Source organism: Zingiber officinale, chromosome 3A (genome assembly GCF_018446385.1).
Source record: "Zingiber officinale cultivar Zhangliang chromosome 3A, Zo_v1.1, whole genome shotgun sequence".
NCBI classification, from domain to species: Eukaryota; Viridiplantae; Streptophyta; class Magnoliopsida; order Zingiberales; family Zingiberaceae; genus Zingiber; species Zingiber officinale.
This window is the reverse complement of record NC_055990.1, coordinates 123,177,403-123,249,491: the sequence shown is the minus strand read 5'-3', so window position 1 is coordinate 123,249,491 and position 72,089 is coordinate 123,177,403.

Below are 72,089 nucleotides of genomic sequence, written 5' to 3'. Positions count from 1 at the left end.
AGGGACGAGAAGCTGGAGCGGAAGCCTACTCGAGAAGGTCGAAATTGGGTTCGGGTGAGCCTTATTTCGGTTGGCTGAAATCACCCAAGCGAGCCGGAGCGGAAGATCTGGACCAAGGCGAACAGAACTGGAGCAGAGGGCCCGGACCAGAAAAAGTCAACTCTATTGACTTTCCTGGTCCGGGGCACCCGGACTTGGAGTTTATCAAGATCGTGGTCAAATGCGATCTATGCGAGAAGGGATAAAGTTTTATCCCCTCCAAGGCGTCTGGAACCCTTCCAGGCGCCCCGACCAAGGCTATAAATATAGCCTTGGTCCAAGAAGCTCCATCAACTCAAGCAATTAGCATTTCTAAAACTTGTACACTTTCTTTAGAGTTTAGCTTCTATTTTTCTGTGCGCCATTACTGTAAGAGGCTTCTCCGCTTGAAGGAGATACTAGTGCGACACATTCCTTGGATTAATAACCTCCCCGGTTGTAACCAAGTCAAATCCGGTGCCTCTTCTTTTTGTTATCTTCTATTTATTTATTTTATGCAAGTGTTATTCTGAGAGTTCGAGAAGGGTAGTTTTATTTTATTTTTGCAGGGCTATTCAACCTCCCTTCTAGCCGGACAAAGCGATCCAACAAGTGGTATCAGAGCCAGGACGCTTCAGGAGGACTAATCGCTGAATGAAGCACTGAATCAATGGTCGGACCAAGCATCTACCCGCCGAAATTCGAAGGGCAATTCACTAGCTAGAAAAAGCGAACGTAGATATTTTTTATGACAGACTTTGATTTACTTTTAATTATGGAATTCGATTTTGTAGCACCGGAGGACAAAGAAAAATACCAGTGGACGAAAAAGGAGCAGGTCGACTACGTGGCAAACGACAAGACAGAATTCCATCTGCTGAGCGTTCTTCTGCCACAAGAAGTCAACTGGATCGACAACTATGACTCAGTAAAGGAACTGCGGGAAAAGTTCCTTGAGCTACACAAAGGAATGTCCGAAGCCAAGCTCGCAAGACGGGATTTAAACAATTCATCTAATTTAATTGTCGAGAGATCCTTGGATACCTTGTAAGCATCTACCATTGATGCCACAATGGATTCCTCAGAAAAGTGTTTAGTGCATAATTTATGACGTCACGGTTCTCCACCTTTTGACTGATTGAGTGGAAGCCGTTGAGAAGACCTTGGATGCGTTCATGTAGTTGACTCGCGGATTTGCCATCATGCATTTTATGTTATACAATTTATTTAAAATTAAATCTCTTTTACTTATCTTAGTATCGGAGGTCCCTTCGTGCAGCTCGATTAGTTTTTCCCATAACTTCTTTATACTGTTGAAGGGACCAACTTGGTTCAGTTCTTCTTTGGTTAGGCCACATTAGAGAGTGCATGTCGCTTTGACATTAACCTCGATCTTCTTCATCAAGGTTGTGTCCTAGTTCTGGCATGACACTGGCTTTCCAACACCATCGAGTTGGAGTTCGAGGTCAATTTGGATGATTATTCACATCTCGACTTACGTCTTAAGGTGGTACTCCATTCGGCCCTTCCAGTAGCCAAAATTCTCGTCGGAGAAAAGAGACAGGAGGGCTATGCTATAGCCTTCTTGGTGGGCCATTAAGAAAGAAGCTCACACAAAAAAATAATAACAGATATTTCAAGACTGGTCTTGGATTAGTAGTGTGGGAGAAAAATAAAAATAATGATTCACTAATTTTGAGAAAAAAATAATAACATATTAATAAAAATTAATAAAAAACTATTATTATAGATTTTGGTAACTTCGATATTTTGCTAATATTAACTAATGGTGAGAAGATGAGAATGACTTTTCCAAAATAATTTTGGAGGGAAAAAAATGAAAGGCGTAGGAATTTTTTTTAAAGCAAAAATGGTATATAATTTTATTTTTCAAAAGGAGCCCCTTTTGCTCGATTGGTCGTTTCACCAATTCAGAGCGGCCTAGCTGTGATACTAATTGTATAATCATAGACGTGCTAGAGGGGGATGAATAGTACTCGTGGCTAATTCGTTCGTTTTGCAAAACACATAGAATACGCAACGGAATAAAGAATGAAAAGACAAGTAACGCTAACAAGCTTTCTTTTATTTGGTTCGGAGCCTGTGGTGACTCCCACTCTAAGGCCCGCACATGAGAGTGCTTTCGATGGCTAATCACTATAAGCTCGAGAAATCTTTACAAGATTAATTACAATTGCAATATTAAAACTAAGTTACCGACAACACAAAGATGTTGGAAAGGAACATCAATTGTCAACGTAACAGTTGAGCGTTGTTGAAGCGTTTTGTTACAGCACACATGAGCGCAAGTAGTTTGATTTTCAGTTGCTCTAAAGTGCTGGTCGAGGCTCCTTTTTATAGTTGAGCTTAACTTGATCCAGATCCCCTGATCTTGGGATCAGGTTTGACCCGTTGTCGATCGGTCGACGGATCCCCAAGTTCGATTGACTGATCCTGCCTGAATCGGTTCGCCTCCCGGTTCTACTGCTCGGATATACTTTCTTCGTTCGATCGACCGATCAAGCCGTTCGGTCGATCGATCCCGCTATTCGATCGACCGATCCCCAGCTCATCTGGTTCGATCAACTCGGCTCGACCACGTCACCGCTTATCCTCCGTTTGGTCGACCAATCCTGAGGTTCAGTCGATCGATCCTGAGGTCGAACCCGGTCCACTCGTTGGAGCTCTGATCTTACTGCTTGGAGGTTCAGTGGACCGATCCCGGTCGAATCTAACCCTACAACAAAGTATTAGTCTCATGCAAAATAGAGTTAGACAAATAACAATTAATTAAGTAAGACAACTTTTGATAGCCTTCGGACTGTCCAGTTCTAACTTTAGATTTCTTCCGAAATCCCTAAGTCGAACCGACGCCTATTGTTCCCTCACAGGGGAACGCGTCCTCACCTACTCTTTTCATGAGAAGTTACCTGTTGCTAAATCGATTCTCTAGACCGACTGGACTTTTGCTCAGCGCCCGAAACTTCCAGTCTTCATGCTGGACGTCGGCTCCACGACCCGCCCAGACTTCCGTCGGGTTCGCGACCACCAGGATTTCAACCTAGAGTTCCGACTCTAGGATTTTGCCCGAAGTGCTCGACCCGCCAAGACTTTCCACCTAGGGCTACCATCCCCTAGGACCTAGGGTTACCACCCCCTAGAGGTTTCCACCTGCCTAACTGCAGCTAGAACTTTTCATCACCTAGAGTTACCACCCCCTAGGACCTAGGGTTACCACCCCTTAGGATCTAGGGTTATCACCCCCTAGGGTTTTCCACCTGCCTATAATTCACTAAGATTTTTACCTAAGATAACTTAAGACTTTCCTGCAAGATCAATCAACTTTATTAGATAATAAGACATCTTAACTTTTGAATCATTTGTCATTATTAAAATATAGATTTGATCATCTTGTACTTTCTGTAACAATAATGATGACAAAAAGATGAGTATTTTTAAATATTGACATGAGCTTGACTTATTATTACTATGAAAAATAAATCATAATAAAAGATGACTAGAAGTCAAACAAAACAAAAAAAAGCTAAAGTTTGTGGGGGTAGAAAAGAATTCTAATGTTGATGTTTTATTGCTACTAATTTTATAAGAATGGAAAATGGATGGTGGCAAATGACGATCATACTCTTACAATCGAACAGGTGGTCGAGTTTTATAGGTTACTCGAGGTGCTCAAGTTGTAATAAAAAAACAAAAATTCTAGGAGTTCGTATGTATTGCATGGATCCCATAGTTACAAGCAAAGTCTCTTCGATGATGAAAACATTAAGAAGTTGGAACCTTATGAATATTATGTTTTTCAAATGCAAAATAGGACTAATTTCATCTCTAACATATGGGGGGACTGCTAACCTTGTCTAATGGTAAAACAGTAGGAAAGATATTAGTAGATATGCTACTCTTTTAGAATTGGTTGCCTATTAATGCTTTAATCACCACTATGGATGGTATTTCAAGTGACATCGATCGAAAATAATGATAAATATTAATTGATAACTATTAGAACAAAGTTGAAGCATTCTTTGAACTTGATGGGAGTAGTCACAATTCGAATAGTCAAAGATGGAAACTGATTGAGCTGTATCTTTAATGTCAAAACCAATGTTTGTCTAGACCTGCTGCAATCCATTTGAGTTTATTGTTTTATCCTACAAAGTAGATACCCATGCTGGAGTTTCATTTCCTCCTTACCATTTCATTTCGTGTGATCACGTGGACCACATAAATTTTTTGTGTCTATCCAAAATGATGACTATGAATCATAGCGACTGAATAGACGAGGAAGAAAAAAACCATGAATGACTTGCAGATATGGACATCATGGTGGTCTCTCCATATATGCCGGTTACTTGTTGCACACGCACATAGAGAGAATTACTCATTGTGATCTCATTATGATGACATTTTCATGCTTGCGCATCTAGTGACATTGTCATGCTTACATTGTCAAATTGTGCTTCTGTAACGATACTAAATGCTTTCGGAAGAATGCCAAGAGGAATATACAATACGCGTTTAACAACTAGTTACACTTTGTCCACATATAGAATAGCAAAAAAAAAAGAAGTCATTTTACATGGTATCAAATCCAAAGAAATCATAGAAAAACAAAAGGACAACCTTTTTCTCATGGATCGTCATTGTTTGGAAATTACATCGCTCTTTGTGGGGGTGTTTCTTACATTTTTAATTTCATTGCAAATTTTATGTCACCGCTAACAAGCAGGTTGCATGGTTCCACCTGTGTCTCTGTTGAGACCTTTGATCGAGCCACTGAGACACTATGGCCAATGTGATCACTCTCTTCCACTATCAGTCACTTCACTACAACACAACCAACAGTAGCATCACGCTGGTTATTGGGGAAGGGGCATCACGTTTACTATTACTTTACATTTTGATTCTTTGTTAGTTGTTTCCTCCTTGGATTATAATCAGTTTCTCAAATCAAATTGGTTTATTATCATTATAGATGATTGTACTTAGATGACTTGGTTGTATCTGATGAAATCTAAATCAGAAGTTACGTTGTTATTTTATAAGTTCTAGAACACCATTCATATACAATAGAATGTACAAATACAAGTGTTACAAAGTGCTAATGTCAGGAATAGTATAATTCTAAACCAATTTTTTACTCATAGCTCAATTTATCAAATTAGTTGTCGGATATGTCTCAACAAAATGGTGTAGCTAAATGCAAGGATGTACACTCATTGGGGATTGTTCATGCTTCCCTAATTGAAGCTCACATGCTCTTATGCTAATAGGGCAAAACTCTTCTCTATATCGTACATCTCTTTAATCGTGTTCCAACTTATTTTATTAACTTCCAACCACTATTTCAAACAGTTTCAGAAGTTGTTGTTACTCTAACAGTCCCAAACCTACCTACCTCCCTATGTATTCGGGTGTGTTGCATATGTTCATTTTCACAGATACTAACACTATAATTATTTGACTCAAGCCTTGAATTGTGTCTTTGTTGGATATGTTATTCATCAAAAAGATTGTAGATGTTATCATTCCCTACTAAACACATATTTATTAGTATGGATGTTGTCTTTCAGGAAGATATATACTATATAATTTTCTAATTAAGTCTAACTTTCAAGAAAGTATTTTAAGGAAATTTAGACTCTTGTATACAACTTTAAGAAAAATGTGGTTGTATACAACTTTGGGGAAAATATGGATGGATGAGTTGAAACCTAGAAGTTAAAACATGGATCTAAGTGGGAATGAGCATAAAAAAAAACTAAGAAAACGAGAGCCACTCACTTGATATACTAAACAAGGATATTCTTTATACAATACTTGAGTCATCTAGGAGATAGTTACTACATTGCCTCACTATATATCTAATGGCAGATAGAATAATGATTATTATGAAGATATAAGTTTAATTTAGAGAGGAATTGTAGAGAAGACAAGAAACAAGAAATTGACAAATGAAGAGAAGCCGCCATCTCTAAGTATAACTGAATAAAGTTTGATGCAAAATAAAAAAATAATGCCCTAATATCAACTAAATAATTATTTAAATAGACCCAAAAATCTTAAAATATAAAAAGTTGAAAATAACCCTAAATTAGTAACAAAAATTATTCGAAACCTCCTGCATTAGCTATCTCAGATTAGAAAGAACTCATCCTTAAGTTTATAGTAATTCCATCATAATCAACAAAATAAAGACTTAAGTGCTTCACATTAAAGATATCATATGTCTTCAAGTGATTAAGAAGGTACAACCTATAAGAATTATCATTGATCTTCTGTAATATTCCACAAGATCCAATCTTTCGATCTTTAAGCTCGTTATACTCCCTAAAAGGAAAACGATGACCTTCCTCCCTTTCTCTTTGAGCTTCCTCATCCTCTTTTGCTTTCCTTATTTTTTCTACTTCCTCAAAGGACTCCTTTTTAGTCTCTCTATGCTTAAGAACAATCTCGTCTACAACCTCTTTTGCATAATCAAGAACGTCGCAAATTAGGATGTTGTCAAAGACTGAACCTACCTTTACTTGTCAAACTTCAATGCCAATATACATTAAAGGCTTCAGCATATATAGATTTGGGTCATCCTCAAGCTTAAGATTATCAATCCAACTATCAACACGTATAACTATCACCAAAAGTGACATTGGACAAAATAGTGATTATTCTGGAGGTAGAATATCAAAGAGAAAATTTAGAGAGGACAAGTGAAATCACAAAACATAGAGAAACCATCTATAGGTTTAGCCAAAAAATATTGATTCAAAATAATAGATAATCCATAACATCAACTAAATAATTGTTTAAATAGACTCAAAATCCTAAGATGTTAAAAAAAAAGAAAAAAAAACTTAACAGAAAGGGGAAAAAATCTTTAGAGCATTCGAAAATGCCTTCAATAGTATTTTTTGGGCTTGAGACTAGGCTGGTATAGGATCCGCCTAATAAACAATCGTAGATCTTTGAACAAGCTTTAATTTAAGTAGTTGAAACTTCTGTAGTTCATCCAGAGTCAAAAGTTATGGTTTGTTGAATTTAGATCCTTTTACAACAGTTTCCACGGGTTGGAAAAATCTCATCTTTGAGTTTAGAATAGTATCATCAGCATCCACAGAAAAATGACTCAAGTGTTTCACATTAAAGACATTAGAAGTCTTTAAGTGACAAGGAACGCACAATCTGTAAGCATTATCATTGATCTTCTATAGTATCTTACATGGTTTAATCTTCCGATCTTTAAACTTATTATACTCGTCAAGGGGGAAATGATCACGGGTCAAAACATCCCAAATAAAATCACCAACATGAAAAAGTACTTGACGATGATGACAGTCAACCCGAGTCTTGTACTTGGTGTTATTCTTGTGAATAGCTTGCTTCACTTGCTCATGAATACCTAGAACATGCTTTGTCATCTCACCTACTTTAGGACTGAATCGTTTGATACATGGGATAGGGGTTAAGTCTAGTACCTCAGATGGGTTCCACCTATAGATAATCTCAAAAGGTCTTAAACTTGTGGTTCTATTTTTGGATTTGTTATAGGTAAATTTTGCTTTAGGTAATATCAAATTCCACTCTTTCAACTTAGTTCTTGTCAGCCACCTCAAAAGATTATTCAAATTTTGATTCACTACCTCGGTCTGATCATCTATTTGGGGATGCTAGGTGTTAGTCCCGATGCGACTGATAAAAGGGGGGGTAAATTGTCTGAAATGAAAAACATACCCTTCTCAGAACTTTTGACTTTTAAATTATAAAAACACTTTGAATAAAGAAAAAGAATACTTAAAACAAAGTATGAGACTACCAGGGTTATTTGGTTTGCAACCGGGGAGGTTGCTAATCCAAAATGAAGCTCTATATGTTGACTTCTTCTTCGACACAAGTTGGAGGCGGAGAAGCCTCGTATAAGGCGTTGACAACTTAGATAAATAAAGAAGAGAATGGAAACTCGATTACAGTAAGTGTTGTGTTCAAATGAAGAAGATCAGGGTTATATTTATAGTCCACTGATCAAAAATAGCTATTTGTTGACGTGGCAACTTCGGGCGCTTGAACCCACTCCTAGCTCTTCCTGCTGCATGCCTTATCTTCTCGCAACTGCTACATAATGTTGTGAAGATAAAATTTTATCACTGTCCGAGCGCGTGGACCTAATCTGAGCACTTAGAGTGCTACTGACGTAGACCAAAAGTTGATCCGCAGCAAAGGGTGCCTGATCAACAACCTAGTAGTCCGAGCGCCCAGACCAGCTCTGGGTGCTCGAACTTCGAGCCAGATAGAGGTCAACTCAGAGTTGACTTTTGTCCGATCTTTTGCTCCGATCGCTTGGGTGATTTTCCGATCATCTAGAGTTGAGCTCACTCAAACCCAACTTCGGCCTTCTCCTTGAGCAGTCTTCCGCTCTGGCTTCTCGTCCCTTGGAAATGTCGTGTGCCTCCTTCTCGTATGCTAGCATACTCTTTCATAGCACCTCATCCCTCAGACACACTGATCTCATCAACTCCCTTCCCCGTGCCATCCTTCTAGTTAGTTGCGTCTTCCCCTTGACTTCTTGTGTTCCTAAGCTCCTACACACTTAGACACAAGGATTAAACACAACAGAACCTGACTTAACCTGGTTGACCGCATCAAAACTAACCCAGGGTATTTACAATCTCTCCCTTTTTGATGTGCATTAACCCAACTTAATTTAGGGTAAAACTAAAATAGTAAAGTAATAATATGTAAATTAAATCATTTAATATGCAAGTTGAAACAGTTAAAAATTGTACCTCCCTTTAGAATTAATCGAATTAATCTTTTCTATCTCCCTTTGATCACATTAAAAATAGGGGTGAATATAAAAAAAATTCTAAGGGTTATCTAAATAGTGACTAAGACTTAAAAAAAATATGGAAATTATTTTTTGAAAATCTAAATTTTTACGATTTAAAAACCTATTTTTAGAAAATTAATTTTAAAAATGTGTTTAATTTTTTAAAAATTTTGAAAAGTTTTGTCACTACTAAACACATTAATCTAGAATTGTGATAAAATTTTCACAAATAAAAAAATAATAAAAGTAGTAATTAATTATTTTATACAGAGAAATATAATTTCTTTTAAAAAATAATTAATAACAGATTTTGAGCTCTAGAAATTTTTCAAGATTTCATGAGTATGTAAAATAGAAAGTATATATGTAGAAAAATTTAAAATAAATTTTTGAAAATTGAATTTTTGAGAATTTTTAATGTTAAAAATTAATATTTTGGTAAAAAGATCATAGAAAATTTATTAACAGTGAAACAATTTCAAAATTTTACTACTGATAAATAATAAAATTTCTTTTCACAGAAAAATTAAGATTTAATTAATTTCAAACAGAAAGGATACGAAATAATTTATTTAAAAAAGTTAGACAATTTTATGCATGCAACGAAAATATTAAAGCAAATTTAAATTAAAACATGCATAAAGATTTAACGTAAGCATGAGTTTGCAATCCGATATAGGTTCCTACCTACTTGATTAATTAAAAATTTTCTTAGAATGTACATTCTTATCATTTTTCTAATTTGACCCTTATGAAATCTATAATACCAATTTAGTCCCTGAAAAATTCTAAGTTTGTGTGAACCTACATTATCCTTTTTCCAATTATTCTAATTTTTATTTTAACTTAACATTTCAATTTGTTAAAAATCCTCTAATAGAAATGATTTTGTTAAGATTATTTTTATTTCTAAATTTTTTACTTTTTTTTTTATTTTAAATTTACACATTGACTTAGACATGGACTTTATTCTAAAATATAATTGATTAAGATATAAGAGACATACCTCACTTACCATGTCGGATCTAAAATTTGATTCTCCCCTTGCATCGCTAGATTCATCTAATGTGACTCCCTCTTTATCGATGCTAGCTTTTGAGTTGCTTGGTTTTTCATGACTAGCCATCAGTGCTAGTCCAACATAGACTTCTATCTCGAATTTGGATGAAGAATTTTCATCCCAAGTGACCTTGACATTCTTGTGCTTCGTTCGCCTTGGCCTTTGTCTTTCTCCTTCTTGAACTCTAGGCAGTCATCCTTTATGTACATTTCTTTCTGACAATTATAACATCGAACCTTTATTTTACTCCTTGGATTTTTCCTAGTCTACATTTCTTTAAACTTATTGGATTTATTTTTTTAAAATTTCATTACCATATACGTTTCTTGGTCTGCATCAAGATCTGAGTTCGACTTCGACTCGTTCTTCTCATTGACTCTTAGTGTTAGGTTTTGACTTAACTCTTTTCTTATACTTGCACATCTAGATTTATGTAATTCTAAAGTCGAAAAAAGTTTGATTCCTTAGATATATAATAGACATCTATTATTGAGGTCAACTTTGGAGTTCTGGGAAAGACGATGAGTGCGTAACGAACTAAGTCCTAGTTGGTTACTGTTTCATCGAAATTGATCAGTCTGGTGACCAGCTCCTTGATCTTGGCATGCAGTTGAGCCACCGTCTCACCTTTTTCTAAGCAGAGGTTTGTTAGGTTACTCCGAAAAATATCCTATCATGCAAGCTTTGCTTTAGGTGTGCCTTCATGGAACTCCAGAAATTGCTCCTAGAGTTCTTTGGCCAAGGTGTAGCTACCGATGCAGTTGACTTCTTGAGACAGTAATACACTTAGCAAGTGCTATTTCGCTCTGTTGTTGGCTACGAAGTAACTTTGTTCCCTCTTTGTCCAAAGGCTTTCTCTTTTTCTTATTGATCATTGGGAACTATAAAACCGTACTTTATTATAAAAAGAATTTCGAAGTATGTTCTTAGAAATACCTCTATTCGATGTTTCCAGTGTGTGAACTCCCTCTCGAACTTTGGCGGGTTGAGGCTTGGTCCGACCATTGATTTCTTTGGTTCGGTCGATGGTTAGTCCTTCTGAAGCATTCTTGTTCTGATTCCACTTGTTAATCTCAATGCGGCCGACAAAAGGGGTGAATTGCCTGAAATGAAAAATGTACCCTTCTCAAAGCTTTCGACTTTTAAATTAGATAAACACTTTGAATAAAGAAAAAGAGTATTTAAAATAAAATATGAGACTACCAGGGTTATTTGGTTTGCAACCGGAGAGGTTGCTAATCCAAGGCAAATGAAGCTCTATTTGTCGACTCCTTCTTCGACACAAGTCGGAGGCGGAGAAGCCTCGTACAAGACGTTGATAGCTTAGATAAATAAAGAACAAAATGGAAACTCGATTATAGTAAGTGTTGTATTCAAATAAAGAAGACCAAGACTCTATTTATAGCTCACTGATCGAAAGTAGCCATTTGCTGACGTGATAACTCTGGGCACCCCCAGCTGTGTGCCTTATATACTAGCAACAACTACATAATGGTGCGAAGATAAAATTTTATCACGGTCCGAACACTTGGAGTGCTGTTGATGTGGACTAAAAGTTGATCCGCAACAAAGGACGCCTAATTGACAACCTAGTGGTCTAGGCGCCTGGACAGAAGGCAACTCAGAGTTGACTTTTGTTTGATCTTCCGCTCCAGTCGTTTGGGTGATTTTTCGGTCATCCAGAGTTGAATTCACCCGAACCCAACTCCCGGCTTCTCCTCGAGCAATCTTCCGCTCCAGCTTCTCGTCCCTCGAAAACGCCGCGCTCTTCCTTCTCATCTGCCAGCGTACTCTTCCGCAGCACCTCGTCCCTTAGACGCACCGAGCTTGTCGACTCCCTTCCCGTGCCATCCTTCTCACTAGCCGTGTCTTCCGCTCAACTTCTTGTGTTCCTAAGCTCTTGCACACTTAGACATAAGGATGAAGGATTAAACACAACATGACCTAACTTAATCTGGTTGACTATATCAAAACTAACCCGGGGTACTTACAGTAAGTGCTACTAAAGTTTAACTGTATTCCTATTTTACCCCATAAACTCTTCTAGAAATGACTGATGAACTTGGTATTATGATTTGAAGTCATGGATCGAGGAATGCTATGTAAACACATGATCTCCTTGAAGCAAAGATAAACAATCCATATAGCATCTATATAGTCTTCTTGCAAGCTACAAAATGGGTCATCTTAAAAAACCTATCAATCATAACTAGAATATAATCTGAGGTTCGTTGAGTGCGGGATAAGCCCAATACAAAATCTATGTTGATATTGACCCAAGAGCTTCAAGAACAGGTAAGAGAGTGTAGAAGCTTGTATTGGTAAGGATTCCCTTAGACCGCTGTCAACTTAGACTAATAAAATTCAATAGAGATAAGGGTCTATGTCTTGTAACACCCAAAGTGTCTCTCATTATAAAACTCACTTACAATCTGTTGCCTCAATGAACAATTTAGAATGTACAACTATAATCAATGAAATAGATATCCTTTATGCAAAATAAAATCATAGAGATGACCATCATGTACATCCTAGAATATCTTTCCAAATGAAGGATCGGTTGCATACATATTTACGAAAATCTTAAAGCCTGCAACTTTAGTACTCATGATGGTAAGTAATGAAGTACGATAACTCAAAATATCTACGACATGGTTCTAACTCTCTACTTGGTGACTCGGCGTAAATTTGAATTCCTACAAATAAGCCACCCATTTGGCAAGCCACCTACTTAGTTTGTGTTGATCATTGATGTACTTCAAGATCTCGTGATTAGTAAATAGAATGAACTTCTTCTGTCCTAGATACACTACAAAAAATATTTGATTTTGCGACGAATTTTAGTGATGAAAACATTTGAATAAAATTAGTGATAAAAAAGAAAATCATCACTCATCAACAATGCAATTAACAATAAAAATATTTTCATCATAAATTAGTAATAAAAAAAATTATCACAAAATTCATTTTAAATTAGGATGAATTTAAAAATTCATCGCTAAATTTATAATAAATTCTAAATTTATCATAAAATTTACAACGAAACTAAAATTTATCACAAAATTCATTATAAATTTTATGATAAATTTTAGAATCATTGTAAATTTTATAAGGAATTTAGAATTCTCGTAAACCTTTTGAATTTACTTAAATATCCGATTCGTAAATTTATCGACAAATTTCAAAATCATCGCTAAATCAACTACAAAATTCAAATTCATCGGTTTCATCGTTGAATCAGCGATGAATAAAGGATTCGTCACTGAATTTGCTGCTTCTTAAAGAAGACAACCAATCATTGCGAAGCCCACGGATTGCCATCCTCTAATCCTAACCGCTCAAGGAGATCTAATCTGATGAACGATATCAACCTGTTTCTTTTTCTCTCTATTTAAAATCCCCTTCGCTGCGCCATCCCCACTTTCAATTTCTCTGCTACCTCTTGCTCGCAAGTGCATCAGCGGCAAGGCACCGATGAAGTAGCTAGCCACCCGAAAGTAGACGCCATTGACCGACGACGTGAAGAAGCCTCACCAATTCCGCCCCGGGACTATGGCTCTAAGGAGATCCGCAAGTACCTTCACAATTATGTTGTGCTTCCCATCATTCATCGCGACATCAAACCTTCCAATGCATTGCTCGATGCAAATTGGCTGGCTCAGGTTTCTGACTTTGGCATATGGCTGTTGGGACCAGAGTCTGGTGATGGTCATTTCTTGATGAAGGCCGCCAGGACGGTGGGCTATATGGACCCTGAGTACTGCGGAATGCACCTTTTAATTGTCAAGACCGATGTCTACGGTCTAGGAGTGGTAATGCTTGACGTGCTCACCGGAAAAAGAGTAATCTTTAAGGATCAGGAGTGCCATCCATTGTGGCAGGAGAGATCAACAAGGTACTCGATCTAAGAGTTGGGCAACTTGGACCGAATGAGGTTGAGGCTAGTATTGTAAGTGAATCGAGCTGAATTTTGAATGTTTTAATTTGGGAGTTTTATTTAAACAAAATATCTGAATAATATCTTATTTAAACATTTAAGTTTCTGAATAATTTATGATAAAAATATCTTATTAGTAAAAGGCATATCTTCAATCTCCTAAATGTTAATCAACTATGAGATTTATGATATAGAGTTGAGTTTAACTCATTTTAATGTCTAATCAAATATAGTGAGTTAAACACTATCATCCTCGTAGCTATAGAAAAAAAAATATTTATCAAGTTGGATTATTTGATGTTATTAATGCATTTGTTAAATGCTTTATGTAAAGAAGAAAAGACTTGACTTTGATATCGGAAACTTTCTCATACCAATAGAATAAATATCAAAAGATTATCAAAGAAAAAATTGATTCAAAGATTACCAAAGTTGAAGTTCTAAAAGGACAAATTGTTTGATGCATGTCAAATGGGTAAAAAAAATCAAAACTATCCATAAAGATAAAACTATTTTGAGTACATCTATCATATTAGAACTACTACACATAGATTTATGTAATAGTAGTAAGCATGTTTCCTTAAACGGTAGTAGATATTATTTAGTTGTGATAGATGATTTTACTAAATACACTTGGGTGTTTTCCTTGAAATATAAGGATCATATCTTAAAATCATTGATTACTTTTTTTGGTAGAAGAGTAGAAAATAAGAAAAATTTGAAAATAAATCAATTAAGGAATAATCATGGAGATGAATTTAAAAATGATAATTTTGCTCATTTTTTCTCACAAAATGGATATAAATATGAATTTTCTACCCCTCGGACATCTCGACAAAATGGAGTTATTGAGAGAAAGAATATAGTTTTACAAGAGGTCTCAGAGCATATTAAATGAATATTCACTTTATAGCTATCTATGGGTCGAATTAATAAATACAGTATGTTATGTGCAAAATCGAACTCTAATACTTAAGTTTTTGGATAAAACACTACATGATTTGTTGTTTGGAGAACCACCTATAATTAAATACCTTAGAGTGTTTAGATATAAGGTATATATCATAAACACCAAAAATCACTTAGGAAAATTATCCACTAAGATGGATGAAGGTATTCTTATAGATACCCCAATAATAGCAAAACTTATAGAATTTATAATAAGAGATCTAAAATAGTTGAAGAATCCCTAAATATTATTTTTGAAGAAAATCCATTTACAATTTGATTTAGAGAAATTAACATTAAATGAGGGAAACTATCAAGTGGAAAAAAACCAAGAAAGTAAGAGTGGAAGAGTAGAAGAGTCACCACTTGAGTATGTGATCATCACAACTCAAGAACCAAGATCTACTAGAACAAATGCTAATCATCCCTTAGATCTAGTAGTGACAAATATTACATAAGAGGTGAGAACTCTATTATATTTTTGAAATGAAGGAAGTCAAATAGCATTAATTTGCCAAATTGAACAAAAAACTATTCATGATGCCTTCTTTGATCTGGATTTGATTTTAACAATGCAAGATGAATTGTATCTCAATTTTAGAGAAGTCAAGTTTACGATTTAGTTCTTAGATTAGAAGAAAAATTAATTATTGGCACAAAGTGAATTTTTTAGAATAAACTTGATGATAAGGGAGTGGTTGTGAGAAATAAATCTAGATTGATTGCTAGAGGCTTTAATCAAGTAGAAGGGTTAGCTTATGATGAAATATATACACCCATAGCTCGATTGAAGTTCATTAGAATGATGTTAGCATTCGTTGCTCACAAAGAATTTAAATTATATCAAATGGATGTGAAATCAATGTTTTTAAATGATTTTATTAAGGAAGAAGTTTATGTTCAGTAACCACCGGGGTTTGAAAATTTAGATTTTCCAAACCACATGTATAAGCTTAAAAAAAACCTTATATGAGCTAAAACAAACATCTCATGCTTGATATGAACGGTTGTCAGTATCCTAGAGTCTAAAGGTCTTCATAGAGGACAAATTGATCTTATATTATTTCTGAAAAATAGTGGAGATGATATTTTTGTGGCTCAAGTATATGTAGATGATATTATTTGTGGTTCTACAAACAAAGACTATATAAATGAATTCATAAATCACATGGAAAGTGAGTTTGGAATGAGTTTAATTAGTTGGTGAATTGTCATTTTTCCTAGATCTACAAATAAAATAGACAAAAGAAGGAATATACATTCATCAATCTAAATATGATAAACAAATTTTCAAGAAATTTGGAATAGAAAACGCTAAAGAAATATCTACTCCCATTGGCACTAACAGAAAGTTAGATATTTAAAGACAAAGAAATTGATTCAAAATTGTATTGTAGTGCTATAGGTAGTCTACTTTATCTCACGGCTAGTAGACCCGATATTTTATTTACCGTGGGTATATATGCAAGATATCAATCTTGTGCCAAGGAGTCATATTTTGATTTTGATTATGTCGGGAGCAAATTGGATCAAAATAGCACTAGTGGTGAATATCAATTTCTAGGGTCTTTTTTAGTTAGTTAGTCAAGTCGAAAACAACATTGTGTGATACTTTCCAAACTAAAGTTGTATATATCGCTATGGAAGAGTGTGTATCATAATTATTATGGATGATTCACACTTTAGATAACTATAAACTCATTTATAAAAATGTACAAGTCCCTTGTGATGATGTGAGTACTATAAATTTGACCAAAAATTCAGTTCTTCATTCAAGAATAAAGCACATTGAGGTAAAACATCATTTTATTCGAGATGATGTGGCTAGACATAATATTATCCTAAGTTATGTTGAGTCCAAGTGAGATGCTAAGAACAAGCTTCTTATTCATAATGCTTGTTATGATGCATTACTTTGAGTAAGAAGGTTGACATATTTTATGAATCATTGACTTGACCAATCATAAGTAAAACCAATACATAATTAATATGTTTTTGGTCCAAAGATTAACATTTCGATGAAAGAAAACATAACAAACCATTCCAATGACTTCACATATCCATATATGATAGCTACACTTCATAAACAAATTTAAAGTTGTTACTCTTGAAAATTGGAATGAAATAGGATAAAATTGCGGTTTATCAGACTTTGTTAGTTATACCGGTTGATGACAGTTATCAATCAATTGGTGATTCTGTAGTTTACCATAGAAAGGATCCTAATCGATTGGATCAATTGATTAATGGTTTTATGGTTTACCATAGAATGATTCCTAATCGATTGAGTCAATCCATTGTGAGTAAATTTCTTGAGTACAGAACCTCATTGAATCGATTATTATGATAGATTCAGCTAGATCAATTAATTAGTCTAATCGATTGATGGTGAATTTTTCACAAGCTTAGAACATATCAATCGATTGGTGATGACTTTCTCATAGCATAGAACCATTTTGAATTGATTATGCTGATCAATTACATCCTCACCAATCAATTGGTTGGCATGATTTTATAACTCATGCCCTAACTAATCAATTCATTCACTCTATTTTTCTCCTGAGTCTAGCCCTCCAATCCCTTGCTGTCTGCATCACCCTTTCCCTTTCTCTTCTCTCCGCGTTTCCTCTAACGATTTTGTCACTCTAATAAGCCCGAAAATAGTGGTTACTATAGGAAATAATCAATATATAATCAATATCAAGCTAGTTAAAACCAATATAAACACCAATGCAATATAAAATCACTACACTTATAAAAATCTGATGTGTATATGTATGCATATACATGTGATCAAACTAAACTACACAGGATAACATTTATACTATCATCACAAAACCTCAACTATTCGACGAGGAAAAGAAAATAATACACAATGACAATGAAATAGAAAATAAATCAAATCCAAAGAAGATTCCAACTCTAGTGGGACTAGCAGCTAAGACCTCTGAGCGACACACACATCCTTTATTTGCTAACCTGGTAGGTAAAAAAAAAGGGGGTAGTGAGTACAAAAGACTGAGTGGGTATAAGAAATAGTGCATGATACTACTATAAAGAGATCAAAAGATGCAGTCTCAGGTAAGATGCTTACTACAAAAATAAAAGTCAATATAAGCAAGTGCTAACTAAAACATAAATGACTACATAATCCTCCGCTAACCTACTCAACCAGGTATAACTAATGAATTAAGAGTACATACAGTACATCCAAATCCTGTACAAATAAGTACACAATTAGCATATAACAAACATCTAATAAGTCCTGACTAGTGCAACCACATGCTATCACAAATGGGTCTCGTGGTGGTCAGGGTATAAAAATAGTCACTGTCCTTGGGAGAACTCTTTACCACAGATGGTCCTATGGGCAGACAGGATGAAGCAGCTATCTAGTTTCTCCGCCACAGACTACGGAAGAACATTCTACTATGGATGGTCTCATGGGAAGTCAGGGTAAGTAACCAGTCATTGTCTATGGGAGAATGTTATACCACGGATAGTCCCGTGGGTAAACAGGATAAGTAACTAATCACTGTCTACGGGAGAATGCTCTACAATGGATGGCCCCATGGGCAGACAAGATGTATAAGTGTACAAACTAAAAATGATAAGTAAGCAGTGACAATCACCTCCAAGTGTAGACTCCGCTAGCTACACCATGTTATGGTCACTCTAGCAAATAATCACCAACCCAAACAACCAGCAAGGAGTCAAGTAGAATACTCAACTATCTAGATATGGTTTACGTGTGATAGCTCAATAGCACTATTTTCTTTAATGAGTAGTTTAAATGCATAGACATGCAATAAGTGACAAGTATAACGACATGTGCCTAAGTACCACAACAATAAGTATAATAGTAACAATCTCAATCGAGGAAAATCCTAGTCATCTAATCATAATGTCTCATCTACTCTATAATTACATCTCAGTGTAACCTCACTAGCATATAGACATGAGTCTAAGTAATAAATAAAGATCTAGTAGGATACACGATATCCTACACTATAGTATGATCTTACTGTTAGATTTTGAGGGATGTCTTAAGGCAATCACCTTATGATTTTTACTATTTATTTGATAAATATAGATTCACTATTTGAATACATATTATATATTTGATTGTCTTAAACTCATTTATTGAATGTCTGTAATACAATTCATAGCATGAGAGAATTTATGATTGGATCACAACTTATGATTATCTCTATATGTGTAACTATGAGCGTATTAGAATTTCTCTAGTCGTCGAATTGATGCATTCAGACATCATCAATTCTGTAAGATTAACATGGTTTATACTCCTTGGTTAGGCCAAGCAGCTATTTTCTCACAGGTTGGAGACATCGGGATGTCGAGAGTTAAATGTGGGTGCTAGTTATGGTAAATAGTTCATTGGAGTGACTCACTATAAGCTTCATATGGTTATCTACATATATAGATATATCTGTGAAAGTTCTTACTATAGCACCAGTGCAAATTTCCTTCAACTTGAGGTATACAAGTCATCTTGGTCATGAAGACTTATACTTTGATATCTTAAGCAAACATCTCATCGAGGTGTGAACCTGGGATGATTGGTATAAGTTGAAGTGCCCAAAAATATTTGGATAACCCACAAAGGATTCACCACTCCTTGCGAGGAGACGTATATCCTAGGCCACTTGTTAGGATTATTACTCAAAGTCTTTGGCCAAAGCATCACATGTTAAGAGTATGAAACTCTTGTACACATGTACGAGTAATTAAAATCCGTAGAATGAGGAAGTATTACTTGGGCTAGATGTGACGTAGTCAGCCTAGTGGGGACTGACACATATACCATGTCCTGAACCAAGTAGGTATAAGATGAGTGAAAGTGTCACGCCCCGGAGGAGTCCCTGTCCGAAGAAATTTCGGCAGCATCTCCCCTGTACGGCGGACAATCTGAAACTTTTCTACATCTCATATACCTCAGCCACAGGCGGCTGGAATAATAACAATAAATAAAAAACAAACACCACGCAGTTAATAATAGTAATCAATAACAATAGGGCTCTGACTCGAAATCCACCCTACTCCACTACATTCGTAAAGCTCAAATCCAACGAACTCACCTCTTCTGTCGTCCAGGCAGGCACGTAGTAGAATGAAATCCAATATCATATCAAAAATCCATCAAAAGGTATCACTCCATACAATATCCATAGGAAAAATCCAAAGACAATACTAAAACAAAGTCTGATATAGAAAAAGGCTAAAATAAAACAAATAACGAACTAGTAGAGAACTGGCTCTACGTGCAGATGGGGGGCCAGCGACTGGAACTGCTCCGGACAGCATCAACCTGAAAATATCAACAATGGAGGCGGGGTGAGTCCAACACTCAGCAGGTACAACTGATATGCATAATAAAACAAATAACAGACAACACTAATCATGCGTATAGTCTCCTGAATACGAGAAGGAATAAATGCAACTGGAACGAAATCAAGAGATAACTGTACTAACCGGGATCAAGGTACAAAGGTAACAGGTTGTCAGACTGAAGAAATCATAATCCTGTATACATGTCAATCAAATGCATCCATACAAATGCAGCATATAAGTGCAGCAATCACAAACAATAAAATGCAATAAATGCATATGGTGACCGTGCACTCGGACATCACTGCTCCTGACAGTGACTGAGTGGACGGAATGCTGTCGGAGTACTCCTGTCCTCTGGCCCCAAATCATAAATGGGGGAGCTCAATGCTCTCATCTCCTGGTACACAATGACGGGGAGGAAAAATCTCTGCCGACTACCACGCTGAGTCTCCTGACCAACGGAGCCAAACAGAGTCCACCATCTGCCGGCTACCATGCTGCTACACTAAATGCCAACGGAGCCAAACAGAGCGGAACTGACTGCCGACTACCACGCTGAGTCCTCAGACCAACAGAGCCAAACAGCAGAACCGCCACACACCTGTTTGATATACCACTAACCCATGGGTGGTGGTGGTGTGTGCAGTACATGTAACTGGTGATGGGCTCAACCATAGTGGAGCCGACAATCGCACAGCATGCAAACATGATGCATGATACTAAGCATGGCAATCTCATGAATAGCATAGCAAGATCCATACATAAATAAAAGGTGTACCACAAGTCAATGCATCGGATGGAAGGTACACAAACAGATAGGGTATCATATAAACCCTAGGTCCTGAACATGATGTATCACATGGTTGGGTCACTACCGAAAGCATGTATGGTCAGATAAATAATAACATGCTAATAAATAAACAAACAACATATAACAGATCATGTAGTGACCAACCGAATCAAATGGAAACACAATTCTTGCTATATGTTAAACACTTTTCATGCATATCAAAAGACATAAGTCAAAGTACCCGCCTCCAATCGAAATGGTCCAACTCGGGCGTCGAGATGCTCGTCTCGAATCAAAGTCCTGTAATAAACCGTATAGTTTAGCTAAATTTAATTATAACCAAATAGCTAAACTAATTTCAAATCCACCGACCAGTTAGGGTTAGTTTCATTAACCCCAATTACACCGTTATATAACTTCTAAACCTACATCAATAATTATTGCTAATACATCTAGCAATAATCTACCACAAAGATCAAAACCATAAACCGTACCTCTAACTCTCCTTCAGTCGTGTTTGTTGATCCACCACAAAGACGGATTGATCAATAACAGAGAAGAATATCCAAGCTCTGCACTGCTCGGAAGGATAGAGGTGTCGGAAAGGATTTGCAGCAGTGCTGCTCAATCAACGGTCGGTGGTGGTCGGAGTGGCTCGGGAGCAAGTGTCGGCTAGGGCACAGGGAAGGACTCGGCAGTGACTCTCGTCGTCGGCGGCAGAAGCTAGGGCACGGTGGAACCAACAGTGGTACGCGGGTGCCGGAATCGGGGTGGCCGGCGCTTCTCGAGTGGCTGGCGTCGGGTTAGGGCACAAAAAGTAGCAGCCGGCGCTAGGAACTCCACGGCAAGAGCTAGGGCTCCGGGTGGTCGACGGTGGCTCTCGACTAGGGCAGAGGAAGGGTCGCCGGCACTGCTCGTGCGCCGGTGGAGATGCTCGGCTCGGCGGCACAGCCCAATTAGAGCACGGCGTCGCTCTGGTGGCGGCAGAGGAGAGGAGAAGAAACGTCGGCACGGCTTTGGTGCACTTGGGGAAGAAGGAAATGAAGAGGAGTAGCGGCGCCGGAGAAGATAAACCGAAGACGCTCGGCGGTTAGGGCAAGGAGATGAAAGGAAGGCGGCGTCGGGCTCGGGTGCGAGGAGGGGGAAGAAATGAAGGATTTAAAGAAAATAAAAAAAAAGAAAATGAAAAAGGAAAAGAAAAATAAAACTTTTCCTTATTAACACTGGGTAGCCTAAACAGGCTTTTCCGGACCCCGTTTTTATCCTCGTCAACTTGTCCGTACGAGCTCCGAAAAATTCCCGAAAAATTCTGGAAAATTCCCTTATTAATATTCGCCTATTTTCCGGTATTTTACAGAAAGGAACGAGACACGACTCACTATAGCTGCTGAAGGGTTCAAAATTAATTTTGAAATCAACTATGATTTTTTGGGTAATTAGGGATCATGATATACTATTAGGTGTCACTCATGATCATTCTATAATTAAGAAGTTAATTATAGATGGTCAAGATAAATCGGGAACCTATTAGGTCACACGCACTAACGAGTCTCTAAAAGACATAAAATAAGTTAAAGAATTAGATTCTTAGATCAAGAGATAAATGTTTGATTGGACCATACATAAGATAAATATGGAAATATTTGTCATAATGGAAGTGCAGATGTGCCACATCTCTTATGGAAGAGTTGAACCATATTTGGTTTAATTATGAATTAGTCATGAACCAACTTGGTTTAGTTGTGAACCAAATTAAGGGATTAATGAGCTAATTTTTGGTTAAGGGATAATGGTTGGATTTGGGTTTTCTAATTCAATTTATTAATGAGGGCTATATATAGATGTAATTGAGAGAGAATTAGATACAAGTTTTTATTATTTGGTTGATTGAGTTTTAGAAACCTAATCCTCCTCTCCCTCTCCCCTCTCCCCTCTCTTGGCCACCGGCCACACAACAACAAGGAGAATCTTCTCCTTCACTACAAAAAATTAGAAAAATAGCGACGAATTTTTAGCGACAAAATTAAATTTTGAAGCAAATCATCGCAATTTCGATGACATTTTAATTTGTCACAAATATTATTATTTTAAATAATTTTTTATCAAAAATATATGTTCGCGACGAAAGTTTGGAAAATAAATCGTCGCTAATGTTTTAGCGGCGAAATATGGAGTTTGTCGCTAATTAATATGATAGCGGTGGAAAAAAATACCACTAATATTCGGATATTAGCAACGAAATATGCCAAAATCGTTGCTAATATATTCGTGTGGGATATGTTAGCGGCGAAAAGACTCTAATTCGCCGCTAAAACTGACCTAATTTCCCCACCGCCACCTGCGTTTCTCTCGCGCCACAACTCCTCTTTTCTCCGCGCGCACCTCTTCTCTGCCCGTCTTTCTCCTCGCGCCACACCTCTTCTTCTCCGCGCGCACCTCTTCTCCGCCACCGTCTTTCTCCTCGCGCCACACCTCCTCTTCTTCTCCGCGCGCACCTCTTCTCCGCCACCCTGTCTTTCTCCGCGCGCACCTCTTCTCTGCCACCCTCTTTCTCCCTGCGCCACACCTCCTCTTCTTCTCCGCGCGCACCTTTTCTCCGGCGACTCTAGCTATTCTGACGGAAGCCTCCTGCTCCCTTCTCCTGCGCCATCCTACGCCACACTTCTCTTCCAGCTACTCCAGCGCCTTCCCCTCATTGCCATAACATTACTTTCCAGCGGCCAGCACAGACCATCCACGCTACCACCTGCCCCTTGTCCATTTTATTGGTTACGGAAGCACATCTCAGCAGAGACCCTCCTATTTCTGGTGATTTGGTAACCGATTGACTACTCCCTCTAAAAATCTGCTACTTTTTAGTAAGGTATATTCACTCTCTTTTTAACTTCAGAAACTACAAAATCTAGTTGTAGATTTGATTAATTGAAAATCTTTGTAGTGGTAAACCTGTGATGATTTTTTATTGGTGAATGTATATCCTTGTGTTGGTTAAATTAGGGCTGGTTATTTCTTAATATGATCATGTCGTTGCTACAGAAATTGATCTTTAGGGCTGTCAATTGTGTTTTTCATTTTTATTCATCTTTATATGCTTCTGTCTAGTTTAGTTTTTTAGTCATTGGTGATCTCTTGCCTACATCTTTGTTATCCCCATCCACTCCTCATGTTTGTGTCAAACCTTAGCTGGGTAATTAAAATGTATTATGATTTCAGAAAGTTTGGTAACCTTGTCTGTAGGTGATTATAGTAGCTATACCTAGTTTAGAATTGTAATATTTTTTTGGTAATATAGTCCTTTATAATATGTAATGTTAGGCCACATGTATATACAATTTCTTAGTCATCCAACCTATCCTTTTGTGATGCATTCTGGTCGTACTTGAGTTTTTTTATTTGTTTAATATGACATTTCGGACTTCAAGTCTCCATGTTCACTTATGTCATTTTGTCTTAGGTGGTGATACATTTTAACTCATTTTGCCTTCGGAATTCAAATCAGGTTATAAATATGGATAAAAGTTGGATAATGATTGAGAATCGGATTGAGCCTGAATATATAAATGGGCTAAATCAGTTTTTACAGGTAGCAGAGAATTATATGATAAGTTTGAATTTATCTAAAATTCGTTGTCCATGTCGAAGGTGTGGAAATTTGTTTAAATATGAGTTGGATTATGTTCGAGGACATCTTTATTGGTGGGGATTTGATAAATTATACAAAGTTTGGAACTTTCACGGAGAAGCTACTACATCATCTATCAATATAAATATTGTCAATGAAGAGGAACATGATTATGGTTTTGAAGAAGATGATTTTGAAGCTATGTTTACTGATTTAAGAAATGCAGAAAATATCAATACCAGTGGACCTCAATTAGATGATATTAATGCAGATGACATTAGAGGAAGCTATACCTCAATGTTTGAAGAAGCACAAAAAGAGTTGTATCACACTTGTACTAATTTTTCTGCATTCAGTTTTTTGGTCAAGTTAATGCATGTGAAGGTGTTAAATGGGTGGAGCAATAAATCATTTGATATGTTACTTCAGTTATTGCAAGAGGCATTTCCAAAACCGAATGCGATTCCAAACTCTCATTATGAAGCAAAAAAAATGTTAAAAGAGTTAGGATTAACATATGAGAAGATATATGCATGTAAGAATGATTGTATATTATTTTGGGGTGAGCATGAGAATAAAGATATATGTCCAGTGTGCAAGGAGCCCAGATACAAGTATGATGGGATGAATAAGAAAAAGAATGCTCAGAAAATTCTTCGATATTTTCCTTTGAAGGCCAGACTTAAGCGGTTGTTTATTGCCAAACATACAGCAAAAGATATGAGATGACATAAAGAAAAGAGGGTTGAAACAGATGGTGTATTAAGACATCCAGCAGATAGTAAATCATGGAAAGAATTTGACATTTCGCATGAAATATTTGCTAGTGATCCACGAAATATTCATTTAGGGTTGGCTACTGATGGTTTTAATCCATTTGGAAACATGTCAAATGCTTATAGTATGTGACCTGTTATACTTGTGAATTATAATTTATCACCATGGAAAATGATGAAGCCATCATATTTGATAATGTCTCTTTTAATTCCTGGTCCTAAATCACCTGGGAAAGAGATAGATGTGTATTACGACCTTTGATCAATGAACTGAAGGAGCTATGGGATGATGGGGTGGAAGCATATGATGCATCGACTAAACAAGTATTTCAATTGCACGCTGCTGTGATGTGGACCATTCATGACTTTCCAGCATATGGAATAGTATCTGGATGGAGCACAAAGGGTTATAAAGCATGTCCAGTATGTTTTAATGAAACTAAATCTCAAAGATTACGGAGTAAAATATGCTATACATGCCACTGTCGATTTTTGAATGCGCAACACCCATGGCGTAGAAATAAGAATTTCAATGGAAAGGTTAAACAAGAAGGACCACCGGGAAGACTTAATGGTTATGAGATTTTAGCACAGTTAAATGCATTACCCTAAGTGACATTCAGTAAGGATCCTACATTAAGTAAAAAGCGGCAGCGATCTTTGGATGAAACAAATTGGGTAAAAAAGTCTATATTTTTTGAGTTAAAGTATTGGCCAGATTTAAAGTTGAGACACAATTTAGATGTTATGCACATCGAAAAAAACATCTGCGATGCTTTGGTTGGCACATTATTTAATATAGATGGAAAGTCAAAAGATACATTTAAAGCAAGCTTAGACTTGCAGGATATGGGAATTAGAAGTGAATTACATTTAAAGAAATTTGGAGACAAATTTAGTAAATCATATGCAAGTTACACATTGACATTAGAAGAAAGACGTGAATTTTGTCAATTTTTAAAATCCGTAAAGTTTCCTGATGGATATGCTGCTAATATATCTAGAAATGTGAATGCAAATGATGGAAAGTTACATGGACTAAAATCACATGATTGTCATGTCTTGTTGCAAAGAATACTTCCAGTGGCTATACGAAAATTCTTTCCAAAAGACATATGTGGCACACTAATTGAGTTATGTGATTTTTTCAAAGAGATAACTGCAAGATCTTTACACTTAGTGGACTTATGTAAAATGGAGGAGGAAATAGTGATCATATTATGTAAGATGGAACAAATATTTCCTCCAGCATTTTTTGACATTATGGTTCATTTGACAGTTCATTTACCCTGTGAAGCCATGCTAGCTGGACCTGTTTCTTCACAATGGATGTATCCCTTTGAACGATATTTGGGCAGACTAAAAAAGTATGTTCGTAATAAAGCAAGGCCTGAAGGATCTATTGCAGAAGGGTATATTGTAAATGAGGCATTGACTTTCAGTTCCTTATATATGAGTCAAATTGAGACAAGATTTAGTAGGCCAGAACGAAACCAAGATGTTCAACCAGTAACATGCAATTTAAGTGTTTTCTCACAACAAACAAGAGTATTTGGCAATCAACATAATCTGAAATTGCCTTTGACTTTGTATAAGAAGGCACATTGGTATATTCTCAACAATTGTAAGGAAGTTGACCAATATAGGAAGTAAGTTTTTACATTATATAATTTTATTGTTTATATTTCATTATACAATTATAAAATAATTATTTGTTTCTGCAGTGAACATCTACAATTTTTGTCACATAAAGTTCATTCAAATCAACTTCTCCAATACCATGAGCGAGATTTTCCACAATGGTTTAGGGATAGAATGATACAGTTAAAGAATTTAACAAATTCAGAAATCACAAATGAGTTATATTATTTAGCAATGAGACCTGATGTTGAAGTTCAACTGTATGATGCTTGCATTGTTAATGGTATTCGATACCATACAATGTCTCATGATGCTCGCAGAACTACTCAGAATAGCGGGGTTAGCGTACCATCATCTGATGATGGTGACAATTTAGATTTTTTTGGAGTGTTGAAGGATGTTGTTCAACTATTTTACTCTTTCAGATATAAAGTACAATTATTTTGGTGTGAATGGTTCCAATGTAATCCAAAAAAAAAATCAATAGTTGAAGAGTTTGGTCTGTTATCTATTGACACTTCTAAAACATGGTACGCTGATGACCCATTCATTTTGGCCAACCAAGCAAACCAAGTTTATTATTTAAATGATATAAAGCGTGGAGGTCATTGGAAGGTAGTGCAAAAGGTTCAACACCGAGAAATATACGAAGTAACTGAAGTTGATGAAGTATCAGAAGATATTGAATCCAGAAATAATTTCAATATTGAGACTAACCAAGATAATTCTTCTAATGAAGCAACTTTAGTAGTTGGTGAAGAATTAGAGATATCCCAACTTTGTAGATTAGATGTTGAGCATCACCATATAAATATGTCAAATGCACAAGTGGAGCTAGCTAGGGATGCTCAAAGTTTTCTTAATGATGAGGATGAAGATACTGAAATTGATGGTGACACAGATGATCAATTATCTCTTTCAGATGATAGTGGTGATTAATTTTTATGAACATGGTAAATATGTTTTTATTTGTTTTTAATTCATTACTTGTAGATATCTGTATATGTTGATGCATATTTTTTGATCTATATATGATGAATATGCAACAGCCATGCCGCCAAAGAGGATTGAACATTTACCAGTTTTGGAGACACCTATAGCTGATAGTTCTTCCAGTGGTTAGTTGTTTTGTATTTAATTTATAAAAATTTTATTTAGAACATTTACCAGTTTAACACTATTCCATTTACAGGCCGACCGCTACGTAGGGAGACACGAGGCACACATTCTGATCAGCTACGACGCCAGATCAGTGATCGGAGTAGATTGCCCATTACTTTCCGTCAGAGCAATGGGCATCCCATTGGCCCTAATGCAGCTTCATTTATGACCGAGTTAGGCCTCTCGGTAAAGAAGTTTGCTCCATTACAAGCTAAGAGTTGGAAACACATCCCCGCTGAGAATAAAAGGATGATATACGATCGAATATCAGTAAGTATAAGTAATTCAACATATTTATAACCACTCCTTTATTACTAACCATGTGCAAAATAAATTTATTTTTTCAGGCTGCTTTTGATATAAGTTTTCAGGAGGGCTCATCGTCGGTCATGAAGGAGACCGACCGATTGATGAGTGCACGATATAGAGACAATAGATCTAAAATGCATAACCATTATAAAAAGCTATCGCACCTGCCTCCTGCTGAGCGCCGACAACATATTCCGATTGAGTTCTGTGAGACTCAAGATGATTGGAACTACATGTGTGATCTGTTTGAATCTGAAGCATTTCAGGTAGCTCATTTTATAACAAATGTCTTCTTTATATAAAATTTTAATTATTTGTTCCATAACTATTGTTTTTGTCACGCCCCGGAGGAGTCCCTATCCGAAGAAATTTCGGCAGCATCTCCCCTGTACAGCGGACAATCTGAAACTTTCTACATCTCATATACCTCAGCCACATGCGGCTAGAATAATAACAGTAAATAAACAATCATACAAACATCCACGCAGTTATATATAATCAAATAAAGTAGTAATACTCTGACTCGAAAACCACCCTACTCAACTACACTCGTAAAACACAAATCCGACAAACTTACCTCTTCTGCCGTCCAGGCAGGCGTGAAGTAAAACATATCCAAACCATACTAAAAATCCATTAAACGATAATAACCCATACAAGATCCATAAATAAAAACCAATACAAGACTAAGACATAGTCTGATAAAGAAAACTAAAATAATATCTCATGATCAGCAGAGGTTTAGCACTACGTGCAGTGGGGACTAGCGACTGGAACTCCCTCCTGATAGCATCAACCTGAAAATAACAACAATGGAGGCGGGGTGAGTCCAACACTCAGTAGGTACAATTGATATGCAAAATAAAGAAATAACACCTAGCACTAATCATGCGTACAGTCTCCTGAAAAAAATAAAGATAAATGCAAACCGAAGTAGACAGGAGAGAATCTGTACTAACCAGGACCCGGTATAAGGACAAACAGTCAGAAAGGTATAAAAGACCTATATGCATGTCAAACATAAGTATTCAAACAATATGCAGCATATAAATGCAGCAAACACAATCACAAACAATAAATGCATCATGCATATGATGCCAATGTCATGGTCACCCCTGACGCCAGTCAGCCAACTCATAACAAAAGTGGGACCGAGTGGGTAGAGCTGTGACAACCGTGCACTCTGCATCACTACCCCTGATGAGTGACCGAGTGGACGGGATGCTGTCGGAGTACACACGTACTTCTACCCCAAATCATAAATGGGGGAGCGAAATGCTCTCATCTCCCGGTACGCTATGACGGGGAGGGATCTTTAACGTGCTACACGCTGCGTCACACTACCCATGAGCGGACCAACGGAGCACCGGAAGAGCCAAACTGACGTGCTACCACACTATGTCACGCTACCCATGAGCGTCACAACGGAGCACCGAACAGTGATGAAACTGGTAATGTGCTCAACAATAATGGAGCAATCTATCGCACAGCATGCGATCATGCAAATGGTGCATGCCACTAAGCATGGTAATATACTAAACCAACCTCTGGACATATAACAATGGACACCATAGTGAATAAATCATATCAAGATATACTGATCAATAAGGTATCAAACCTAGGTCCTGAACATGTGAAACATGGTTATATCACTACCCGTGAGCATGAAAAATCAGGTACGAGATCAATACGAGATGCAAACAAACAACCAATCAAACAGGTAACATGTATTGGCAGTGATTAATCGAAACAAATAAGGAACACAATTAATGCAATATGTTAATTTCATTACTAAGCATATCAAAGACAATAAGTCAAAAGTATCCGCCTCCGAAAATAGAAAGGTCCAATCTGACTCCGAGATACTCGTCTCGCGTCAAAGTCCTGTGTTAAATCACACAGTTTAGCTAATTTAATTATAAACAAATAGCTAAACTAATTTCTAATCCACTGACCAGTTAGGGTTAGCTTCATTAACCCCAACTACACCGTTATACAACTTCTAAACCTAAATCAATAATTATTGCTAACACAACTAGCAAATAATTTAACACAAAGATCAAAACCATAAACCTTACCTCAATTCAACCGCTGTTGAAAGTCACAAAGTTGTTGCCCAATTAGGATTGTTTACAGCCAGCAAAGATAAATTGTTGCTGGAACAAAATGAACAAACCAAAACAGTAATTAATCCACATTCTTAAACATACAGAATTTCCAACCAAGCTACACCTCACTGTGGATTTGACCAAGGCAGAGAGCACTAGGGTAGTGGCGTCGGCTGGTACAGAAGTAGTGGCAACCGGCTCTAGGGCAGAAGCGATCGGGAAACTAGGGCTTGGCTGTACTAGCTTCGTGCGGAAAGTAGGAACTCGGCCGGCAGCAGATTAGGGCAGAGAGGAGTACACTGAGTGAGCACCAAGGGAAGCAACAAACTCGCACTCGGAAGTGGCACATGAAGGAAGAACTCGGCACCTAGGTCTCAGCTAGGGCAAGGAGGGCTTGGTTCGGCTGGTGCTCGCGCGTCGCCGCCTCTTGGACAGGGAGGAAGAAGAAGAAGACTTCGGTCGGCGGTGGCTCGTCGGATCAGAGAAGGGGGAAAAGGGAATCGAGAGGCGACAGCGGCGGTTGTTGCGGCGCTGGTTAGGGCAAGAAGAGGCTGAGAGGAAATCGGCGTGAGAGAAGGGAAGAGGGCGCGCGGACGGTTTCGGCGAGGAAGAGAAAGAAAAAGAATTTTAAAAGGAAAAGGAAAATCAACTTTTCCTCATTAAAATGGGGTAGCCTAAACAGGCTTTTCCGGGCCCCGTTTTTTTTTATCCCCGTCAACTTGTCCATACGAGCTCCGAAAAATTCCCGAAAAATTTCTAAAAATTCCGAAAAAAATTCACTTATTAATATTCGCTTATTTCCGGTATTTTACAGTTTTGTTTATACAAAATTTTGTGTTGTAGAAAAGATCTGCAATAAATGTCGAAAATCGAGGAAAACTCCCATATAACCATCGCGGAGGTTCTAAATCATTCATCCAGTATAGTTATGACGGTGTAAGTGTTAATTTTATAGTTATCTTATATTGTTTGTTGATTAAAATATTAAGACATTATTTTTTTTTAGACCGATCAGTCACAAAGAAAAGATCGGATTACTGTCTTTAATGAAACTCATTATAGCTCAAAGAAAGGTTGGATTGGGGACACGGCAAAAACTGCATATGTATGTTATGGCCTTATTCAGTGAATTTGTTCTTAACTTTGCATAATTATTTTTTACAATATTTTTAACATGTTTGTTTTTTCTAGGATGATATGATGAGACTACGTGATGAATGTATTCTATCACAAAATCCAGAAGATGTCATCGATGTAGTCCAAATTGCAGATACAGTTTGTGATCAGGTCCGTGAGAATATTATTTAATAACCGCCGATACAATTTTCATTTTTTCAAAATATATATGACATGTTGTCTCGATATTTTTATATGAAATGTTGTCCATCTTCTTTCAATACTTCTTGCAAAACATACTTGTCTCGATATTTCTATCAACTGCTATTACACGTCAATGAAGATTGAGTTGATGTATTAAACTTGTTTGCTTTCTTAACAAGTTTATTTATAAGTATTCAATTAAGGTTTTATGAAGCTTAAGTTGTTTTTTTTATTAATCTTAATTAGAGAGCATTGCTCGTGTAATTTAGTTGAAGGTATGGCAAATGCCTTAAGTTCAGATCAAGGTTGGTATGGCAACTTGCTAAGGTTTGTATCGAACTGCAGTCCCACCACCTTCTGCCACAGTGCAACCGCCACCGCCGCCTTTGATCCACATTGGTGCCGACCAAGCCCACCCATATGTAGCCGGAATGGGGTATCATGTAGTGCAGCAGCACCATCTTTCCTAGTCCCCTGCAACAATAGCTGACTATGGGTATCAATTTGCTACTACTGATAATACCCGTCCTCAAATTTACTACTCTCAGGCCACTCCATCAATTGCTTCCCTAGCCAACCTGTGAATTCTGTGGCTCCAGCTGATCCAAAGTCATCATGAACTTGATCAAAAAGAAGAAATCTGAGGCAAATTATAGTAAACCCCTGTGCTTAGATAGTCTAGTTACTTCTGCGTTATGTACATGTAGCTAAATAAGCCTATTAGCATATCATCGATGATGTACCTATGCTATTTGAATAAGTGAAAGATTTAGAACAGGTCCTTGTTCTTGGGTCATCTATGTCATGAGTCATAGGGTCTAGAGTTACAATAAACTGTGTATCATCTTTGTTATTCTCATCTGTCATGAGTCCTTGTTTTATGATGATCTTGTTTTTCACTTGGTATCTTGTACTTTTTTCTTCACTGTGAATTGTATCATATCTCTGTGTGTGAATTTAGGAGCTCCATTGATGACATATCGATAGGTGAATGTGAATCCTCTATCAAAAAGCATGAATGAGCTGTCCATCTCAGGAAGTAAATGTTTGGATGTGTTTTACACTCATTGTCCGAGCTGTCCATCTCAGGAGGAGCACCATGGTAAGATGAGTCATTCGGTCCTGTCGTGCCATATTCTCCATTAGAAATGTGCTATACCTACTCACAATCTACATTTAAAGGTGGGTCTGCTGTGGAAAACAGGAGCAGCGCCTGTCTCGTTAAGTCTTTTGTTGGGTTTGTTTGTTCACTTTGGAAACAAAACTAGGTGTCTGCTATGATGGTTTCCTTGAAGTTGAAGCTGAGTTTGATTCATCCATGTGTTGTTCCTTTATTTTGATCTAACTAAGCTAAGTTACAAAACAGAAAAAAGAAATAATGAACAACTTTACTTTGACTTGCATGTTTATCAATCCAGATTACCTCCAAATCTTGAAGTTGCCTCGAGCTTCAACTAGTTCTCATGTCTCTTTTAAATTCACTTTGCTCCCACTTATTTTTTAGTATATCATATGTTTTATTATCATCATATCATATCATATGTTTTATTATCTTCAAAATTTTGTATTAGGTCCTAGGTACTCGGTCTGGATACATCAGAGGACTTGGAAGTGGGCCGAAGCCAGTTAGGTCTACTTCTTCAGATGCCACATCCTCATCCAGATCAACTAATGCTGTATTGCGTGAAAGACTTTAATCGACCCAAGATGAGTTAGCAAACACCAAAATTCAGCTAGCAAACACCCAAGATGAGTTAGCATCAATTAAATCAAGACAAGATTTGTTTGAACAAATACTTAACCGATTGGCACCTGGAGCATTAGATTCTTTGATTCATAATTCATCTTCAGCTCCACCTCCTCCTCCTCCATCTTAGGCTTTGTTTTTGTGGACTTTTGGATAGAAACATGATGTTGACTTGTTTTGAATTAGTTTGGATTTTTGGTTGTGAACTTGGTTGGATTGTTGGTTGTAAATATGTTTTGAACTTGGTTTGTGAATGTTGCAATTATATTTGTGTTGAAGTTAAGCATGTGATGGTTTGAGTATTTGTGAATTTGTTGTTATAGTTGTGATGTTTTGAGTATTTGTGAATTTGTTGTTATAATTGTGATGGTTTGTATGTTTATAAACTGTATGCAGAAAATATATTACATGAAGTAAAACTAGTGGTTAGCGACGAATTTTAAAAATTTCGTCGCTAACCTTAATTGTTAGTGACGAATTTTAAAAATTTCGTCGCTAACCTTAATTGTTAGCGACGAATTTTGTTTAATTCGTCGCTAATAAGGATAGTTAGCGACGAATTTAAACAAAAATCGTTGCTAATAATTAAAGTTAGATTAGATTATTTCATCGCTAACCTGTCTGCAAATCGTTGTTAGCATCATTGATTGTTAGCAACGTAATAAATCGACTAATTCTAGCAAAGAAGGGAATATATTAGTGACGACATTGAAAGGAATCGTCGTTAACGTAAATTATAGCAACGATATTAGTAATATCGTCGTTAACTATTTTACGGCGAAGTAATTTACTTTAGCGACGAATAATGTAACGTCGCTAATATATTTGCAACGAAATATTACATTTCGTCGCTAATATAGGTTTACGACAAGCTTATTACGACGATTTTAGCGACGAAAAGTTATCGTCTCAAAGATTTTTTAGCGGCGAAAAAATAACATTAGCGACGAAAAAAATCGTCGCAAAATATCTATTTTCTTGTAGTGCTTGTTGCCGTGAGCCACCAAGCAAGGAAGAACTTCTTCCTTGTTTGCTTCCTCTTCTTCCTCTTGATCCCTCTTCTTTTCTCGTGGCTAGTAACTTCAGAAGGAGAGGCTTGTATTCAAGGAGTTGTCTTGAGGAGCTCGGCGTGGATACGAATAGAGGCGATGTTTGACAACGTCGCTATAGTTGATGCCATTCTCGTTACAGGGCATCCGTAAGGTATTTACTTTCCATAAAATTTAATTATGCGATCATGTTTGACATGTTATATCCTTGTATGCATGTGGTGTGTGTGTTGTAATAAATTAGGTTTATTTACATTATTCTTTCATTGTGCATGTTTACAAAATGTGTTTTAGCACACACCGCATCGGGCATATCCCTACACTTACTAAAGTATAGGTATGAGCCTACAAAATCGACAAGGTCTAGTAGGATACTCGATATTCTACCCTATGGTATCGCTACATAAAGACACAAGTATAAATAGCATGAATATCAACGAGACTGCATGAATATCAAATACATCAAACTAAGTACAAGCAGTTAAGTATCAACTCAAGAAATAAGTAGAGTGGAGTCAGGGTAAGTAAGTAAATGCTAACTAATCAATATATAAGCAAAAATAATCATGCACTAAGATCAAAGATCTAAAGAAGACAAGCAGGAACTGCCCACTTCAAATGTCTAATGTCGTAGTCATCTTTAAATTCGATGCTCTATCTCGAGCTCTAATCCTAAAGATAAAGATACAAAAGCTATTTAAGTATTAAGCTAATACTAATAATAATGACATATAAAGAATTTACTTTATCAATCCATTTATCATTCTATAAATCTGATAAATTTGTAATTAAATCAATTAAATCACAAACTTATTACCTAATTAAACCAATTAGTAATAGGGTTTAACCAACCTTACCCCATGATTAGCATGTGATAATTCATTGAATAAAAGTTAACTCATCAATCTCACCGTTAATAGAGTTACTCAACCCAAAGACAATAACCAGATTTCATTCATCCAGTGGGATTAACAAGTTAACCCCTATTGTTAATGATGGCAAACAATATGATCGATTCCAAGATGGGAGGGATAAAGTGGTGCAATGAAGACATTACCTTACGACTGATGCTCTGCTGCGGCAGCGATTCACAGCGGCCGACGAAGGCAAGAGAGTCGGTTGGTTTAGGGCTAGGGAAATTAAAAGGTACTTCGGTTCATTTTATTTATCAACTTCTCTTTAAATGGGTCAAACAGTTTTTTTTTAAAATCTCAACCAATTTATCCCCATAAAATAATTTAAACTTCAATTTAAAATCTAAAATTTCAGAAAATCCCAATAAATCTAAAAATTCATATAGACTCTTTTATATTTATTTCTTTATTTATTATTAATTATTTTATCAGTATGTTCATCTATAAATTCCATTAGATCAAATTTTAATCTTTCCCTCCTAGATATTAAATATATATATTGGGTGTATTACAACTTCGTCTCTCTAGTAAGCCCTAGACTAGTTGGTTCTTGTAGGTTCTTATCATTTCCTTTGCATTTCCCAGTTGTCACTTACTACTATCCACAAACCTAGGGTTTTGGTGAAGGCTTGTCTCGAATGAAAACTTATTTCTCGATGATCTCGTGACAGCCTACCATTCTCGTCAACACCATTCTCACTACACTACACATCGAATGACACCAAAGTATAACCCTAAACCTTAATTCACTTTGTCTTCTCAATTCTTGCTTATCAAATTCGCTAATCATTTGGTTGTTGCATTTCATTCATGCATCATACATCATATTGTCCTTGCGGGTCCATGCATATTGTTGGAGAGTCATACATTGTTAATTATCCATAGAAAGAAGCAAAAGCTGTAACGACCCGCCTCCTACTGACTAGGCTGCGAGGCCGATCGTTACGTAATGCTGTGCTAAATTACTATTGCAGAAATCTAGATTGATTAAAATTTTATTAAACTGATTAGTGTAAAATCTGAACTTAATATTCTAGGTGTACCTAGGAGTTGTACACATGCTAGGGAAGATAATCTATGCATTTCAATCGATCCATGAATCGATTGGGCTGTCGGATCGATCCAGCTTGATACTGGCATGGAGAAAAACCCTGAATCGATCGGCTGACCGATCGATAGCTACATTGCTTCTGTATGCGGCTGGATCGGTCTACCGACCGATCCAGGAGCACAATGATCGGTCGGTAGACCGATCCAGTGGCTCACTGATCGGTCGGCTGACCGATCAGTGAGCTTTTGTGCTCTCTGTTCGCGTCTGGATGAGCTTTATACTTCTCTATCGCATCTGGATCGGTCGGCTGACCGATCCATAAACTTTCTGTTCGCGCCTGGATCGGTCAGCTGACCGATCCAGCGGCACAACCCAACTCTGATCGATCTGTAGATCGATCTGGGTTTCTGATTTCGAATCAGAACCCTGATTTCAGCACTAGTTCGTACCAAAATCTCATATAAGAGTTCTAAAAGTAATTGAAATAAGTTCTAACATCTATTAACTAGCATTTCAACATAATTACTAACAACTTAAACAAATCTTCCATGGTTTAAACATTCTAAGGCCTGAAAGTGCATAAAGGTACTTGAGAAAAGGAACTAAGTTCTCAATTTGCTAAACTCCCTAAGGATCTTCATTCCAGGTTCCTGCCACACACACCATCACTGCATTGACCTCCAACTTCCTCTGCTAGTCCATCTTTCCTTTACCCTTATCTGCAGTATAAGGAAAAATAGTATCTGTAAGCTTTAAGCTTAGTAAGAAACCATCTACCTCACTAAAACATGCAACGATGCAAACATGTTTTTTAAAGAATGCTATTTTAAAACATGCACTGAATTTGTTAAAGCATGGCATATTGGAGTTACATGGCATAAACACTGAAACATGGCATGCATAATAAAATCTAAGCGTGGAGCTATCTCATGATATCAACTAGGAGAAAATAAGCTGAAACTGTAATTGAAACTGAGCTAAAACTGAGCTAGTGCTGATCTTAAACTATGATCACATAACTAGATTATGAGTTTGAAAGCTATTATCGTAATAAGTGAAAATACATAATCATGTTGCTAGTGGGCCCGACAACTGTACTTTGTTGTGCGCGCATCCCTAACTAGACCTGGGTTTGCAAGTCCCAAATTTAGTAGGGTTACTAGGTTGTCTGAACCTAGGGACGACTGTGGGAGCCCAACCCAATGGATATCTAATCCAGTACAGTGCCACTGAAAATAAAATACTGAATATAGCTACTAGTTGCTTATTTTGCTGTTTCTAGGTTATCTGAACCTAGAGCTAGGTTATCTGAACCTAGAGGCGACTGTGGGAGCCCACCCATTGGACCGTAATCCCATGTAAGCTGAAACTAGACTAATATACTGATTTAAATGCTACTAATGCATTTAACTAAGCTGTTAAAAATATCTGAGGTGGTATTTAGCTACACTAATCATTTTGTCGAACACTTGGTGTGCCCCAACTCTCCCCTCTAATAGGGAGACCACCTCTAGGCACCCGACAACGTCTAGAGCCTCCAACCGAAGGAGAATAACGTGTCTGGCCCATCTAGAGGTGCTCAACTAGATCCCTAGTCTGCGAGGAGGGTTTAAACACACTCTGGGCGTCGAAAAATCTACATATAGCTAAACTAAAGGCATGCAATCAAACGAAAGCTACTTATACTGCAGGTGAGGGGTTTCTTACCTCCTGTTCATAATTTCTTACGATTATAATCGCTAGGTTTCACGGAGGAGAGATCTCTTCAACGATCTTCTCGCGTCTATGCGTTCCTCTCGCGGAGGGGAGCGTCCTCGTGCCTTTGATGTTGCCGGGAGGTGCTCCTAGGGCCCTTGGCTTGGTGCGCCGAGAGAAGGAGGAGGAAAGGAGAGGGGCGGCGTGAGGTTAGGGTAAGGAGAAGAAGTTCACGGTGGAAACCAAAAATATCACCCTCACTTAATTATTTTCTATTTATATTAAGTGATAATTCCGGCCTAACTCTAATATAAATTTAATTGTCTCCCTTTCCTTTCAGCACGGCCCTGCTGGGTTCAACTGGTTACTAGTATTATCCGTAAACCATAGGTCTCGGGTTCAATCCCCGCTTAGGCCGTTTTCGTTTTCTATTTATTTTTGCTACTTCTGCTGCTCTAAAAATTCCGGAAAAATATCTAAAAATTCCAGAATAATTATAGAATATTTCTAATATAGTTTTGAGAATTTTCGGGCGTTACAATCCCCCATTCCTTATAAAAAGTTCATCCTCGAATTTAAAATAATTCTGGGTACTTCTGTTTCATGCTGGCTTCTGTCTCCCATGTTGCCTCTTCTGCTGTGTGACTGTGCCAAATGACTTTGACTAATGGTACTTCCTTGTTCCGCAATTTCTTAACTGCTCGGTCTATTATCTGAATAGGCCGACTGTCATAGCTGAGGTCTTCGCGGATTTGTACCGACTGGGGCTCAATCACCTGGGTGGCATCTGGGGTATGCTTCTTCAGCATAGAGACATGAAATACATTGTGGACAGCTGACATTTCCTGCGGTAACTCTAGCTCATATGCTACCTTGCCCACTCTTCTGCTGATAAGGTATGGTCCCACATATTTGGGACTTAGCTTGCCCTTCTTCCCGAAATGCATTACTCTCTTCATGGGTGCTACTCTGAGGAACACTGAATCCCCAACTGAAAACTCTAAAGGTCTGCGCCGTGTATCAACATAGCTTTTCTGGCGGCTCTGAGTTGTCTCTATCCTCTGGCGGATCTGCTGTATAGCTGCTGTGGTATCTGCCACTAGATCTGTCTGAAGTTCTAGTTCTTTCTGTTCACCACTCTCATACCAGCAGATTGGAGATCTACACCTCCGCCCATAGAGAGCCTCGTAAGGTGCCATGCCGATAGTGGCCTGATAGCTGTTGTTGTATGCAAATTCTGCTAGACTCAGATAATTGCACCAACTTCCCTTGAAATCTAGGGCACATGCTCGGAGCATATCTTCGAGTACCTGATTTACCCGCTCCGTCTGTCCATCTGTCTGAGGATGGAAAGCTGTGCTAAACTTCAACTTTGTGCCCAAAGCTGACTGTACACACTCCCAGAAGTGTGATGTGAATCTGCTATCTCTGTCTGAAATAATGGTTCGTGGGACTCCATGTAATCTAATGATCTCCTTGAGATACAACTGTGCTAGCTGTTCCATAGAGTAGGATATCCTGATAGCTAAGAAGTGGGCTGATTTGGTCAATCTGTCGACTATTACCTAGATGGTATCAAAACCATTCGTGGTTTTGGGTAATTCCACTATGAAATCCATAGAAATGTCTTCCCACTTCCATACTGGGATCTGAATAGGCTGCAAAACTCCTCCTGGTCTCTGATGTTCTGCCTTGACCCTCTGACAGGTCAGACAGGTGCTAACATATCTAGCGATGTCTCTTTTCATTCCAGGCCGCCAAAAACGTTTCTTCAAATCCTGATACATTTTGGTGGAGCCAGGATGCATCGCATAGGGAGTCTTGTGAGCCTCATCTAAAATCTTTCTTCGTAGTTCCTCCTGATCTGGAACGCATAATCTGTCACCAAAGTACAACACCCCGCTAGCAGACACTCTGAATTCTCTACTTTCTGATTCTGCTAATCCTTGCTTGATTTTCTGAATTTCAGGATCCTACTCCTGAGCTGTCTGGAGATCACCAAGTAAGGTAGACTCTAATGTCATAGTAGAGAGCTGTCCGACTATGAGTTCGAGACCGAAATCTGAGATCTCCTTCTGTAGGGGCGGTGACATGGCTGCTAGAGATAATAGGGTAGCGCTGGACTTTCTGCTGAGGGCGTCTGCTACCCTATTCGCTTTTCCTGGGTGGTAGAGGATATCTATGTCGTAGTCTTTGACCAGTTCTAGCCATCTGCGCTGTCGCATATTCAGATCCTTCTGAGTGAAGAAGTACTTCAGACTCTGATGATCTGTATACACTCTGCACTGAGCTCCATACAAGTAATGTCTCTAAATCTTGAGAGCGAACACCACTGCTGCAAGCTCAAGGTCATGAGTAGGATAGTTCTTCTCATAATCCTTAAGTTGTCTGGAGGCATAGGCAATCACCTTGCCATTTTGAATCAGCACTGCTCCTAGTCCCAACTTCGAGGCATCACTATATATGTCAAAGCTATCTGCGTTCTCTGGTAGAGTCGAATAATGTCAATCTCCTTTTCACTGGCTGTTCTCCTGATCCTCATCCTTGAAAATTTCTGTTCTTTCCGTAAGAGCATCGGTGGGAGGCTATCTGGAGAAGTCCTCTACGAATTTCTGTAGTAACCTGCTAATCCTGAAAAGCTTCTGATCTCACTGGCGTTCTTGGGTCTTTTCCAGTTGCTCACAGCTTCTATCTTACTGGGGTCTACCATGATACCATCCTTTGAGATGATGTGACCTAGGAAGGACACCTGATCTAACCAAAATTCACATTTTGTGAATTTGGCGTACAACTGGTTCTGTTGAAGGGTCTGCAGTACTATTGTCAGGTGCTCTGCGTGTTCTTCCTGAGTTCCTGAGTAGATAAGAATGTCATCGATGAATACAATAACAAATTTATCTAGGTAATCTCTGAATACCCAGTTCATGAGATCCATGAAGGTAGCTGGAGCATTTGTCACGCCAAAGGGCATGACTACGAACTCGTAATGTCCGTATCTGGTCCTGAATGCTGTCTTGGGTATATCCCCTTCTTTGACCTTCACCTGATGATAACCTGATCTGAGGTCTATTTTAGAGAACACTGCTGCTCCCTTTAGCTGATCAAACAGGTCATCTATTCTGGGAAGAGGATACCTGTTCTTGATTGTGACTTGGTTTAGTGCCCGGTAGTCTATACACAGGCGCATGCTCCCGTCTTTCTTCTTCACGAACAATACAGGTGCTCCCCATGGTGAGTGACTAGGACGTATGAAGCCCTTGTCAAGCAGCTCCTGTAATTGCTCATGAAGTTCCTTCAATTCTGCTGGAGCCATGCGGTAAGGTGCTTTGGAGATAGGATTTGTACCGGGAATGAGCTCTATCTCAAATTCGATCTCCCTGTCTGGTGCTAGGCCTGGTAACTCTTCAGGGAAGACTGCTGGGTAGTCACATACGAATTGGTCCTTGTCCTGACTGGTACTGACTACGTGTGCTAAGAACCCCGTACATCCTGAATCCATCAACCTCTGTGCCTTCATAGCTGAGAGAAACTTCTTGGCTTTTCTCCTAGGTTCTCCGACAAATTCGAACTGTGCTTCTGCTTCGGGTTGGAATATGACTCTCTGTTTACGACACTCGATGGAAGCACCGTATCTGATCAAGAAGTCCATTCCAAAAATGACATCGTAGTCAGTCATACTTAGCACAATCAGATCACAGAAGAGTTCTCTGTCTGCTATAATGACTGGCACTGCTCTGAGCCAGTGCGTGGATGCAATAATTTCTCCTGAAGGCAGTGTCGTTAGAAACTGACTACTGAGTACCTCTGGAGGTATTGCTAACTTCTCGGCAAATGCCCCGGATATATATGAATGGGTTGTTCCAGTATCGAATAAGATAGTTGTTATTTGCTGGAAAATATTAATCTGACCTGTAACAACTGTCGAGGCATTTGATACACCCTCTCTGGTGAGTGAGTAGATCCTCGCATTGGTCATAGCTAGAGGGGCTTCTAATCTGCCCTGGCTGATGTGTGGACCATCTAAAGCGGCCTGCATCTGATGTAACTGAGCTGGCTGGCCTGGCTGAGGAAGACTGGTCTTGTTTGGGCACTGCTTAGCCATGTGCCCTTCTTGTCCACATTCAAAGCATCCTCGTGTGCCCTTACGACAAACTCCAGGATGGAATTTCCCACAAGTAGCACACTTTGGATAACTGGGCTGCTTGCTGGCTGGTCCTCCTTTTGGGTAACTCCCTGGTTTGCACTTGTTGCTGGAGTTCCCTTTCCAGTTAGAGCCATGGGAGCTGTGGCCCTGCTGTTTTTGAGTGCCTGAGCCTCCTTGACCTTTAGCTTATGAGAGGACTTGCTTCTGCTGCCTGATGCTATTCTGGTAATGCTCAGTGATTAGAGCACTGCTCACTAACTCTTCGGTGGTTTGTGGCCTATGAACGCCACCAGCCACGTTCATCGCTATTTCCGGCCTCAGCATCTTGAGCATCAACCGGATTCGTTCCCTTTCTGTGCTGACTAATTCTGGGCATAGACGAGCCAACCTGTTGAATTTCTTCACGGCTTCCTCAACTGATAGGTTGCCGTGACGAAACTCTGTGAACTCGTCGTAGTGGCGGTTCGTGACCCGCATGTGAAAGAATTCCTCAAAGAACTCCTTCTCGAAGTCAGCCCACAACATCTGGTTCACTGGGCGCTTCGCTCTGATTCTCTCCCACCACATGCGTGCATCCCCTGTCAGGCAGAAGGAGGCACACTTCACCTTCTCGTGTTCTGGCCAGTCCAGAAGCTCCATCGTACTCTCCAGTGTTTTGAACCAGACTTGTGCATCCCATGGTTCACTAGTGCCTGAGAAGTTCTCAGGCTTGACTCTCTGCCACTGGATCAGATAGGCTTCTCTCTTTGCCTCTACTGCTGCTGGGGCTACTGGTGCTGTAGGCTGGACTGGTGGAACCTCTAAGACCACTGGAATCGTCAGATTTGGTTCCGGGGTGACTGTGGGGGTATTCTGCTGATTAGCCCTGAGGGTGGCTATCTCCTGTTGCTGTTCAGCTAGCTTCTGCTGTAACTGAGCCACTAACGCTGTAAGGTCTGGAGGAGGCACTGAACTGCCTGCCTCATGCTGGGGCTCAGTAGCTGGTGTCCTTCTAGCTGGGCATCCACGTGCCATTTCTAAGGACATGGAGGATAGGACATGCATAACTAATACAATTATAATTGTATAACTATTGCTATCATGTTATATACTATCACATACTAACATGCATCAATTATTTATAAACATGAGCTATAACAAAAAAGCAAGAAACATAAATAAAGCAGATGTATTCTTACTTGGAAGCTGCAGGTACAATGCTGATGTGTGTGTAGGAAGTATGGAAACTTGGCTCTGATACCACTCTGTAACGACCCGCCTCCTACTGACTAGGCTGCGAGGCCGATCGTTACGTAATGCTGTGCTAAATTACTATTGCGGAAATCTGGATTGATTAAAATTTTATTAAACTGATTAGTGTAAAATCTGAACTTAATATTCTAGGTGTACCTAGGAGTTGTACTCATGCTAGGGAAGATAATCTATGCATTTCAATCGATCCATGAATCGATTGGGCTGTCGGATCGATCCAGCTTGATACTGGCATGGAGAAAAACCCTGAATCGATCGGCTGACCGATCGATAGCTACATTGCTTCTGTATGCGGCTGGATCGGTCTACCGACCGATCCAGGAGCACAATGATCGGTCGGTAGACCGATCCAGTGGCTCACTGATCGGTCGGCTGACCGATCAGTGAGCTTTTGTGCTCACTGTTCGCATCTGGATCGGTCTGCTGACCGATCCATAACAGACGCTAACTCTCTATTCGCATCTGGATCGGTCGGCTGACCGATCCATAAACTTTCTGTTCGCGCCTGGATCGGTCAGCTGACCGATCCAGCGGCACAACCCAACTCTGATCGATCTGTAGATCGATCTGGGTTTCTGATTTCGAATCAGAACCCTGATTTCAGCACTAGTTCGTACCAAAATCTCATATAAGAGTTCTAAAAGTAATTGAAATAAGTTCTAACATCTATTAACTAGCATTTCAACATAATTACTAACAACTTAAACAAATCTTCCATGGTTTAAACATTCTAAGGCCTGAAAGTGCATAAAGGTACTTGAGAAAAGGAACTAAGTTCTCAATTTGCTAAACTCCCTAAGGATCTTCATTCCAGGTTCCTGCCACACACACCATCACTGCATTGACCTCCAACTTCCTCTGCTAGTCCATCTTTCCTTTACCCTTATTTTCAGTATAAGGAAAAATAGTATCTGTAAGCTTTAAGCTTAGTAAGAAACCATCTACCTCACTAAAACATGCAACGATGCAAACATGTTTTTTAAAGAATGCTATTTGAAAACATGCACTGAATTTGTTAAAGCATGGCATATTGGAGTTACATGGCATAAACACTGAAACATGGCATGCATAATAAAATCTAAGCATGGAGCTATCTCATGATATCAACTAGGAGAAAATAAGCTGAAACTGAGCTAAAACTGAGCTAGTGCTGATCTTAAACTATGATCACATAACTAGATTATGAGTTTGAAAGCTATTATCGTAATAAGTGAAAATACATAATCATGTTGCTAGTGGGCCCGACAACTGTACTTTGCTGTGCGCGCATCCCTAACTAGACCCGGGTTTGCAAGTCCCGAATTTAGTAGGGTTACTAGGTTGTCTGAACCTAGGGACGACTGTGGGAGCCCAACCCAATGGATATCTAATCCAGTACAGTGCCACTGAAAATAAAATACTGAATATAGCTACTAGTTGCTTATTTTGCTGTTTCTAGGTTATCTGAACCTAGAGCTAGGTTATCTGGACCTAGAGGCGACTGTGGGAGCCCACCCATTGGACCGTAATCCCATGTAGGTTGAAACTAGACTAATATACTGATTTAAATGCTACTAATGCATTTAACTGAGCTGTTAAAAATATCTGAGGTGGTATTTAGCTACACTAATCATTTTGTCGAACACTTGGTGTGCCCCAACTCTCCCCTCTAATAGGGAGACCACCTCTAGGTACCCGACAACGTCTAGAGCCTCCAACCGAAGGAGAATAACGTGTCTGGCCCATCTAGAGGTGCTCAACTAGATCCCTAGTCTGCGAGGAGGGTTTAAACACACCCTGGGCGCCGAAAAATCTGCATATAGCTAAACTAAAGGCATGCAATCAAACGAAAGCTACTTATACTGCAGGTGAGGGGTTTCTTACCTCCTGTTCGTAATTTCTTACGATTATAATCGCTAGGTTTCATGGAGGAGAGATCTCTTCAACGATCTTCTCGCGTCTATGCGTTCCTCTCGCGGAGGGGAGCGTCCTCGTGCCTTTGATGTTGCCGGGAGGTGCTCCTAGGGCCCTTGGCTTGGTGCGCCGAGAGAAGGAGGAGGAAAGGAGAGGGGCGGCGTGAGGTTAGGGTAAGGAGAAGAAGTTCACGGTGGAAACCAAAAATATCACCCTCACTTAATTATTTTCTATTTATATTAAGTGATAATTCTGGCCTAACTCTAATATAAATTTAATTGTCTCCCTTTCCTTTCAGCACGACCCTGCTGGGTTCAACTGGTTACTAGTATTATCCGTAAACCATAGGTCTCGGGTTCAATCCCCGCTTAGGCCGTTTTCGTTTTCTATTTATTTTTTCTACTTCTGCCGCTCTAAAAATTCCGGAAAAATATCTAAAAATTCCAGAATAATTATAGAATATTTCTAATATAGTTTTGAGAATTTTTGGGCGTTACAAAAGCAAATTGAGTCCAATGAGGATTCATCCTACCCTCAACTGCCAACCAACTCTCATTTTCCAAATACTTCTCTCTAACAAGCATTTAACACGAACAAATTCAAACTTATTCCTACTTGGTCGGTTGACAACCAATTCTTTCATGATCATTGTTTAGGTTTCCTAAAAGTCATTAAATATTCCAAGTTGGAGATAATTTTTTATTATGAATGTGATATTAATGAGGGGTTAGTGTCTAAGTTCTATAATAACTTGCATACATTTGGGTTTAATATGTGATGTCACACTCGCGTTGCTAAATGCAATTTACACTTCACTCTTGAGATCTTCTAGGAGTTTTTAGGGTGCCACCCTTCTTTGAGTGACTTTGTTTTCTATCCTACATTGCCTGATCTTTTGCCTCCACCTTTTGAGCATATCTCTATATCGTCCATGTATGAGCATTTCTATAAACAACCTCGTCCAGATGGACTTAGTGCTTCTATCAACACTTTTTTTGCTCTTGAGATATCAGCTTAGTATAATATTCTGTTCAAAGTTGTTATAAATTATATTCTACCTATTGTGTCTCATACATTAGCTACCATTAGGCCTCCATATCGTTTCATGTTATATGTCTTCCGTCAAACTCTTGGCATTAACACGGCATTGAATATGCTTCATTGCATTATTCATTTCATTAAACCAGTTCATGGTACAATTCATTTTCCTTTTGGTCATCTTATCACGTAGAGGTTGGCAACTTTAGGCATCAACATTTCACGCGGTAAGTTACAATCAATAATGTCAAAGTATTCCAGGATTTCAGTTCGATCTTTTTCTTTTGCCGATATGGAGCCCGATGGAAGTCCTATGAGATGGATCGATGGTCGTTGGGTGGGTGAGGGGATGAAACTCCGATCACGAGCTATGGGACGAGCACCCATTGTTGATATTCCTAGAGAACCTGATGTAGTTGATCAAGGGGATGATGCTAAGTATGATGCATATGATTGATATGATGATCTTCGGTCTCAGGTCCTTGAGCTTGAAGAAATCATAGATACGTGATTGGAAGAGTTACGCCTAGAGTGTGATCTTCAGGTGGTTGAGATGCATGTGCAAATGCATGTGCCGCATGAGAGCCTGGAGTGATGATAGATTGATATTCAGATGAGTGTTGCTGATATCCAGACGAGCCCATGCTTGTATGATTTGATGCTATCTTGGACCACATACCCTCATCCTCAACCCCTCCTCTGTCGAGTGATTCTCTTTCGGCTGATGATGATCCTCCTATGGATGATTTAATTGAATTTTATCATGAGGATTGATATGATGTATCTATTTACTCTTGCCTCATTGCAAGTATTTTTTGTATGAATGATTTTCATTTTATGTGATGTTTTAGTTCTTGCTATTCACGTGTGATACATCATGTTTGTCATCTTTATAAGTTTCTGTTTTGCCTTGGGAGCGCTCTGTTATTGTTTGTTTGATTATTTTTATATGGTATAGGGGTGTACCCTATTGTTGCATATGTAAAGGGGAGTGCCCTATTGTTGATTGTTTGCTTGTGTGACATGTAGGGGTGTACCCTATCATTACATAGGTTTAGGAGGATTTCCCCTTCCTTGATTATGTATTTATTTTTATGAATTATAGAGGTGTACTATCATGCCCTGAGGGTATACTTGTTTGCCAAACCGGACGGTACCCCCTAGTGACAATATGGGAAATAATCGATATCGAACAAATTCAAGCCAGTACAACACTAGCAAGGTACAAATGCCAATGAAAAGACGGGCTAACATTTTATAATACCAATGCGTGTATGTATGCAGGAACAGGTGATCATAATAAGTAACAAATAGAACACCAACACTCAAACATTCGATACAGAAAGAAAATTATAAATACATGCAGTGGCAAATAATTCAAATGACTTGGACAAAAATCTGAACTCGAGTAGGACTGACAGCCAGGACCTCTGAGCGACACACATCCTCTATCTGCTAACCTTGAGGATCAAAGAAAAATAACGTGTAGTGAGTATAAAACACTCAATGGGTAGAAGAAAATAGTGCATAGATAATATACTGATAAGAGATCAAAGGATACAGTCTCAGGTAACATACCTAATATATAAGTAAGAGTGGTAGTATAATCAACTACTAATAAAAACATAAACAACCACATAACTCTCAACAAACCTGCTCAACCAGGTGTAACCAATAACTTGGGAGTACATACAACACATTCAAACCCTGCACAAACAAATGCATAACTAGCATATTACAAATCCAGACTGCAATGAACTTCCTGATCCAAACAATTATACTAGGAATAATACCATGCTCTGTAATGAACTTCCTGATCTAAACAACCTCCTTTACTGTAGCTGAAACAGTAATATACTCGACCTCTGTTGTAGAATCAGCGATTGTATCCTGCTTTGAACTCTTCCAGCTTACAACACCACCATTTAAGCAAAGCACATACCCTGACTGCGATCTATAATCATCCTTATCTATTTGGAAGCTTGTATCGGTGTAACCCTTTACAACAAGCTCTTCATCGCCTCCAAAAATCAAGAAATAAACTTGAGTCTTTCTCAAGTACTTAAGAATATTCTTGGCTACTGTCCAGTGACCTTCACCTCGATCTGACTGGTATCTGCTCGTCATGCTTAACGCATACGAGACATTTGGGCGAGTACAAAGCATGACGTACATGATAGACCCTATAGCAGATGCATAAGGAATCTGATCCATGTGGTCCCTTTTTTCCTTAGAAGAGAGATATTGAGTTTTCGAAAGACTCACACCATGTGACATAGGCAGGAATCCCTTCTTGAAATTTTCCATGGAAAAACGTTCGGCCAAGCAATCTTTTAGATCTATCTCTATAGATCTTAAGACCTAAAATATAGGCTGCTTCACCTAAGTCTTTCATTGAAAAATAATTCCCAAGCTAAGTCTTCACTGAATGAAGAGTAGGGATATCATTTCTAATAAGTAGTATGTCATCTACATACAATATGAGAAAGATGACTGTGCTCCCACTAACATTTTTATAGACATAAGGTTTATCTTCATTCTTAATGAAACCAAATGTTTTGATCACATCATCGAATCGAAGATTCCAACTTCTAGAAGCTTTCTTTAATCCATAAATGGGTCTTTGCAACTTACAAACCTTTCCAACATACTTTGGATCTACAGAACCCTCAGGTTGTGTCATGTACACATCCTCGAGTAGATTTCCATTAAGAAATACGGTTTTGACATCCATCTGCCAGATCTCATAATCATAGTAAGCTGCAATAGTAAGCATGATCCGAATGGACTTGAGCATTGCAACTGGTGAAAAGGTTTCATCATAGTCTATGCCATGAATCTGCTTGAAACCTTTAGCTACCAACCTACCTTTATAGGTATGCATACGCCCATCCATGTCAGTCTTCACTTTGAAGATCCACTTATACCCAATGGGTTTAATCCCTTCATGTGGATCAACTAAAGTCCATACTTGGTTAGTGTACATGGATTCCATTTCGAATCTCATGGCCTCTAGCCATTTCTCAGAATTTGGGCAATGTGCAGCTTCCTGATAAGATGTAGGCTCATTGAGACCAACTAGCACTACATCATCGTTGTTAGACAAGAGAAATGAATATTTCTCAGGTTGACGACAAGTCCTATTAGATCTGCGTAGAGCATGTGCTACTTATACAGGTTGTTGTTCAACAACTTCTTGTGGTACCTGTTTAATTTCCATCAAGGCATCGGTGCTAGTTTGTGTATCTTGAATTTCTTCAAGATCGACTTAACTCCCACTAGTTTTTCTAGAAATAAATTCCCTTTATAGAAATACACAAGTTCTAGCAACAAACACCTTGCCTTGTGTAGGATTATATAATTAATATCCCTTTGTTTCCTTGGGATATCCAACAAAATAGTACTTGTCTGATTTGGGTCCTAGTTTATCTAAGACTTGTCGTCGAACGTAAATCTTACAACTTCAAATCTTCATAACAGACATCTTGGGACTCTTCCCTGTCCATATCGTATATGGTGTCTTTATGACATCCTTGGATGGAACTCGGTTAAGTGTGAAAGTGGTCGTCTCTAGAGCATGCCCCCAGAAGGAAGTAGGAAGATCTGTATGACTCATTATCGATCGCACCATATCTAATAAAGTATGATTTCTCCTTTCTGATACACCATTCCATTGTGGTGTTCCAGGTGGAGTGAGTTAAGCTATGATCCCACACTCAACGAGATGGTCATGAAACTCTTGGCTAAGGTATTCCTCACCTCGATCTGATCGAAGCATCTTAATACTCTTACCAAGTTGGTTTTATACTTCATTCTTGAATTCTTTGAACTTTTCAAAGGATTCTGACTTGTGTCTCATCATATACACATAGCCGTATCTACTGAAAACATCAGTGAAGGTAATGAAGTAATAATAATCTCCTCTAGCTGCTATTCTGAAAAGGCCACATACATCAGTATGTATGAGTCCTAACAGATCATTAGCCTTTCATCGTGCCCACTAAATGGAGTCTTTGTCATCTTGCCTTGAAGACAAGATTCGCATGCCTCATATGATTCAAAATCAAATGAGTCCAAAAGTCCATCCTTATGGAGTTGGGATATGCGACTCTCATTTATGTGACCCAAGCGACAATGGTAGAGATATGTTTGGTTCAAATCATTAGATTTGAACCATTTAGTATTTATGTTATAGATTGGATTTTCAAAGTCTATAACATAGAGGTCATTCATAAGAGGTACACTACAATAGAACATATCATTGAAATAAACGGAACAACATTTATCCTTTATTACAAATGAAAAATCTTTCTTGTCCAAATAAGAAACAGAGATAATGTTCTTTGTCAAAGAGGGCATATAACATCACTCCTCTAGTTCTAAAATAATCCTAGTGGGCAAAGATAAGGAATATGTTTCTACAGCGACAGCAGTAACTTCTACACCATTGCCTACTCGTAGGTTCACTTCGCCCTTTGCCAATGCTCTACTATTTCTCAACCCCTGCACGTTAGTACAAATGTGAGATGAAAATCCGGTATCTAATACCTATGAAGAAGAAATAGATAGATTGCCTTCTATAACATATATACCTGAGGCAGAAGTGTCACTTCTCTTCCGTTTCAGTTCCTCTAGGTATACCTTGCAGTTCCTCTTCCAGTGTTCGGTCTCACCGCAGTGGAAGCAGGTTCCTTCCTTAGCAACCTCACCTTTGGGGTTCAGTGCATGAGTCTTGTCCTTTCCTTTGGCTTGGGTCTTACCCTTACCTTTAGGCTTCCACTTGCCTTTTCCTTTAGACACAATCAAAATGGAACTAGGCTTTGCCTTCTTAAGGTTGAGTTCAACAGTTCTCAACATGCTCAACATTTCAGGCAGTGGTTTGTCAATTTCATTCATATTGTAGTTCATGACAAATTGACTATCGTTATCGGGCAATGATTGCAAGATAAGATTAGTGGTCAATTCTTAGCCTAGTGGAAATCCCAATCGCTGTAGGTTTTCTACATACCTAATCATTTTGAGTACATATGGCCCTACGTGACTTCCTTCTTGTATTCTGCATTGAAACAATGCTTTAGAGATCTCAAATCTCTCATGCCTTACTTGTGCTTGATATAGTTGTCTAAGGTGTTCAACCATATCATAAGCATCCATGTTCTCATGTTGCTTCTGAAACTTAAAGTTCATGGTGGCGAGCATAAGACATGACACATCTAATGCATCATCTTGATGCTTCTTGTAAGCATCCCTATCAATTCTAGTGGCAGTAGCGCGAGGGGGGGGGGGGGGGGCTTCAGGAATTGACTGCTCTAGGACGTACAATTTTCGTTCTTGCTTGAGAACTATTCTTAAATTTTTGTACCAGTCCAGGAAGTTAGCTCCATTGAGCTTATCCTTATCAAGGACAGATCACAGAGAGAGAGTGTTTGACATATTTGACGACATGGTAATCTACAACAACATAATGCAGAACTTAGTATCATATATCGATAGTTTAATTAGACCTTTAATTAAATGATTCTCCCACAGAATTGTAAAGCTTGGTAGGAGCAAGTCATGGTTGTGGTTTTACCCACACTACTAGCTCCAAATCCAATCACAATAACATTCATGTGGGACAAGATCCATATTATACCTTATCTTGAGTTAGCTTTGGATAATCGCTCAAGACTCGTATAATGTAGGTAGACATCTTATACCAATTGCATCAAATGCAACTCTTGTATAGCTAGATGAATAAGATAATTTGTTCGTTTGCCCATCTTATGAAGTCCATCTTATAGCTCATCTTGAGTAAGCTTTGGCTAATCGCCCAAGATTAGTATAATTTGAATTCCATCTTATGGGATATGCCTCTAAGCTCTCAATCCAAGTGAGATAACTTATTTAAATCACATCTAAAGTTTAATAGTCGGACATCACAATTGTCTTGTCACACTCTAGCAAGATAAATTGAGTCACTTTGCTTTGGCAAAACCTGACTATAATTGATCGAGCTAGAAGTGAGTATTAAACTTTTGGTAGGCATATATTAAAAGACCTAATTATATTTAAACTAGACATGCATCGAATACAATCAAGCACACATCACATATATGCATAAATTAAAACATGACATGGTTATGACCCCCCCATAAACTACGTTCTTCTCAAGCCAATGAGAAGAGCGATGAGTCAACCTAGGTCAAAGTAGGTTCTCCAAGCGCTTCCTTGGTCATCATGTGTTGTTGTCCTTCCTTCCTTTTCACCCGTCGTCCAGTAGACTAACTCCTTTTAATTTGTACATTACAAAATCTAAAGAAGCTCGAGTTACATTCGAGTGTAGTCTAAAATTACAACAGGAATGAAAAGATGAAGGCACGCCACGTAGGTCGTATTATGAATTACAACATCATACACAATTACATTGGGGTTCAAGGGTCATAACCATGCATCATGTCATTTATATTCATAATATACTTACGACATAAATTTACTATGATGTGAAAAACAAATTATGAGCCGCAAAGCTATGGCGGTCTCGCTAGCTGGTTAGCGGGTGGGGTGAAGGGGCAGCGCCCCTTGTGGAGTTTAGGGGGCAGCACCCTTGAAACAAAATTTATTTTGCATACTCGTTTATGAGTTGCTGCCATATTTGAGACCCTACTACCCTCAAGACTGACTATGTTACGTTCCGAACAAAACACCTTTGACCGAGACCTTGCTGGTCACATACCAACTATGTTTCATTCTCAACAAAACACTAATTTTTAGCTGAAACTCATAATTTGCAGATCATAGTAAACCTATCATGCATTTCTATATCACATATAAAAATCCTAACAACTTACTATACCCCTTCACATGTGGCTCTGATACCACTGTAAGGAACTAGAGTGCTAAACACGCTTATACACAACGAAAACCATCTAGTTCCTTCCAGGAGATCTATGCGAAAGGAAAGAAAAATATACTAAGTTTTTCATAAGATTATAAGAGGGTTATACCTTTGGTGCGTGCTCACGGACTCCAGATAGCTTAGATCTCAGCACGATCACACGTTCACGCCTCTACGGTATCCACACGAACAAGCGTTCGTTTGTCTCACAAACTCATGAAATGGAGATAGGTTGTGCTAGCAACCTAGAGAAAGGATTTCAGCCAAGAGAGGAGAAGAGCAAGGAGAATGAATAACTATATCAAAAATGAAGAGAAAGTGCTTAAGTATTTTTATCCAATGAAAACACTTAATTAGCATTAATAGCCTTAATAAGCATTTACACTCCATTAAGGACCACACTTGAAACTTCTCATTTCAAATTCAATTTCAAAAATTGAATGAAATGAATCATTGAATTTCGAAATTCAATAAATATCTCCATTAATCCTCACTTGAGTCCAACTCAAGTCTCCTTACTTGAGTCTAACTCAAGTCTAATTCACTTGAGTCTAACTCAAGTCTAATTCAATCGAGTCTTACTCAATTAATCTCATGCAATTTCAAATTCAATGAATCAAATTTCATTAATTTGAATTGACTCCTTGAGTCTAGTTTGAATTAGACTTAATCCAACAATTAGATCCAATTGAGTCTAACTCAATAAGTCCAATTCGGATAAGACATAATCCAATGATTCATCATATGAACCCATCTTCAAATCTACTTGTTCTTTGTGTGTGACCCAATAGGTTCTCGTAATGTTGTTAATGTACCCAAATCAACATATAGATACATAAGCAATGAGTGACATCTAGCAAGGCATCATTACTACCCAAGTGACGAGAAAGTCGAGATCCGACCTAACTTGTCCGTAGCTATTATCTTGTATGACTTTGTCCCTCTATCCTTGATATCTAGATTGATTAATGAGGCATAGACCGTGTCATCCTCTTATCAACCTTTGTGTTCTTGATCTCTAAGTAGACACACTCAATCAAATAAGCTCAATATCATATATTGACTCATTTACGCATGACCATGCTTTCTTGTGTCCTACTAATCAAGGGGCCCATAGATATTTCTTCCTTCATATGGAAGGGAGAGATCCCATCTATATCACTCACATCCCTCCGTATAATTTATTGCATACCTAGTGATAGACTTTATTGTCCACCTTGTTACATGTGACGTTTGTCAATACCAAAGTACACAACTCTTTATGTAGGGAACCGGAGCGACTTCAGGTCTAAGGACTATTCATACCAATAGTCACATGAGAATGTTTATGACACTCATATAATGATTCATGAAACATTCTCATGGCGGGTCATTCAGTATATATTCTCTAATATTGTAATACCCCGGTTCTGAAATTCTGGTTAAGTATGACTTAAAAGGTTAGATGGTACTATCCATATCACCAAGGTGCACCTTCCTTTTCGAAAGCCCAAACTTAAGAACTCCAAAGTTAAGCGTGCTTGGCTTGGAGAAATCTGAGAATGGGTGACCTCCTGGGAAGTTTTCCAGGGTGCGTGTGAGTGAGGACAAAGCACGCTGAAAGGACCTCCGGTGGTCTGTGGATCTAGTCATCAAACCGATAGGTAATTCTGGTGTCGTTCCTGGTTCGGTCCGGGTGGGGCCCGCCCGGGCCGGGGCGTTACAGATAAAAATATTGTATGTCTGTCAGACAATCTCAAGACCACCCCAGTAGATCATTGATCTGCTAGGAACACTCCTCTACAGCTTGGAATCCAAGGGACCAGAACCGTTAATCATGCTATAATCTCGCGTACAACTGTATCCTTGAGTGTAAAGGAGACAGGCAACCACTCTTGTTGATGACGTAAGATCTCTGGGTTGGTCTTGAGATTGTCTGACAGACATACAATATTTTTATCTGTAACGCCCCGGCCCAGGCGGGCCCCACCCGGACCGAACCAGGAACGACACTAGAATTACCTATCGGTTTGATGACTAGATCCACAGACCACTGGAGGTTCTTTCAGCGTGCTTTGTCCTCACTCACACGCACCCTGGAAAACTTCCCAGGAGGTCACCCATCCTCAGATTTCTCCAAGACAAGCACGCTTAACTTTGGAGTTCTTAAGTTTGGGCTTCCGAAAAGGAAGGTGCACCTTGGTGATATGGATAGTACCATCTAACCTTTTAAGTCATACTTAACCAGAATTTCAGAACCGGGGTATTACAATCACCCCCACTTAAAGACACAACGTCCTCGTTGTGTAACCACAAATCACACCACAAACAAATCCCAGAATCTCCCTCGCTAGGTGGTGCCCTGGGTGCTCCTACCACAGGCGCACTCACGGTCGCAAGGTCGCTCTGATACCATCTGTAACGCCCCGGCCCGGGCGGGCCCCACCCGGACCGAACCAGGAACGACACCAGAATTACCTATCGGTTTGATGACTAGATCCACAGATCACCGGAGGTCCTTTCAGCATGCTTTGTCCTCACTCACATCTCACTTGGTTACCAGGATTCATAAACTCTAGTACTTAAGCCTGGAGGTCTAGAGTTCGAATCCCGGGGGAGGTAAAAATCCACTGCCAGGGGTGGGAAGTCCTAGTGAGTAACGACACGCCCAAAGGTCGTCGGTCGACGACATGAGAGGTCGCCAAATGGGCCGACGACATAAGGGCTGACGGTCGACGACCCGAGGGTCGCCAAATGGGCCGCCAAATGGGCCAAGAGGGTCGGGTTGTTACAATAAAAAGGTGCCTTTTATTGTAACGACCCAACCCTTTGGCCTCTTGGGCGGCCCTTGCGGCGACCCACTGGCGGTTCCCACCGCTGGCCAGTGGATTTTTGCCTCTCCCAGGATTCAAACTCTAAACCTCCAGGCTTAAGTATTAGAGTTTATGAATCCTGGTAACCAAGTGAGATGATCTCACTTGGTTACCAGGATTCATAAACTCTAATACTTAAGCCTGGAAGTTTAGAGTTCGAATCCTGGGGGAGGCAAAAATCCACTGGCCAGGGGTGGAAAGTCCTAGTGAGTAACGGCACGGCCAAAGGTCGTCGGTCGACGACATGAGAGGTCGCCAAATGGGCCGACGATATAAGGGCCGCCAGTGGGTCGCCGCAAGGGCCGCCCAAGAGGCCAAAGGGCCGGGTCATTACAAATATATACCCATGTGTCAACTTGATATCTCATATCCATGACTTATGAGATTAAGTAATCCGTTGACCTACATGTTAGTCTCAACGCATTAATATTGTCCTTGTATATTAATGCTCGACTAGGAATAGTTAAGAGTAGTATTCTATGTATATCTACAATATCTCACTATCAATTTAACTAATTGATATGCTGTAGATAAGAACCTACTACCCAAGGACATTATTATACTTATTCAATCGACATTGAACTGAAATAAATATAATAACCAACTCTGCCTTTTATTAATAATGATATATGATACAAAATGAGCCCTTTACAATAATCTCATAATTGGTCCTAGGGCTAATACTAACACGAACTTGCTACCACGGGTGTCTCATGGGCAGACAAGGTATATACATAGCTATCTAGGTACGGACTGCATGTGAACTCGCTACCACAAATGTCTCATGGGTAGTCAAGATACATATCAATATAGCAATAACAAGCAAGATAATCAACCAATCTCATCAAGAGAATCTAGTCATCTTGTATTAATATCTCAACTAACTCCATGGTACACTTATAAATACCCTAAAACAACGGGGTCATAATCAAGTAGTCATAGATGACAATCCAAAACAGATACTCGAGTAGAATACTCTACCACTTGCTACAATATAGTATCTAACACGTATAGGTATGAGCCTAAGTATATAACCATCTACTCAAGTAATCAGTCATTTAAATCAACTTAATTAATTATCTAATTTATCATTATGCTAAGAAAGCAATAAATGGTTACCTAACTTTGCCTTCTTCTACTTGTAGCGGCTGGTAGAGGGAAAGGGAAGGCAGCTACGCGTCATCACCGAGAGGGGTGCTGGGCTCGGGACGACGAGGTTGAGCTGACCGACAGCAATAGTAGGATGTGCTAGCACACTCGAGAAGTTACAACACGGAGTTTGCGATCGATCGCAACTTCCAGCCGCAGTAGTGGTGGAGGCGCTGGTATCTGTTGGGAAATGACGGAGGAGCAGTACTGGCATTGGCTTTCTAGTGTCGACGGGGGAGCATCACCAGCAGTTGGGTGGCGCCGGTCATTCTCACGGTGGAACAGCGTCGTCGTGTGTTTGGTGAAGGAGAGACATGGATGTCTCTCGTCGGTCGACACTGGGTCGGGAGCACGACAGCGCCGCGAGCACGAAGAAGATGAAACCGTGCGTCTGGGTGTTGATCTCCGCGAACTCCTCTAGGGAGATGAAACCGTCCCCGTTGGAGTCGACCTCGACCATCATCCGGCAGAGCTCCTCCTCGGATCTTGTCATCGCGAGTTGATCTTGTTGAAAATGCGCTCGAAGTCACCAGAAGTGGAGGAGGAGGAGGAAGAGGTGGAGGGGAGGCATTGCTCATCCACGAGCAGCGACCGTCGTTGGGTTTGGAGCACGGTGGCGCTGCGAGCACGAGGAAGAGAACGAAGGCTTAGGTTTTTAATTAACGAACTTAGGTTTTGATAAACAAACCCTAAGCTTATATATCGTATCAACTCCTACTTTAATTTGGTATTTCTAAACAGACTTTTCTCTTACCCATTTATACCCCTTAAAACGTAAAATAGTTCCTTTAAAATCTAAAAAATTCCAATAAATTTCATAAATTCATATAAATATAATTTCTAATAAATTATCTGACCAATATATTTATTTCCCTTAAAATAATTTAATTTTTGTCACATTTGAATTATATGTAAATCTTTATTATATTTTTGGTATATTACATGTACCCTATCTAAAATGTATATATAAGGAGGAGTCTCCCATCATTATCATGTTTTTCCTCCCTTAGTGTTAACTTCATTTTGATATTTGGAAAAGGCAGAGAAATATTGTATTTAAGTTCATGCTTGTTGTTTATGACATGATTTTGTAATTTTTATACTGATTGTATTGATATCATCTTGTTGTTTAAAAGTTAATATTATGATATGTTGAAAATTAGCCTAAACTTAAATACATTATCAAACATCAAAAGGAAAAAGATTTTTTGTGCAATCATGGCCCAGATAAGACATTTCAATGATTGACAATTATTTAAGTTTAGGTTAATCTGTTGGATCTCACTTGAATTACGAGGGTGTAGGATAAGAGAAGTCCAAGAAGGTTGAGAGTCAGATTCTTAGGAAAAAGAAGTCCATGCAAGTTAGAAGACCAAATGCAAGGCAAGAAAAATCCATGAAGGTTGAGGGTCAGATTCTTCACAAGAATAATTTCATGTAGGTCGGAAGACCGGATGCAAGGCAAGGAAAGACCAAGAAGGTCGAAGATCAGATTCTTAGCAAAAGGTCGAAACCCGAGCAGATCGCGAGATTAGATGCAAGGGTAGATGAAGACCTAGAGATGAGGTAGCTCCAAGATAACACAATGTCCAGGGAATATGAGGTTCATATGACATGAGATAATAAGGATCAATTGGTATATTAAAGGGAAGTGTGTGCTTAAGGGTTTAAGAATAAAAAACCATATTTTAGGGGTTCACCAATTGATTAGTGAGTTATACCAATTGATTGGTGAGCTAAAACCCTAAAACCTAAACCTCAATTTTGGGTTTTACAACATCAATCAATTAGCACAATTGATTGGTGTAAACACGGAATTCTGGATTTAGGCAAGTGGTGTATTAATCGATTGGTATGCATTGACAATCAATTGGTAACCAATTCTGAACAGAAGCTTCCTAAATTGTTTAGCCAATCAATTATGCATTTCTAATCAATTGGTGGCAAGTCTTCCTCGAGAGCATAGAAGGCTGCCAAATCGATTGACCAATCAATTAGGCATTGCCAATCAATTGGTGCAATTTGTAGGATCAAAGAAAGCACGCTAGAGGGAGGATTGAATAATGCTCGTGACTTTTTTATATTTTTGATAAAACTTAGAGTTAAATTAGTACAAATAAGACAATAATTAAAACAATGCTAACATGTTTAGTTTTACTTGGTTCGGAGCCTTTGACGACTCCTACTCTAAGGCCCGCGATCATTGATCACTTACGTTGGGCGATTCACTATAAATTAGATAAGTACAAAGAACTTTGATTACAAGAACTATAATACTTAATTGAAATTACAAGTATATCGACAATCGAGAAGAAAAGGCTTGATCATTATTGTAGGAGCAACAGTTCCACATTGTAGTCAAAGTTCAAAGTAGCGCGTAGATCTTTTGATCGTTCGGAGTCATGAGCAGTGATTAAGAGTGATTATCTGAGCCACTGGTCGAACTTCTATATAAAAGGTAAACTAGGTGTCTCTATTCCTTTAAGGCACCTCAATCAAATCTGATCAAATCCTAGTTCTTCGCACCTTACCCTCATCCAGGCACCTCAATCCCTTTGAGGCGCCTTGGTCGCTGATGTGGCAAGCACTGAGTAAAGCTCTCTTGATCAACTCTATCCTATCCCAGGCGCCTTAATCCTTTGAGGCACCTATATTTGACATGGACTGATCAACCAGAAGTTGTCACCTTATCCTGCTATGTGTGCCGAGGTGATAGAGGCACTTGAATACCTTTCAAGCGCATGTAATAGCTTGAGGTGCCTAGATCCTTCCAAGTGCCTGGATTAGATTTTCTAGGCTTAAGAGTTTTCTACATTACTAAGTTAGAACAAAAAAATAATATAATATTAAATAATATTATTTGATAGTTTCGGACTATCGAGGCCTGACTTTCAGATTTCCTGTGAAACCCTAAGTTGGATCATATCTACTATTCTCTGAATGGGGAATGCGTCCTCACCTACTTCTCTCAGGAGAGTTTATCTTTTGGCAAACATCCGGTCCTCCATACCTATTTGGGCTTCTGCTCGGCATCTGATCTTGATTTATGAGACTTCTTGCTAGATGTCCAATCCTTGACACGCCTAGACTTCCGCCTACTGTCCGCAACCCCGAGGACTTACGTTCAACGTCCTTGGTCTGCCAAGTCTTCTGTTGAACCCACTCGACCAAGACTTCATGCCTAATCCTCTTGACCAGGGCTTTGTGCTCAATTCTCTTGGCTAGGAGTTCTTGCCTAGCCTTAACTAGGATTTACCTGCACACTCAGGTAATCTTGTTAGATCACGACAACCCTTAACTTTAAACATTTGCCAATATCAAAACACAAGTTTGATTATTTAGTATTTTCAATACCAACAATCTTTCCATTTTTTATTTATGACAACCTAGTTCAAAGTTAAGTAAAATATTTAACAAGTAAAAAATATCTTCAAGTAAAACATTCCTTTGAAAATGTTTTTAAAGTAAACATTATTTTGATAAACATTTTCAAAGTAAGCAACAATTTCAATGAGTAGAAAGTATTTTCAAAATAAGCACTTTATTTATTTGAAAAATATTTTCAAGTTCAGAAAATTTCTCCCCTTAGTTAAGGCTATGCTTATTTTAAAGATTTCTAAATTTTTAGAAAAAATGCTAAATGCTCCCCCTTAGTTAAGGCTCACCTCCTAAAGCTAAGGATTTTTTACTTTAACTTTTAAGACTCTCCTTTAACTTTTAGCTCAATTTTTCTCTCCCTCTTTGACATATATCAAGAATAAATTCAATAAAGGTTGAACTAGTGTGAGAAAGAAGGTTTGAAGAATTTAAAAAAAATGCACCAAGTTTTTTTTTTGGAAAAGAAGAACATTTGTCCAACAATTCAAGTATTAATCCTAGAGTCCAAGCATGATTGGAAAAAATAATACAAAATTATACATATATTTTTCTTAAAAATATCTAACTTTAGTTATTAACTAACTACCCGAAGATAGTAGTTTTCATTTAGTCAAGTTAAGTAAAATTATTCAGCTAGGTTTATTTAGAAGGATTACTTAACTCGATCTATATTAATTGGTATTTTCACCTAGACTTTATTTATTCTTGATATATGTCAAAGAGGGAGAGAAAAATTGAGTTAAAAGCTAAAGGAGAGTCTTAAAAGTTAAAGCAAAAAATCCTTAGCTTTAGGAGGTGAGCCTTAAGGTTGAACTAGTGTGAGAAAGAAGGTTTGAAGAATTAAAAAAAAATGCACCAAGTTTTTTTTTGGAAAAGAAGAACATTTGTCCAACAATTCAAGTATTAATCCTAGAGTCCAAGCATGATTGAAAAAAATAATACAAAATTATACATATATTTTTCTTAAAAATATCTAACTTTAGTTATTAACTAACTACTCGAAGATAGTAGTTTTCATTTAGTCAAGTTAAGTAAAATTATTCAGCTAGGTTTATTTAGAAGGATTACTTAACTCGATCTATATTAATTGGTATTTTCACCTAGACTTTATGCTAATGCACTAATATAAGAATCTAAAATTCTAAACAAAACTCTAAATATCTTACACCATTTTAAGTGTTTTCAATACACAAGAAAGATATTTCTATTGTGCTTGTAAGATATTGGCTTCCTAAAACTATATGATCATGCTTTCTAGGGGGAAACCTAGGTTGTGTCTAATTTTTAAAAATACTAAAAAATGAGAATTTTTATTTGATAATTAAAAAAATCAGATTTCAACCTAGAAGTTTAAAAGAAACATAACTTTTTGAAAGACAATTTGAATTTTGAAAGCATTAATGATCTATTCTACTACATAAGTCAATAATAAAACTATCAAAGTCAACTGCTAGTGAAAGTCAACTATAGTCAAAGTAAAGTCATATAAAAATACAACAATGGCAAGTCACAATGTCTAATAGTCTACTAGGATTGTGATGAAGGGGATGTTATACTCCAAGATATGAGTAAGTCCATCATCTCCGTGATCTAGGTGTATGTCTCCTGTCAGAAACTAGTAAATGACCCTTCTAGTTGGGTAATAGTCCCCTCTATCCTAATGATTCTCTCCTCCAAGGTAGGACCCTCTAGAGGTGGAGGAATCTGAAAGTCTCCAATGCCTATGTCGAGCATCTCCAAGTTTACTGGATCCTGTGCTACAGCTGGCTTAGCCTGAGGCTGGTCTACCCTCCTCCAAGAAATGACACCTTGACCACCTATATCTATGCTGGCTAAGGTAAGGTTCCTCTGACCTAGTATTCCATATTCACTGGAGGGTCTGACTTCACTTGTAGTGACATCTATCCCAAAGGATGTCAGCCAAGAAGTCAAAATATGATAGTAGGGCATGTGAACTCTCTTATTGGTGGAGACACTAGTAGAGTAGATAATGGTATGGAAGATGTGTAAGCTAATGTCTATATCTAGCCTATGACAAAATGTAGAAAGCAAAAATATATGAAATGAGCGCATCATGGAAACATCCCTAGTGGTCAAGGGTATGATGCAAGTCACTAATACCATATAGAGGACATAGTCCTGAACTCTAAGTATGAGGGAATGGAACTAAGTGACTGTAGGTACCCTCTCCTCCCCAAAGAAATAGGAACGCATCCTATCTAGTGTAATATGGGAGTACGGATCTCCAAATGGAAAATTCCTAGGAGGATAACATAAGAAGGGACATGCAGAAAGTCTAAGTCTCAAAAAGTCCCTAATGATAATAGAAGAAAAAGGTAATGTCTCTCCTTGCTACTCTAGTCATGTAGGTAAGATCATTGACTCTAATCAAGTTGTTATACAACTCGGAGCATAATCCAATGTTAATGGGCTAGTACAACAAACAAGGTTACCTAGTTGATACTATTCTACTACCTCCAAAGTAGGAATGCATGATCGACGATAGAATGTCCTATCAATGGACCTATGAGGTAGTGGTCTAAATGATAATGATAAAAATCTAATCCTAAATTCCTTAGTGGGAAACCTAATGTCAGTGCTGGGGGTACTAGATGAACCAACCTCACGAGCCTTTCCCTTAACCCTATCATAAATAATTACATAATGTATATCTAACTATTGAAAACAAGAATATAATTTAATTTAGGGCTATTTCAGGTGTTACCTTGGCCTTTTAATTTTTTTATAAAGAAAATGATGGGCCAGACTGATCAAACTTGGCTCGAGGTCAAAAATGGCACATAAATTAGAGGGGCAATCCAATAGAGGCGCCTATAAATTGAGGTCTCAGGCGCCTTATATAGGGTTATCCAAGCACTTATATTTATATAGGCACCTAGACACATGACATTATTGAGGCGCTTGGATTTGTTATAAGGGCCACAAAGGTGAAAACCATGGGCGCTCCGGTCAAAAACCACGGGCTCCTTGAAAGTCAGTTTAAGGTGCCTGAATTAGTTTTAGGTGTCTCTATTGAGGCGGTTCGAGGCGTCTGTATTTGATACAGATGCCTTAAAATTCATTTAAGTTGAAAACTTTTTCTAAATTTAATTTGAGTTTGATTTAATTTTTATTTCAAGTTTAGGTTATAATTAAGTTAAATTTTAGTTAAGTACAAATAAGTTAATTTAAATTTTATTAAGTTAAAATAAGTTTTAGTAGTACAATTTACTTGATTAATTTGATCTAAGTTAGGTTAATTTGTTTTAAGTTAATTTGATTAAGTGTTAATTTAATTACTTAATTAAGTGAGATTAATTAAATTGCTAAACTTTAATTCAATCTTGTTTATAAGCTGAATAATTAGTTTAGGTTTTAAATTAATAAAATTTTAATTAATTTGAGTTTAATTAGGCTTTATTTAAATTAATCTAAATTAACTTTATAATTAGATCATCAGGTCAAATTAATTACATTAGTTTAAGTTCATTGAATAGTTGAATTTGATTAATTAACTAGATTAATTAAATAAATATGGTTAATTGAATTTATTACAATCAATTAATTATTTTTTTAATTAATTAAGTTGGTTAATTGGTTTAGTAAAACTAAATTTATTAAGCCTAGCATCTCACACATTCTAGATTTTAATCAAGGAAATAATATTATAGATTTTATGAGATGATTACTAATTTTTATCTTTATTAATTTAATTTGAATTCTAATGATTAATTGTCATTTGAGTTAGATTTAAATTTAACCATCAGGCAGTTAAATAAATATTTTAAAAATTAACTTCCAGGTTATGGTAAGGCACATGAGTCTTTTTGGATATCGGAGCAACAACCACTTCTAGATAAAGCCTTTTAAAGAAATTGTATATTTAACTTTTCTATTGAAAAATCTTGGTCTAACTAGTTTCGCATGTGGTGAGGTAGCTTCGGTAAGTTCTACTTAGCTAAGTAGACCAAGTAGGGTATGCCTTATTCCTCTTGACTCCTAGACTAAGCTTTCCTAATGTACTATCATCACGTCTCACCCTAGTACTAGGTTGAGCAAGTCTCAATCATGCCTATGCCTTTATCTAACTATTCTAAATTAAGCATGCATATGAAAACAGTAAATCAATCAATTATGCATGTCAAGAAAAGATAGTCTTTCTATCAGCTCCCCCTAAATCATAACCTCAATATGATTTATCTAGATAGTGAATTTGACCCTTGGGGATCCAATATTAGTTTGGTCCAACATGATTAATCAAGCTTGTTTTAGGGACCCATGCTTGGACTCGGTTTCTATTTCTATTCATAATTGACAAATATGATTGGAAGCGAGAGTTAGCTTTATATCATAGTCTGGATCCATTTATATGACCCTTCATTTTCCAAGAATCATATCAAGATTCTTGGAACCTATAGTGAACCGTTTCAATAAACTCTTAAGTTCTTTGCCTTAATTTATTAAAGTAGAATTTTCTTCCTCAAGATGTTGGACTTGAGTTGAAGTTTCACTTTGAACTTGATCATTCAAAGGACTTAGGTTTGTCACTTCCTTAAGGGTTGTTTACCTCCTTTTGGAGTGACTTGACCTAGATATTAGATTTAGCTAATTTTCGGATAAAACAGTTTATTAGATTGTATAAACATTATACTATAGGAGAGTATACCTTATTGTTTGGATCGTCTGAAATGGATATGAATCCGTGGCTTCTCTCAGAATTGACTTCAGATTCAGATCTGATTTTGAACTTAGACTCGATTTTGACCACTTGTTCCTGTGCCAGTAGCGCAAGGAAGCTTGCTTGAACTTGTTCCCCTTCTTTTGAGTCTTCCACTGAAGATTCATCCCAAGTAGCTTTAGAGCCTTCTTCCTTTGTTTCTTTTCTTCTTTTAGGTTCGGACAAACCGACTTGAAGTGCCCCTTCTTGTTACAGTCAAAACATGTCACTTTTGACTTGCTTTTTTAGAGTCCGACTTAGTTCTGACTAACTTCCTTTGGTTTGGATCATCTTCTTGATCTCACGTTTCGTAAATCCTCTCTTCTTTTTATATAATCTCCAAATTAGATTAACTAGCTCAGCGGTGATCTCATCGTCATCTTCGGAATTTGATTCATCTTCTGAATTAATCTGAAATTAAGACTTGTGCTTTAGTTCTTTGACTTGATTTTTCCTACAAACAAAGTAATTCCTTTCTCGGATGGATTGACGTTAGACTGCTCATGCAATTTAAAATTTGAAAAAAGTTTGTCTAACTTAACATTTGAAAGATCCCTTGAAACTTTATAATTACCTACCATAGATGCTCACAAAGTGTCTCTCAGAAATACTTTCAAAGAATACCTAATTACGTCTCCATTTTAGACTTGTTGTTCGATTGCATGTAATCCTTTGAGAATATCTTGAATTCCGGTGTATAGTTGGCTTGTTGATTCCCATCCTACATTTTGATATTATATAGTTTATTTAAGTATAAATCACACTTACTTAACTTTGTGTTAGAGGTTCCTTCGTGTAGCTCAATTAACTTCTCCCATAAGTCCTTGGGTTGTTGAAAGGACCAACTCGGTTCAGTTCTTCTTTAGTTAGGCCACACTGGAAAGTCTGAGTTGACTTAGCATCAGTTTCGATCTTTATCTTTGTTGGTGTGTCTCACTTGTTGCAGGGGATGAGTACTCTGTCTTCGGTCGGGAATGTTAATCCAGTTTGAATTAAGATCACATTTCCACTTGTGTTTTCAAGTGATACTCCATTCAACCCTTCCATTAGCTGAAGTCCTCTCCGGAGAAAAGAGGTGGATGAACGGTGTTGTAGCCTTCTTAACGAGCAATGTAGGGAAGAATATCTCAAAAAAAAAAGAATAATAAAATGATGACAAGACTTGGCCTTGATTAGTAGTGTAGGAGGAAGGGAAAAAAATTATCGAGCACTAATGAAATTCTTGAATAAAAAAAAAATATTAGAAGAGATGATTACACCGATTATAATTAATTATAAAAACTAAAAATAACAAAAAAAAATGCTCGAAAAGGTGGTTGTACAAATTCAGAACAATCCTGCTCTAATACCAATTATAGGATCGAAGAAAGCATGCTAGAACGGGGGGTGAATAACGCTCATGGTTTTTTTTTCACATTTTTCATAAAAATTAGAGTCAAAGCATCAAAAATAAGACAATAATTAAAACAATGCTAACACGGTTAGTTTTACTTGGTTCGAATCTTTTGACGACTTTTACTCCAAGGCTCGCGATCGTTGATCGCTTACGTCGGATAATTCACTATCAATTCGATAAGTACAAAGAACTCGAATTACAAGAAATATAATACTTAATTGAAATTGCAAGTATATCGACAACTGAGAAGAAAAGGCTTGATCATTGTTGTTAGAGCAGTATTTCTGCATCATAGTCAAAGTTCGGAGCAACGCAGAGATCGTTTGATCATTCAGAGTAGTTAGTAATAATTAAGAGTGATTATCTAAGTTAATGGTCGAACTCCTTTATAAAAGGTAATCCAAGCGCTTCTGTGCCTTTGAGGTGCCTCAATCAAATCTGATAGGATCCGATCTCATCGTGCCTTATCCTTGTCCAGCCGTCTCAATCCCTTTGAGGCGCCTCGATTGCTGACATGATGAGCACTGAGTGAAGCTCTCTTGGTCAACTCTATCCCATCCTAGGCACCTCAATTCCTTTGAAGCACCTAGATCTGACGTGCACTAACCAACCAAAAGCTACCACCTTATCCCATTGGATGCGCCGAGGTGATAGAGGTGCCTGAATACCATTTAGACGCCTTTAAATGCTCGAGGAGCCTGGATCCTTCGAGGAGCCTGGATAAGCTTTTCTAAACTTAAGGGTTTTCTGCATCACTGAGTTAGCACAAAAAAAATAATATAATATTAAATAATATTATTCGATAGTCTCAGACTATTCGGGCTTGACTTTCATATTTTTTCCATGAAACCCTAGGTCAGACGACGTCTACTATTCCCTCAACTGGGAATGCGTCCTCACCTACTCCTCTTAGGAGATTTTAACTTTTTCCAAACATCTGGTCCTCCAAACCAATTTGGACTTTTACTTAACATCTAATGTTGACTTTCGGGCCTTCCCACTAGACGTCCGATTCTTGATCCGCCTAGACTTCCGCGAGCCCCAAGACTTACACCCGATGTCCTCGATTTGCCAAGTCTTCTACCTAGTCCACTCAACCAAAACTTCTTGCTCAATCCTCTTGACCAGGACTTCGTGCCCAATCCTCTTGATCAAGACTTCTTGCCAAGCCTTAATTAGGACTTGCCTATACTTAGGTAACTTTGTTAGATCACAATAACATTTAGCTTTGAACCTTTACCAATATCAAAACACAAGTTTGATTAGCTAGTACTTTCAACACTAACACAATCGATTAGCAAACTTGTTTCAAAGAGCATAGGCTGCCAAATTTATTGGTCAATCGATTAAGGACTATTAATCTACTACGCCAATCGATTGGTAGAAGTTTCAGGACGAAATAAAAGGCTACAAAATCAATTGGCCAATCGATTAAGCATGTCAATCGATTGGTGATTCCCACCAATCGATTGACATTTAAAATAGAATAATCTCAACCATTGGTATGGAATTAGTGACCGTTCAATGGATAGTCAAACGGTCAACAATAGATTGGTGAGTTTCTGCCAATCGATTAGTGACGACAAAAAGTAAAGAAATGGTTGATTCTGAGGTGTTTAAAGAAGGGCTTATGGCACAAGAAGAAGTTACTTTTCCATTGCACTCTTTTTGCTCAACTTCAGTCTCAAGCTCTCACCTGCATCATCTTCAAGTAACTAAGAGAAGGAGAACTTTGCCAAACTTGTAATCTCTTCATTTATTCTCTTTTGTTGCTATTTCATTTTCTAAAAGCTATGAGCATGTTATAATCCTACTGTAAAAAGGTTTCTCTTCTTTCAGTTTTTGGTCCGAGATGGAGAAGGGTTAGTGAAAGTAGACAGCTCGAAGTGGATCCTTGGATTAGTCGCCTCAAGGAGGCAAATACCAAGTAAATCAAAGATGTTAGCATTTTGTTGTATTTTGCTTCAAGTTTCCACTGCAATCAAATTTGAAGAAGCATAGCAAACTATTCACCCTCCTCTAGCTCTCACGATTCTAATATATAACCCATGTTGCGTCTTAAATGCTATCTTTCATTTATCTCTAGGCCTTAATTTGATATGGTGGTATCCGGTTTTAAGATCAATTTTTTCAGAAGACCAGAACCAGATCCAACATGTCACCAAACAAGGAATTGAAAACCTATACTTCACTATAATCTTGTATCAGCTTGACTGTTAACACACACTACAAGAAAAAAGCCTAACAACAACGGTTTTTCACCGTTGTTGTAGCCCCTTTAGAGCTGTTGTTAAATGTTGTGTTGTTAAAAGGGGTGCCCAAAGACAACAGTTTTTAACCGTTGTCTTTAAAGGCAAAGACAATATTTTTACGACGGTGAAAAAATATTGTCTTTTCCTTCAAAGACAATAGTTTTTCACTGTTGTCTTTGACCGTCTACCTTTAATAACAGGGTCTTCAACAACAGTTTTAAACTATCTATGACAACGGTGAAAAACCGTTGTCTTTTTTAGATAAAAAATAAAAAAAATTAATACACAATTTTATAATATTATAAATCATTCAAAATACTAAATTTCAAAATAAAATTTAATATACAATTTTTTAACATTCAAAAATAATATCTATAACATTCTGAAGAAATTTCATAAGCAACCAACAAAATTTCATAAGCAACCAACAAAATGATAATACTATTAAAACAAAGGTAGAACAATATAATACGAGATTTTCTACTTGGATGTCGATGAAGAGGAGGGATTGCAGCTCCTAGTGCTCCTTAATTTGTTAAAGTCTCTCCATTTTTTTAGCTTGTCAGCATTCTTCCCAATACTCTTGAGGACACCTATTCGAATAAAGATATATATTACAAATTAGAAACTAAACTATACGCGTGATTCTAATTGCACTGCATAAATGTTACATAACCATAAAAACCATTTGATATAGTCATCTAACAGAAGTGCAAAAAGTATTATCTATGTATCATAAATGGTAACCTCTTGAAACAATAGTAGAAATGGCTGCAGTAATTACCTGAAACAACATAAATCGTTAGTTTTGAAGGCAGATTAGAGAGATGTCATGCAACTTTTAGAAATCAATGCAACATAATCTTAAAGAATAACATTATAGTAGGATAAAGATGCTAAAAAGAGCAGCAGATTGAAACTAAAAAAACCACCAAAGAGTCTTTAATATGTACAAAACACCTTTTAGCTTCATGTTGAATACAAAGTGAACATAATCGAATAAATCGAGATGCAAATATTGCAAATGTAAGTTAGAAAAAAAACTAAGAAATGATAAAGTAACTGTAATTTAATCTAACTTACGATTTAATTCTAGATTTAAATCCTGTGGTGCCTGACTAAAACCCTGTGGCTCACCAGCATTTTTAGGGGGTAAATCAACATTTCTATAATTATCCACAAAATGCTCACTTCCTTCTGAATTCTGTACAGGAAAAGAAAAAGAAAAAGAAAATAGACGAGATTTAACAATTCTGTTGCAAGAAATATGTAGCAAGCGATGCACAAATTACACATTCAAATTGACCTTGTGTATATGTTGAGGTGATGCATTGTCAAATTGCTGACTAGATGGCAATCCATTGCTTGGTTGTGTGCCCTAACAAAAGATAAAAAAAACATGACATTATTAGGCCAACCAAGCAAAAGAAAAGCCTCTCCACAACATTATGTTATGGTTCATAAAAAAGAAATATTCTGTATTTTTTTTTATTTGGCTATGAAATACAGGTGATAGAGCATACATAAGTGTAGCTCGAGAGGCCTGAGGAAATTGATTGATCAGGATCACCACCTGGAGGACCTGGTTCAGGTTTCCGACCTTCTTTAAGAGCTTTCCTTATATCTGCAGCTTTCCAAACTACATACTTCTGTTTTTTGCTCAATCTGGAAAGTAGAGTATGCTAAGAATTAGTCTGCTTGCTCATATTGAGCCAAAAAACTAGTTCTTTATAAAATGGCAAAGTGCAAAACTTACTTCATTCTGAAGTTCACCAAATTGATATAGTATCTCAAAAAAGATACTTGCAGCATAAAAAGTTTTTGCAGTATTCCTGTAATATTACTAGTACTTAATTTCCCAACCATTGTGAGACTAAGAAAAGCCAGTGAAATGTCTTAATAGATATGCCTAGATAGATAAGAAAATGATAAAGAAACATGTTCCTTCACATACAGATCTGCACGACCAGCACGATCTTGCTTATCTGCCTTTGCAAAAAGATTTGATGCAAAACCCTCCACATAAAGGTTGTCCTCAGGCCCTAACTGCAATGACTTTTTTTCTTGTGTAAAATCATAGAATCTGAATCAAAATGAAGCAAATTATCATCCAAAATATAAAAAGAGTATTAAAAAAAAATTCAATGGTGATTCTCTTCAGATATTAGGGCTGGTTGCTTACCTTCGAAACCCTAAGGCAACCTCACACCGGCGATCGGATGGCTCTAGCTTGATCCCACGACACCAGAACAAAAATTAGGGCACGTCTATACCTCAGACGCCGGCGACGATCCAGGGGAAATCGGAGCACATGGGAACCTACGCACTCCCTCGATCAACGACGTTGTCGATCTGTCCTCAAGCCAAGGCGATGACGACTTTGCGAAGGAAGGGAGAGCTCGGCAGTGTCGGTGTCACGTGAGAGAGGAGAGGGAGGACTCGGTGATGGAAAAACCTAGGGCTCGGGTGGAAAGAGTTGAGAAGAAGAAGAGATCAGGATGATCCGGGCTTCGATCTCTAGCAAGCTCCGGCGACATGCTACCAGTCGACGTTGACCATCATCGGAGGTAGAACTCTGTTGCCCGTCGCCTTAGTGTTGTCCGCGAGAAAGAAGAGAGGAAGAAGGGAAGAAAGGAAAAGGTTCGGGAGAGGTGAGGAACTCGGATCGGGATCGGCGTTAGGGAGAAATAATAAGAAAAGGAATATAAATAATTAAACATTTCCTCATTTAAACGGTATCCCAAACAGACCTTATCCATACTAGTAATTTCGTCCCCTCAAAACACGTCGCATGAGCTCCGAAAAATT